This window comes from Lagopus leucura, unplaced genomic scaffold, assembly GCF_019238085.1.
Source record: "Lagopus leucura isolate 7727_CA_CO unplaced genomic scaffold, USGS_WTPT01 Super-Scaffold_100002, whole genome shotgun sequence".
Classification (NCBI taxonomy): domain Eukaryota; kingdom Metazoa; phylum Chordata; class Aves; order Galliformes; family Phasianidae; genus Lagopus; species Lagopus leucura.
In genome coordinates this window covers 67,640,025-67,712,113 of record NW_024962263.1, presented here as the reverse complement: position 1 = coordinate 67,712,113, position 72,089 = coordinate 67,640,025, and positions in this window count along the sequence as shown.

Sequence of the window (72,089 nt, the reverse complement as noted above, 5' to 3'; positions counted from 1 at the left end):
CCAGGTGTGAAACTTTGCACTTTGCTGTGTTGAACCTCATCAGGTTCACCCGGGCCCACCTTTCAAGCCTGTTGAGGTCCCTCTGAATGGCATCCCTTCCTTCTACTGTGTCAACCACACCACTCAGCTTGGTGTCGTCAGCAAACTTGATGAGGGTGCACTCAATTCTGTCACTAATATCATTGATAAAGATGCTAAAGAGCACTGGTCCCAAGACAGTAAAACTGCTGGTTACTGGCCTCCACCTGGACATAGAACCATTGATGACCACCCTCTCTCTGCAGCCTTCCAACCAATTTCTTATCCACTGAGATCACCCATCAAATCCACATCCCTCCAATTTGGAGATAAGGATGTGGTGGGGGACCATGTCAAAGGCCTTGCTCAAGTCCAGGTAAATGACATTGGTCGCCTTTCCCTTGTCCACCAATGCCACCACTCCATCATAGAAGGCCACCAGATCGGTTAAGCATGGCCTTCCCCTGATGGAGCCGTGCTGGCTGTCTCGGATCACATGCCCATTCCTCATGTGATCAAGCATGTTGTCCAGGAGGATCTGTTCCATTATGTTCCCAGGCACAGAGTTGAGACTCACCGGCCTGTAATTCCCCAGGACCTCCTTGCTCCCTTTCTTGTAAATGGGAGTGACAGACCCTTCTTCCAGTCATCTGGGACCTCACCTGACTTTTCAAATATGATGGAGAGCAGCTCAGCCACCTCTTTCAGAACTCTGGGATGCACACCATCCGGCCCCCTAGACTTGTACTCATCCAGTCTCATGAGGCAGTCTCGGACTTGCTCTGTCCTTACAGTGGAGGGCGATTTACTGCCCCAGTCCCCACCTAGAGGTTTAGGGATACAGGTCTCAGGGATGTGAGAAATACTAGAATCCTGGCCGCCAGTGAAGACCGAGACAAAGAACTCATTCAGTACCTCAACTTTCATCTGTTGGAGCCAGTTCTCCTTTTACATTTACCAAAGGAGGTACACTTGCTTTGGCCTGTCTTCTGGCCAATGTACCTGTAGAGCGTCTTCCTATTGTTTTTCATGTCCCTCACCAAGTTCAGTTCTGCCTGCACCTTGGTTTTCCTGATCCCATGTCTGTAAGTCCCTGTATTCTTCTGAGGTGACATGCCCTTGTTTCCAGAGCTTGTACACATCTTTCTTTGACCCCAGTATGACCAGCAGGTCCTTGCTGAGCCATGCCGGTTTCCTATCTCCTCTGCCCACTTTCTTATTCAGAGGGATGGAAAGCTCCTGTGTTGTCAGGAAGGCATCCTTGAAGAGTTGAAGAGCTAGTTCTCCTCAACATCTTTGTTTTTAAAGACAGCATCCCAGGGGATCTTGGCCAATAGTCTATTGAACAGCTTAAAGTTCACTCTTCCAAAGTTTAGGGTCTTGATGCCACTCTTTGCCAGGCCCACATCCCTCAAGATCATGAACTTGACCAGGGTGTGGTCACTGCAGCCCAGGCTTCCTCCAACCTTAATACCTTGAATGATTGAAAGCATAAACACAACTTAATTTAGCTGTCACAGGTTTGCTAACTTACACTAAGCTGAAGATTTCTCGGGTCCTCAATTGCACAGTTTAAATGAAATCTTGATTCCAAATACTTTCAGAGGATATGCTTTCTTCGAGAGTTTGTCCTAGTAAAAATTTATGGATATTTTGGAAAGTTCAGAACAATTTGTGAATTCCAACTCCTAATATACCCTCAAATCTGAATGTCCTTGAATATAGTGTCTGCATCCTTTTATTTTCAAATTGTTTTGATTGTTTGAAGTCTCTATTCTAAAGCTGTATTACTTATTTACTTACGAATTTATTTTCAGCACATAAATCCAGCAGTCTGATGAAGAATGGAAGAGGGCTGTGATAGCTGGTTTCTTTTTGTATACTTTTATAGGTCAGATAATTAATGTCAGAACCATGATATTTGTATGTGGTTGGTTTGGGATGCTGGGTGTGTCTGTGTACTAACATCCAATGAAGACGTTTTTATTGCTTTACACAACTGTTGGTGTACAAAAAACAGCTCAACTTTGATAAGTGAGCTAGCAGTAAATCTAGGCTGCACAACAGACAATAATAAGGATGAGGAGATACCAGTGCTCCAGGTGGATTGGATTCTGCCCTCTTTAAATACTCCTATTTGATCAGACATCATGGAAGAATGCATGTCATATATACATGCCTTACTCTTGAGGTATCTTTAACAAAAAGTTATTTTAATCTTTTCACTGTTAAGAAGTGAATTCTTCAGATCTAATATACATAATTTTTCCTAGCAGGGAAAGAAAAGACTGAGGGAAGAAAAGTGAGACTGCAAGCTGGTAAAGCCATTCACAACCAAATAAACTGGAGACAGGGAAGGAGTTCACATCTCCATGTTTGCTTTATTAACTCATGATAGCACTAATTCCACCTGTGTCCTGACAGCTTCTCATGACCAGAGAAGCTCATTGCTAAAAAAACCAACAATACAGAAAACTTCGTATGAAGAAATTATTGCATTTTTTTTTCCTCCCTCCTCTTTTTCTGCCACTCAAGCCAACTTTCCTTTCCACTTGCCTGGAAGCAGCTGTGCTTCCACTTTTTAATTGGAGAAGCAGTACTGCTTCATATGAGTAGCACTGGCTTTTGGCAGCTTGAGATGTGTTAAATTCAATCAAAATACCCATGAGCAGCAAAGAATCAGACATTTTTTTCTTCCCACTCATTACTTATGAAACCTTTCCCAGGTAAAAAGCCTTTCAATTTTTAATTTGGTTTTTAATACCTCTTGCATTTAACCAATTTAAGTTGACGAAAGATAACATTTTAGATATAATGCGAATTCGTGTAGATGAATGAAATTATTTTGTGAAAACTGATGATTTCCCACCTATCATTTCCCAGGCTGGTATGTCATTGTTATGAAATGTCATGTCTCTTTACAGACTGCCTGAAACTGATTGACATAACTGGAGAGGGTGCTTAGAAACTATTTCATGAGAGTTGAGGGCATTTGGAAAAAAAACTCACTTGTCTAAAAAATCACAGTTTGAAAGGGGGGGGGGAATTAAATGTCTTGGCATAAAAAAATATATGTTTTTGAGGCATGTAATTTTTTTAAAAACTGTTTCATTTCCAATTCAAGATGATATTTCAAATTAGGGAGGAAGCAGAATGCCCTTATTTCTCATTTTGACACTGTTTTCATGAATAAAATATTGGGTAAGTCTAGTCATTGGCTAAACTAGAAAATATTTAAACTGTTGAAAGAAAACAGGTTGCATGATTTTGTCAAGGCCTTGTTCGTGATTTTATGAGCGACAATTCTACATGTCAATCTTTAAATATCTTCTCTGCACCCATTTAAATTAACAAATCTCTCTAAATAATGTTGAATAATGGAGAAGGGACTGGCAGAAAGAAAAACAAAATCTATGTCATGGAATTGGATTAAGAAAAAGAATTTGGAAAAGAAAAGCCAAATCATACAACCTGTCCAGTTCATCCAATGTCAGAGGCTGGAATGGATCATGGATGGGCTTGGAAGAAACGTGGCTTAGACTTATTAATGATTTTCAGACTCCTATCAGCTGCAACATCCTGCACTTCAACTTAGCTAGCTCTCCTGTAAACTACATCATATTTATGTCATCCTCCCTATGGAGTGCAGTCACATCCAGAGTGGTTTAACTCTCAGAAAACCAATCAATACTGGGGGTAGGTTAGGAGAAAGAGGGGAAGCAGATGCTCAAGTACAGTTGAGCAAATGAGGTGGGATGATAATGCAGGCAACTGACAAAGGAAGATGTAGACAGACATCCTGACACAAAAGGTTGGACCATGTCCTGGTACCACAGAGGATATCCTCAAAGCCTTTGGTAGCTTTGAAGCTATAAATCTTTGGGAGATGTACATGACTAAGCTTGAAGTTCTGGTCTATTAAAATACCATTCAACAAAATGTCCATTAGTGTCTTCCCTGGACTTGGACACTCACCCAAGCAAAAGAAAAGTAATCTTAGTGCTGTTCAGATCCTCTACATAAATACACGCACTTAAATATTTTATTGAAATATATATTACTTAGCAGTTATGCAGGAACGTTTTCTTGTATCATTGAATATGCATAAGGAAATTTTTCCCTTAAAAAATTGCCTGTGGATCTGCTTGGTTTTCTTGTACTAATTTGTATGTAGGACTTGCTCTACATCTAGCTAAAAAAAAAATAATAATAATAATAATAACGAACAAAAATCTTTTGTGGAAATATGCAGGAAAAGAAAAGTGATTTCCTGGTACAATACATATTTGTACTTTCTTTTTTTTTTTTTTTCCCCTTAATTTGCATTGCTAAAATTAATTAGATGAACAGAACAATCCCAACGGAATTTTCATATGTATACATTTAAAGTATCTCAAAGCACAATACAAGGATAAGAAGGATAAGGTGGAAGAGGGAGAAGGCAGAAGGGAAGGGACATAGATGTGGTCTGTATGATTTAATATATATATTTTTTCCATTATATCTGCAAAATCTTATGAGACCAACTGTGTCTGCCAAGGGTGTAATGAAGGGAAGAACCTTGCCCACGTACTTTTTAAAGTGATGAAGGGAGCTTTTTGAACTCTGTAAATCATTCTATCTGCTCTAGAGGACAATGATCAATTTAGATTTCTTTCCTAGACTAACAGATCCTGATTCCCTCTAGGATCAATGGAAGTAGTATGACTGCCATTATAAGGATTTAACTTAACTGCTGTGTCTACTTCTCTTTGATTGTTTAAGGGGTCATAGGCTAACTGGTCCAGCAGACCTTAAATTAATTGGTCTGGCTCACTCAATGCTTTCTTGAATTTCAATTTAAGTACCTAGTATTCATTCATCTTAGATGTCATAGATGTCACAGTAGATAATCTCTCTACATACATGTTCTGTTTCCTTCAGCATATTCTTTAAAGGGAAGAATATCCACCTACTAGATAGCTGGAGTGAGGAGCTTGGAGATACTTGTAGGTATAGCTATGTCTTTGGTGAAATCACACTTTTGCTTCGCTGGGAATAGATACTGCCAAGCCAGAATGCTTGTCTGGAAATTATTCTGTATATCTGCTTTCAAGCATCTCAGCTGAATTATGAAATAAAATCACCTTGGTGCCCAGCAGAAACTAATATAAAATGAGCATTGTGACTCGACTCCATGAGTCAGGATCTGATATTTCTGAAGATATTTTTGACCATAACAACATATGCTAAAGGGAAATGGATTTAGGCTGATGGTGAACTGATAATGCTGATGAAAACTTTTGCACTAACTTTCCCACCCAAGATAGAAATTGCCATGTGGAGAGCAGCTTTCTAAAGGCTGCCGCATTCAAGATCTGCAAACCTGGTACAAATGAAGGAGTGCCTCCAACTAGTGTTGCAGTTATTTCTCAGATACTGTACTTTAAAATTTTGGCAGCTACATCCCCACGCAGAAATTCAAAAGCAGTCAGTGTATGTTACCAAACTCTTTGGTAGCTGAAGTCTTGCTGAAGGATGGGGTAGTGGGTTAGAAAGCGAATAACTGCTCTGCTCAGGTATCCAGATGGTCCTTAGCTAGCATAACAGAGAGGACTTATCTGCTCTCAATATGATGGAGGAGAAATGGGTCCTGATGAAAACAGAGTGCCAAGCAGAGAACAGGATGGAACTTCAAGCAAACAGAGGAGGACTCTAGAAATATCAGCCCACCACTTGCCTGCACAACAAGAAAATAAGTAGGTGTGATAGATTTGATGGCTGTTCTGCAACTGGCACCTTCAGCATTTTCCACCAGGTGAAAAACCTCACTGTGAGACATTTCTCAGGTGCCCAATAAAACCTCTTATTTTGGAAGAATCTAAGCAGGGGCGAACTTGATTTTTTCCAGATGCTTGTACAGTTCTTTTCCCTATTCTTTTGTTACATCCATATGTAGTTCACTTTCTCACTTTTATCTCAAAGGTATTTCTTCTCTTACTCAGAAGCAGTCCTAGATAGTGGAAGTTCTATTGGGGTAATGATGCTCATGAAGTAGATTTAACTCAAGAGTGTTTTGTTCTCATACTGACAGTATGTACTTATATTCTCATGGTGTGGTTGGGGTACTAGTGGATGCTTTAAATACTATACTGCATATCACAGGCATGAGTTCATACCTTATTCCAGATCTGTGCTCCAAGCTGATAAATCTATAAGCAACATTTCACATCATTCTCTGGACATCATTTTGGTACAGATTAGTTATATGTAATGAAAATATATATCTAAAAAGATAACTTGTACATGCTGGGGAGACATCACTCAATGAAAAGGTGAGATTTAAGAAGGCAGACTGCTCCATCTAAGCAGTGATTTCTGCTCAGTGTGTTTGTGCTCACGAGCCAGAGATATCTCAGTGACAACTGAGCTGTGTGCATGAAGACTCCTGAAGTGAGCTGCTCTGGAGTGTTCACCTTTATGCCCAATTAGTGGAAATAGTGAATTTAGTGTAGGATAGATCATTGTCTGGTACAGCATGAAAGGGGCTCTTAATTGATGTTGCCTGGTATGAGACTTCATATGGAAAAAGCATTTAAAATAGCCACATAAGTATCTGACCGTGCTCTTCCTAACTAGGACTGCAAATGCAGATATTACTTTGTGTGACTATGATGATAGAAAATTACACATCAACTCTGCATGAAGCCTGGATATTCTAGCAATGGTGCCATAGGCAAAAGGAGGGCAGCTCAGAGGGAAGAAAGAAAATATTTCTAAAATTCCATAATCCTTTTTATCTTCTATCCTAGAGTGAACTATTACCTCTCCACAAGAGATAAAACTCCTTTTTTCTCCTTCTTTATAAGAACTCATCCATCCAGGAGAAGATGGATTTAATTGCCTCAGAATTCATTCCAAATGGATAGTGATTGGATATATATATATATATATATATTTTTTCATAAAAGCTCTTCATTATGAATCTACACCCTATGGAGACAAATACATCTTTGTATTGATATCTGGTAAATATAATAGCCATAATCATAAATGAGTGTGTCATAACCTACTGGTGTGACATCTTCAGGAGGAAACAAGATGTCATAGTCAGCAAATATTCATTTAGGCTACAGTATGATGCAAAGCAAAGAGTCCAGGTAGGAACCAGAAGGGCTTCAGAGGCAATTCTTCAGTTAGAGTCATTTACTAGAGAAAATAGAGATCTTAGCTCTGTAAGACTGGCTTCAAAATATGCCTTAGGAGCTCAGCTACTGCCTGACAGGGTAGTTGGAGATTCGAGGTAGACTTAAACAAATTCAATATTATTTAAATATATTTGGGGAGGGGGGCCCCCCCCCGAAGTGTACAGTGATGATACAAGATGATACCTGCTGAATGGCCCAGCCTGGCCCTAGGTGTCCACTCATCACTCTGCAGTAACTAAACTGTGCTTTCCTTTTAACTCTATCTGGGCTGAAACCAGGACACAGGGGGGGTGCAGTGCAGTGCCAAGTCAAGTTACGGCAAGTAATTATCTGCATTTTGATACACTGGCTAAACACAATCCTGTGAACAGTAACAAATATGCAGCCAAGCTTTCTGTTCTGGTGGAGGAATCTGAGGACAAGTTTCAAGATTGCAAAAAAAATCTGTTTTTTTTTTTTTTTTTTCTTTTTTAAATATTTGCAACTCCATTTACTAGACAAAAAACATTCCTTGCCTACAATCACTTCTTATTCATGTGCTTTCTGGCACTACATACATTTGTGAACAGATGAAGTACAGGAGGAGTAAGATTTCATCACAGATCTGTGATGATCACCTTGGGAGCTCACAAAGAATTGTGGCCACTGCCACTGAACTAGGGATTGATGAATTAATTTCACAAAAACAAGGTCACAGGTCCCATGAGTTTTGTGTTTTGGTAGTGTTCTTCTTTTGCTTTAATAAAAAATTATTTGAGATTAAAATAAGTTTTGTTACTTATATACATTAACTGTATATTTTGTAAGGACTGCTCCACAAGTAATACCTCCTATTTTATTATGTTGGCCCAGTATGTCAGAAGTGGGTGTAGGTGGTATGGAAGTAGAGGTTGAGCCTTCCTGCCAGTACTTCATTACATGTTGTTGCTGTGTGACAGATGGCAGCACAAGGGCAGTCTGACAAAATGATGTCTGCTATTGAAAGTGTGTATGGAGTACTGAATTTCTCCACATGGAAAAAATGGGACTCATTGACACTCATTGATGCTTGCTGATGTTGATGGAGACTGAACAGTGGATGTGAGCACAGCAGGGAGGTGGATGGTATGTTTCAGTGGTGATAACAGTGACAGTGCATCACCTTTGCTAGTAAAGATTTTTATAAGCATGTCATGCAGGCTCTTTTTCATTGCTGAAGAAAACGCATAGCTAATAGTGATAACTTTGTTGAAAAAATAGTGTTTTGTAGCTGAGAATTTGCTCTATCAAATAATGTTATTTTGCTGTTTATATCAGTTGTAGGTTCCTTGGAAATAAAGAGGAGGCATTACTTTCAAAGCAACCTTTACATATGAAGCCCAAGACAATTCCTGTTCATTCAGTGCAGCCTAGGCAAGCCAAAAGGTCAGATATCTCTAGACTAAGGCATAGCTATTATACATGACCACAGGCAACTGAACCCTTTCTTTGGTTAATGCCCAGGACTTTCCCAGAGAAGATGCAATCTGCTGGAAGATTTGTATACTGGAACAGGAAGAAGAGCAGGATGTTTGGAGCCAGACTTCCAGTAAAATAGATCTAGCTGTGTGCTTACAACCCATTTTAGCAGTCTAGGCTCTATAAGGAAGCCAGCAGCAACCCGGAAACTTGAAATTTCCACTGACATACTCAAGAGTCCTAAACAAGCTGTCCCATAGACCCAGCAGAAGGCCTTTGAAACCCCCGTACAACAATCTGTTTCAAACACTTCAAATGAAATACAGACTTATGTTCTGTCTACTTCCAAACTACTATGAAATAACTTCACAGCTTCCTCTTGAAGTATTTTTCCATGTCAAAATTTTCTACACAGCTCACTGCCACAGTGTCTGATCTTAATCTACAGCCACTCACTTGGAAATGGAGGCCTAGATAACTAAAAGTTCCTTGCCCAAGGTTACACAAGGAGTTCAAAGCAGCACTTTGAACCAAACTCAGGTCTTGGGACTTTTACGCATTACATATTAGGTTTCCCTCTTTCCCCTTACCTCTGGGAATGGAAACAGACCACAAACTCCATACTTCTTACAGCAAATTACCTGCTTTGTTATTCCATCTTTCAACCTTTGCCATAAATTCCACTTCATTAACATTGGCTGAAACACCTCAGTGAGCTGCACAGCTTAGGCTGTAAAATGTGTATCTGGTGTGTAGGCAGGAGAATCCCTTTAGCCACAACCATCCAAGAGTAGAAACGCTTTGGGCGTTCTGAAATGAGTCATCAGTGAGTATTAGTGAACACAGATTTATTTTATAGTTTTTAGCTGTTTACCACAGTTTAGGAGCAGTAGGGTCTCCCACCACACACTGTGGAAAAGGCTTTTGCACTCTATGCTATGCTAGATAATGATTTTAAGTGGGCAGCCTGGGCAATGCTGCAAGTTAAATCTCATCTGGATTCAGTGTTTCCTCTCCAAGGCAGCCTTGGAGAGACGCATTGGCTGGCAGCTCTGCCCATCTGCAGATCATTAGTGGTGCATGTGACAAAGGAAACACCTGAGCAGGGAGGCAGAGCAGTGTGCAGTGCTTACAAGCAGGTGTTGCTGTCTAGAGAGCAGGCTGAGCTCTGGAGGGCACCTGGACAGATTCAGATCACCACAGAGCTGAGCACAATTTGGCTGCAGACCTTCTGTGTGATGCTCTGAGGACCAGGGGAGAGATGCTGAACTTTTAATAAAGGAGAAGAATAAGAAAATGGATGAATCTTCCCTCTGTTCTGAGGGGGACAGTCACAGTTAGACTGTGTCTAACAGTCACGTCCTGAGGTATATGAGTTGAAGCTAATCTGGTGAATGAACGCTACTTTGGTACCCAAAAGCACTACAGTGCTGCAATCGTTGCTTTCTTTTGCTGGTAGGCCAGCCCCACAGAAATTCAAACAGAAGATTCCCTCAGAAATGAGAAACTGGATTGTTATCACCCTCAGACAGAACGTGTGACAGACCAAAATAACAAGTACACCACCTTAATAAAGATACTTTTTAAAGAACACTTGCAGCTTGCTGTGTTGATACACAGAAATTCTGGGAAATGAACATTTTACCAACTCCACACAGCTGTTATTTACAAAAATAGATAAACACCTTCCTTGTGTTTGCAGCTCTGTTTATTGAGAAAAAGTAGTTTGTGGCAGAAAGCATCAGAGAGAGTTGAAATGATGGATTTGGAAGGAGGCGGGCAGCTGCCATAGCTGGAGAAACATCTCCTGTGTATGCCAAGAGGTGAGCCAAGCTGCACCCTGGCAGGCTGTGTTTTTCCATTGTATCTGCTTTCAGGAAAGTCTCAGCTTCCCAGAAAACCCTGTAAAAAGGGATGTAACGAGGTTCTGAGCCAGAGAGGAGGAATGGGATTAATCCAAAGCACCTTCAAACAAAAGGGAAAGTTTAAGAGGCAGCTTAGCTTCTTGCTTTAAAATGTCATTTAACTGGCTTGAATTTTTCAGGGCAGAGATCGTTTAATGCCACAAAGCTACTGTCTTAAAATACTGTGATTTTGTGGAGGGCAGAACCAGGTCTCTTGCTTCATCCATCTCTGTGCTCTGTAATAACAGCACATCTGCATTTTTATTCCTTTTTGTGTAAGGCATGGGAAATGAGGCGAGTAACGGCATTACCAAGGGCAATAGACGATGGAAGATTGACCTAGGTATATGTTTAGCTAAATTAAGGAAAGAGAACGTGAAATAAACAAGTATCCAGGAAGACGGGCACTGAATTTCCCCACCAGTAACATCTCTTGAAAGCTGCTATCAGCAGCACTCACATCTCTTTGATCTGAGAAAAGACAAGGCAGAGTGCACAGCTTCTTTGTGCTCTTAAGCACTTTTCCCCCCAGAGACAACTGTGTGATCTACTGTTCATGAAGTTATTTGAATATGAAAAGCAGGAATTGGGTGAATTAACCTTTATACTAAAGCACCTCAAATACCTTGGGTTCAAAAGCTTAAGTTGTACTTGAACGATGCTGAACTGAGTTCCACTTAGCTGGATATGAAAAAAGACAGCAAGAGAGAACTGGCAGAGAAAATAACCTGGAACAGAGAAGTGCTGTGAGGAAACTGATAAACAAACAAACTGTGGGAAGAGACCTGAGGAGCAAAGAATGGGGTCCTAATAAAGAAGTAGATCAAGGGGAATATGGTCTTCAAGGCTACAAGGAGCAGGCTGCCTGTTATATCAGAATATTCTGCTACTCCTAGAAGCACTGTATGATAAATCACCACCTCCTTTAAACATAAAACGAGAAAAGTGGATTTATGGAATAAAAAAATTGTTAAATTCACTTCCTCAAAAGGAAGGAAAAAAAAATCAAAAAACAAAAACAACAACAACAAAAAACACTCCTGTGAGCACCTACATGCAAGATATCAGATAAATGAATGAGTGAAAGAGCACAAAACATGCCAGATAACCCACTGCAGAAGTAAATTAAGGTAAATCGGTTTTCTGAATAGAATGAAGAAGTGGGTGTCATACATCTTGACTTCAGTAGGGATTTCAACATTGTTTTACACAATATTCAACATAAATAAGTGAGGGATACGTAGCTGATGTGTAACTCCTTGTGAAACCATGCCAACCAAGAAGGTGGTTATCACCAGTTTCACTATCTGACCAGGAAGATGAATCTCCAAGCTATGTCCTGGGGCAAGTGCTATTAATTAATTTAAGATTCTCAATTGTAGAATACTAAATATGCAGAGGATACTAATCCAGGAGGAAATGTAGAGACTTTGGAGAATTAAAATCAGGATGATCTCAACGAAATATGGAGAAATGGCCTAAAGCAAGAGTGCAACTTGGTGAGATGTGGGCAGCAGGATGGGAGGTGGATGACAAAGCAGCCACTTCTCAGAGTGGAAGCCGGAGGCACAAAATGAACATGAGTTGGTAAGATCAGAATGTTGCCAAAAACCCAAACACCGTGCTGGGATGTATAAACAGTGCTGGCATATGTAAAAAATATAAAATAGCCCTTCTGATCTCACATCGCAGCTGGAGCACTCAGTCCAGTTTGGAACAGTGCATTTCAAGAAAGATGCAAATCAGCCTGAAAGATTCCAAGGAGAGGAGCAAGAGCAATTGAGGGCTTGGAAAACATGACCTGCAAAGGAAAGCTGAAGTCACTGGTGTTGTTTAGTCTAGAGAAACAAACTGGATGGATGTAAGAAAAATCTTCAAATGTGGCTGTAAAGAGAAAAGAAAGAAACTGTTGTCAAAGTCCAAAAGAAGTACTGAGCTTAATTTTCAGGAAAAGAGATTAAAGGAATGCTTTCTGTGCTAGTAACAGAGTGGATTGCCTAGGAGGCCTTTACAAACTCCACCATACAAGGATTGATAAACAGCTGGACAAACATCTGTCAAGTATAATTTAGTAATAGCTGATCCTTTCTTGGTGGAGGGGATGGCCTAAATGATCCCTTGAGATGCCTTCCAGATTTTTTTACAACATTATAAGAAATGGGTAGTAGAAAGGCATAGGTTTAAGTGAATTAGTGTAGGTGATACAGAAAAGAGTTGGGGAAACATCTATTCAGAGAGTCTGCAAAATTCCAAGATACATATGCATGGCCTTCCCTTCCCCAAAACAAGATGTTCTCATAGAAGTAGGCCCAATTAACTTTTCAAGCACAGTGAAAACTGGAGATGTAGGTCTTCTGTTTTACTGTAGCAGCAAAGTTAGGATATCTCAGGTCCTCTACTAGGATGCTGATTAATTATACTTTTCTCTTGGTGGTGAGATAGTGTTTAAATAAATGTAATTCTGGAACTGGTATGAGTTTATTTACACAAATTTATATCTACAAAATTTGACTGCAAAAACATCTTGTTTTGAATTAACTAAGAGATTGGTAACAGATACTTTTCCTAAAATTCCTCCTGACTACTCTTCTGTATCTTTATCCATCCTTCTGAATCTGACTTTTTCTAGGAGCGTCCTGAAATCTCAAAATAATCTCTATAGTTTGCATGGTATTTTTCATCTAACAAATGAAAACTGGGTTTTGTGAAAATTATGAAAGCTTCTGCAGGGTCTTTATAGGGCTACTGGTTGGCCTTGATTCAAAGTTAATTGATGTTTAGAAGAAACCCTGGCTCCAGAAATGCCCTGAAATTTGGTAGGAATACAGGTTTGTAAGACCTGCAAAGTCTGACTCCTGAACTTGACTGCATTCTACAGATATCCAAGAACTGCTCTTGTTGGGGGTTTGCAAAATAGGTCTATCAGCAATGGACAGTTACCTTAAAAGAGATCTGCATCCAGGTGGATGGTTTATAGACTTTCAGGCCACACTGCTGGTTTAGATTTGAGGAATTACTTTGGAAGAACAAGGCGGGTTCTATTTTTGACATTTCAGCAATGAGACCACTTGTACATTATGACCCAATTTGATTTACTGTAAGAAAATAAGAGTGCTGTAATTTGTAAAAGACATTTATTACATGAGTCAAAAAAAGAAAAAGGGGAGGGAAGGGGGAGAGAAAGCAGCTTAACATCTCTGTCCATCCCCATCTGGTTTTATTTTAATCTCACTCTAGTCACATATGAAATTTTGCTTAGCTGTCTTCATTTTCTTAGTCAATCTTGATTAATGGCCTTCAAAGTAAAAATAATTGGCCTGCATCAGGCTTGTTTTATAACTCTTGTTCACAAAGAATGTGAAAGGCTGGAAAATGAGCCTAAACAGAAGGAATGCATTACGTTAGTCTTTGAGAAAGAGCAGTCCTCCAGTTGTGTTTCACTGTGTATTTTTATAACAGGCGCCTCCTTGACTGTCCATGATATTGCAGATATGCGGTGCCAAAAGCTTTTGTATACTTCATCAAACTGACCGTGTCACCTCGGGATCTCCACGCAGCCACATGTGCTGCTGCAGCACAGGCAGAGCCAGACGGCACTGCGAAATGTGCGGCATGGAGTGGGTGCTCTGAGAAACTGAAGGGATGTTTTGTGCTTGAGATCTCCTATGGCTCTGCTCCTGCTCTTAAGCTTCATGAGAGTCACTGCGAAATTCAGGGAGTGTGGATTGATTAGCAACAGTTCAATTTCTTTTTAAATAAACAGGCAGAGTATGCGCTTAACTTTAAGGTAAAAAAAGATATATTTGGTATATCATGAAAAGACACTACATGGAGGGTTGTTTCTGTTAGGGCAAGCATTGTTCCCTTTTTTTCTTTGGACAGTATAGTTCAGTATAGTCCCTCCTTTGTGTAATACACAAGCCACACTATCTTGCTTGCTGAAGGGAATCAGCTTTCTGTCATAGATTTTAGGGGCAAAAACGTTAATTGTATACAACCAAAGAGAAATTAAATATCATTATGTGAGTTATATGTAAGTTACTCTCAAAGTAATGCTTCCTGTTTATTTCCGTGGAAAATGCAACAGTTACAAATTATTATATCATATACTTATTTCCTTCAACAGTTTTGAAATACGAACAGTTTATGTTTTTCCTGATGCTTTTCATGTAACAGCCTCAACATATGAATTGAACTTCCAGTAAGCTTCCTAAGATTTCTCTGGAGTATGCATGTGATATACTTATGATATTTTTGCCAGATATAACTGGATCCAAACTTGGTCTGAAGACAAACACTTTTCCCAGAGAAACTGAGACCAGCTGCTGAGTCCTGTATCTCCTCTTCTTCCAGCAAGCAAGCTGGGGTTACACAGATGGTATTTTCATGTCAGTGCAGATCAAGCCGAGCATTAACCTCATGGCATGGACCAAAATCAATCTGCAGGGATGCCTGTATTCAGTGGGAGAGGAGTGCATATTTTCTTCTTTTCAGAAAGTGACACACAAAATACAGATATCAAGAGATCCCATTCCATACACTCCAACATTTTTTATGCTGTTCTTTCAAACAGTTAATGATGTACTGCAACCCAGGTATGTGACCTTCAACGAAGTGCACCATGACACACCTCTTCTTTGATGTCTAACCAACTTTTGGGAAGCTGCTTTTACTGCAGCTCCTTTTAGGAGGGCAGGTAGCCAAGGCTGATGTAAAGTCTATGAAGACCAGAAAGAAACTCGTCACATTCCTCCTCACTACTGAAATGTGTCTGGTTCTTCAGATGCAAAGACTTCCCAGTCTCTAACATCTTTTCTTCATGGGAATTGTGGAAGAACCTGGGAGCTCAACAGAAGGAGAGGCCTCTCTCAGGCATACCTTCAGGGAAATGTCACCTGATGAAACAACAGATTCTATTCCAAAAACATTAAAGCATTGAAATATGAGTACATTCTTGCTCCATGGGCATGTTTTTCAAGAATTTGTCATTCCCACCACCAAATGCTTTGCCTTCAGTTACATTATGTCTTTGTTACATTAGACAGCCTACATATACATAGCTTGCTCTGAAAGTAATGCAACAGATTATGTGCAAAAAGCACAATAATAATATTTCATATGCAGATTTTCAGCTTCAAAATGCAATTTTTCAACAGTCATCACTTTCACCAGCAATAGACAAGAGCCTGAATGCTATGCTCATGACAATCTTAATCTGTGAAGGTGGCCCCTGTCACTGTGGCCACTGCTGAAACACACTACCCACCACCTAATTGTGCTCACATCCACTGTTTGGTCTCCATCAACATTCAGCATGCATCAGTGAATATCAGTGGGTGTCATTTTATCCTCACGGACGAATTCAAGGACACGCCTTTGCTCCATACATGCTTCCAAGTCAGATAACATTTTGTCAGAATGCCCCTGTGCTGCTAACTGTCACACAGCAACAAAATATAACGGAATAGTGGTGGTAAGACTCAACCTCTACTGCCTACTGCTGTATCACCATCATTCACCCCTTATGTTATGGGCCAACAAAATAAAATGGGAGGCACTACTTTCAGAGCAACACTTATATGAATCTTCTGTGGCAACATTTTTTTGCAAATATACTGTGCACGTGAGAGAGATAGGAAAATGTAAATCTAAGGCAGGTATATCGTACCTTACAGTGGCAGTCTGTAATTGATCCCTTAGTTGCACTCTGTTTAGTTTTCTTAGGGTCCACCACAGTAATTCTGTTCATTTTTTGGCTTAGAAAGATGTGGCCATCAGAAAGAATGAGATTGTGTTTGATGACTTTGCTGGCACCCAAGTATTATCTTTAAATGTTTTCGGTATAGGAAATGGGCTGAACTTGAACAGCACAACAATGTGGCATTAACAGAATACTGGCTTTACTGGGAAGATCTTAGTGCTGCAGGTCAGTGCAAACCTGCCAGGTACATGTTGTATTTATCTATATCAAAACAACAGCAGTTGTACTGATAGTAGTGTATGGACAAGAGAGGAAAACCTAGAGAGAACATTGATGTCATTTGACTTCTGCTTTTATTCAGTTACTTCTGCTAGTCTTTCTTTTCATGATTCACTCCAACCAATTGTTTTGCATTAAATTTCAAAAACTAAGCTCATTCAAGTAACTGTAATCTTCCTTTGTAAGCTTTGAAGACCTTAGAATAAAAGAATTTTTTTCACCTCTTATCTAGAAATAAACAATTGTTCTTTTTTAAAAAGTAGTTTGTCCACTTTGTGTAAATTAACTTTTGTTGTTGTTGTCGTTGTTTCTTTATTTGCTTCCAGTTGACTTCTACTTTCTTTTGGATTCCGTACCTCCATTTTTCAATTTTTGTGTAATTCAATTCGTGATGGCCTTTGTGAAGCTAATCCAATTTCTTGTTTAGTGTTCCTACAAGGTAGTGGGAAATGACTAAAAATACATCAGTGGTACTTTTTGTCTTTACTAATGTGCACAGAAGGTGAAGTAGAACGAGGAAAGTTACCCTAAGCAAGAGTAACAAAGAAGAAAAACACCGAGAATACAAGAGAGAAATAAGAAGTCATGAATTCTACACAGGATGTAAGCTGGGAATAACTGCACACCATTTCTCACAGGAGAAGAGTGAGGGGAATCCAGTGGCACTGTTGAACAGCAGGTTATAAGAAGGGGAAACATTTCTTCTTTATAAGCCATCATCGCGTTTTGCAACTCAGCGTGCTGTGGAGGCTAAAAGTAGGAAGAGATTCTATGAAAAATGAGGTTTTCTGCAGTTTGATCAGTTTACAATGAGAGCATTAGTCAAAAGGACATGGGTAGCTCTCCCAGATGGGTAGATGCACAGGCAGGAGCAGGACAAGGCTGGGCATGGTATGTCCACCAGCTGTGCTGGGATACGTGCTGCACAGAAGCACACTACACACATGTGCAGTGAGCACAAACATGTCAGAGGAATAGGAATTCCAGAGAGAAATAGCACGTCTATGTTTGCTTGAAGAAGCAAAATTAATATATATAAATTGGTGTGGGAAAGAAGGAATAGTCATGCACAGTTTCTGTGAGAGTGCTCAAAGACCATTCTGGTGCTTTATTTTTGTTCTTTTAATGGGAGCTCCCACAGAAAAGGCTAACTGATGGGAGCTGATGCACAGAGCTGATCTTTCACATACCCTCAAATAATATTTTCTAATGTGAACATCTGACAGAAGTGAGTTACAGATTAGCAAAGATCTGGCCATTGTGTGTTTTATTGTTCATAAATTCATGTTGTTTCTTTTTTTTTTTTTTCTTTTTTTTTTTTTCATTCTCATTGACATGTCTGCCTTTTCAGGAAATTGATTTTTCAGTTCAAAGCAGCTTTCAGAGGAAAATGAAAAAAGAAACTGAAGACATTCTGAACCCATTTACATACTTCTAAGGAATTAATACACTTTTTCAGAAGAAAAGAGTGGCAAGTATTTACATTTACTTACCTCAAAAGAAGCTATGAAGAAATTAACATTTACATCCTATTTTACTTATGCCAGTATTATTTTTATATTTTTTCCATATGAAGTCAGCATTTTTTTACCTCTCCCTTACAGGATATGCACACCTGGAGTTCACAGGTAATCACCTGAGATAGATAGATATATGGTTAGTATTCTTACAGTTGCTTCACTGAGGAACTGGCCTTGTCTTGCTCTTTGACTACAAGAACTTTCTGAGTTACTATACACCAAAGGATTTCTGCTTTACTGTGCTAATATACCTACCTGTGCATGAGCAATGAAAGCTGTGTATATGCTGTAACATTGTCCAACAGCCTGACATACAGCCACTTCTAGATCATTTAAGGTTTGGAAATGAAGCCTTCTTCATCCTAACAATAGATTATTTACATCCTAATTTGCTATTATCACAGCTCGTGGTGTTGTTAGTACAAAATGTCATAATAAAGTGCTCAGCTTAGGTGTGGGATTGGATGTGAATCTGAATCTGCTTCTGTGGGTTGCTGAAACTGAGCCCTACCATGGCAGAATGCATTTCTTTATTTGTCTAGAAAGATTTAGGATTGCACATGATTTTATCCATGGTAAACATTTTGTTGTACACAGTATACTAATTATTGTTGAACTGTAGTTTTTGTCTAGCCCCAGTGGCATAATGGAAATTATACTTCAAACTACAGAATATTCTTGGAAAGGGAATGTAGGCATAGCAAAGAGCATCATCATTTTGCTGTAATGATAACATACCTATTTACATAATGATAATGTACATATTTACTGCCAAGCATGTTTGTTCTGCATTAGTGTTAGCAGTGTGAGAGGGAGAACTGTAAAATGGAACTTTGTTTCGTGTCTGGTGATGGTTGTTTAACAGGGAAACACGGAGCAGAGAGGGGTGAAAGAGTGCAGGAGTAGCATTATGTGCAAGGTTTGCATTGTGTATGAGATCAAATCTGCACATGTCCATTTGCTTTCCTTTCTTTTCTTTTTTTTTTTTTTTTTTTTTTTTCATAGGGAACTTGTCTGTTAAGTAAGTGAAAGTCCTTTGTGAGATCCCTGGCAGCAGGCATCAAAAAGATGCTAAAAGTCCATGTTAGCTGCGTGCTCTCTCTTTGAACATATTCTCAAGTAATGTCACCGTTGGAATCATTTAATCTGAGGGATTAAAAAAAAAAAAAGAATTTACATTTTTGGTTGCATTTCAAAACCTGTAAATCTCTGTATATATCTAAAGATGAAAAAATCTTACACTTGGAGGAGATAGGAAAAAAAAATTTAGGATACTCGGTTTGGTGAGCTGTCATATGTTTTCTGAACTTTTTGTAATAGGAAGAGGTCTCTAAAGAGCCCTTTTTCTTCACTCCTCTAACAAAGGCATGTCCCAGTTTATTAAAAAATCATACACAACAATGCTGCATGCCAGCTTTTATAGCCCTAATGAAAATTTGGTCCAGAGCACAAAAAATATCTGGAAAAATGCCTGAAATTTCCCTGTCGCAGATGTTTCAACAGAAGGTGCTTGCATGCCATTCGTTAATATAACGCCATACGGGACTCGGTATGACCACTGCAATAACCAGTAAGTAACACACGCAGTGTGCGCATCACTGCGCCAAATTTTCCGTCTGTTGTGTGGGGCTTGTATCCTGTGGATTGAGACGTACCTTGATGAAACTGTATTGTCATTGAATGATAATATTTGTGGATCACTCTGCTAGAAAACATCCTATCAAGAATGTGGGAGGTCTGTGTAAAGAGTCGGCGCAGCTCATTGGCATTGCAGTCAGTTAGGAAGGATGGGAATGTTCATATTTATGCCCCTTTTTTTAGCCTATCTTTCAGATGCCAATTTACAGGAGCAGCACTCCAGATATTAAAGTACTTTCTCTTTGAGAGAGGCTGTTGAATTTTAATCTCAGGCATTATGTAATTAAAAGGGGCATGTGAAATATAGTCATTATCGGTACAGTGCAAAAAATTACACAGGCATAACAACATTCTCCTGGGAAAATTATTTTTTTTATTATTTTGTAAATTTAAAAGAGGAATAGATTGGAAGGAAAAAGGGAAAAAAAATCCTGAAGTATGCTGTACACCATCCGCTCTCATACTATACTCTGAAAAGCAGAGAAGCACCTTATTTAGGTGATTACAAACATTTCTGTGTGTACGCAGATGAATACGGTCTTCAGCTGTTGGGAGAAAAGCTGTAGAGTATACTGCTTTGACATAGAATCATAGAATTGGTCAGGTTGGAAAAGACCTTAAAGATCATCAAAACCAACCATAATCTAACCATACTATCCTAATTCTAACAACCCTCTGCTAAATCATGTCACTGAGCACCACATCTAAACAGTTTTTAAACACATCCGGGGATGGTTTATTTATCAGTACACCAAGGTCCCTTTTCACCATGCAGCTTTCCAGCCACTCCTCCCCAAGCCTTTAGGGTTGCCTGGGGTTGTTGTGACCAAAATGCAGGACCTGATATTTGTCCTTATTGAAACTCATACAGTTTACCTTGGCCCATTGATCCAGTCTGTCCAGGTCCCTCTGTAGTGCCTTTCTCCCATCTGGCAGACCAATGCTCCCTCCCAGCTTGGTGTCGTCTGCATATATGTATGTTTGAAGGAGATGAAGTGGACTTGTCCTACATGTAGAGGCAACAATCCTGTCTAAAACTCACCCATGATGTGGTGAGCATGTACATGCACTTCCTGTAGACATGTCTGACTCTTGTAAACTCTTCCATGAGAGTTAAATCTGTGAATGACAGAGGCTTGAGGGATTTGCACTGTTTTGCATGGTTTTCCTCTGTACTCACCATCAGACTTTTCCATGCAGGTTCACAGATTCATAGTCACGGAGTGCTTGGGTTGGAAGGGACACTGAGAATCATCCAATCCCCACCCTCTGCCATGGGCAGGGCTGTCTCCCACCAGTTCAGGCTGCCCAAGGCTCCATCCAACCTGGCCTTGCATGCCTCCAGGGATGGGGCACCCACAGTTTCTCTGAGCAGATGTGCCACTGAATTTAAGTTGGGATTCAAGGTTTAGTGAGGGCAACAATTCAACAGAAATGAGGTATTTTCTATCAGCTAGGAGAATCACAAAGGTACCATCAGGTTTTATTAACTGTGCTTCTAGAAGATTTAATTCAGATATGAAACAAATCTGCAAAATATTCATGAGTCTGAGACAGAAGCAAAATTCACTGAAACAAATTCAGAGTCTGAGTTGTGAAGCTACATTTGGAGGATTTAAGTTCATATTTCATATGCAAGGATTTTCTCGGTAGTATTCCTACTAAACTAAAATTCCCACTTCAGCAATACAGTTAAGCTATTTGTACTATTTGTTTTTAAGTGCCATGTCTTTTCTAAGACAAAACTAAATACAGATGTTTCCAAAGCCATGTAAACCTTTGAGAGTAAGAGTAAAGCCATATCCAGAGAAATGGAGATAAGTACATCATAATAAAAACTATATATTTTGTTTATCATGCAGCATTTACATAAGACCATGACTGGATTTTTTTAATTTTACTTCACACATGATTTTGTATCTAGCATTTAATTCTTGAGTCTGATCTGCCATCAAAGACATGATTTTTGGAGTTTAGACAAATAAAATGCACAGAGAATCCCTGGGACTTCTGCAAGAAAATAACATACAAGCCAACCTAATCTTACCACATGGACAGCTTGCTGAATGTCATCTGAGAAACAGAGGGCAAGCAAGGCATAGACGACTACCTCTCAAGCCTTTGCAAGCTGAACCTCAAGAAACTTGCAAATGAAATGTAATTGTATGAATGGAAAAAGTATAATTATCTAACCTTTCCTTTTATCTGGGAAAAGATCAACATTATTAGGAAGGATTAACTGCAGTAAGTCAATGCTATCTGTCAGCCATACAATCATTATTATCTGTTTTTTTCTGGATATTGAGCTGATTGAATTTGCAAATGCATTTTCCCTGCTCTGTACAAACTTTTTTTCTGGAAGTTAACATAAATGCTTATTACAGAACTGCTTTGAAGGAAAAGTATGGGGAGGAGGAGCAAGGGAGAGAGGAAACAAGTAGGAAGCACCTTGATTAATGCCCACCAGGCTAAATCATGTTGTGTTCTAGCCTGGTGTCTCAGAAGAGGAGTGTGCTGTTTCTTTCTCTAAGCATTTATTTATTTGTAATTTGCTTTGTCTTCTGTAAGAATTCTTTTTGCTTTTGTAAGCACACACCTGCTCTATTTTCTCACTGGCTTCAGCAAGCAGATTCCTTTTTATATTGCCTTTGGAAGTACATTGTTTTCCTCAGGTGTTTTAATGAACTTGGTTATGATTAAGGGATCAGAGAAATCAGAGCTGGAAATGACCTCCCCAGGTGAATTCTTGCAAAGCAGGATGCTATCCCTAGCTGCAGAGCCTCTAGAGGTTTTCTTTGAATGCTGTTTGCAGCTAAATTGTTCCCAGATCTTGAAACAATCTTCCATGGGGACTGAGTCCCTTCTGAGGCACAATACACGTGTTCCAAAGTGATACATCTGGCAGCTTTCATTGTGGGAAAGGGCCACTGCAGAGCCCTGCCTGGCTGACAGTGTGCCTAAGTGTGCAGCCTCAGGGAAGAGTCTTTCCATTTTGGGGCTGGCAGGTATTCTTGTTCCCCCTATGGGTGCACTTTGGAGGATCACTCTGAATCTGCTGGATAAACGGGGGCAAGTCGGGGGTTTTCTCTCACTGCTCCTTCATACTTCCTCTCCTTCTGCCATGCTTGATCTCTGTGGTATGGCCCACCAAAAGAAGGCAAATAAAATGAATGAGTACAATCATCCTAGTGTGTAACATTTCCAGCCTGGATGAGAGAAGGAGGACTCAGGCACCTTCCATGGAAGCCTGACCTTACAAGATTTCCAGCAAAGTCTTTCAGTGAGCAGAGATGTCAAGGTCTGCTGCCAGGGTCCTTGCTCTCATATGTGGTTGGCAGAGCTTGAGAACACTTCTGATTTGTTGATTGCCTTTCTCTTAGGAATTAATTTCCCCCATCTGTGTCTCCTTTACTTATTTGCATTTTTTTATTATCATACACAACTTTTAATGGTGATAAGACAGTGCAGTTCTCAAGGTGTTCCTTAATTGTCTGGATATGCTATATTTACTCTGGTGGAGTGAGACTCCTAAATCTTCTCTGCATTTATTTGGTACCTGTGATCTTCTTAGCTGTTTTTCATTAGCATCAGTGTATATTAGGTCTTTTGAACACACTCAATGTGTTTGTGCATGTATGAGAGAGTAAGAGTAGGACAGAGAAGGGAGACACTGGATTCATTCATTAACCCTGAGATTGCCATTAGATTTGCAAAGCCAGGGACCAGCCTGTTCCTGTTAATCAACAAAACACAAACATTTACTCTGTAGCTGAAAGCTTCTCAAATACTGTGCTCGGTTTTAAAGTCCCTATGAATCATTTTGACACATCATAATTCATCTGCTGAAAGGCCACGTTGTACACAACAACTACCACATACATACTGCAAATTTCCAGTTTTTTAGGATGCTCATTTTCAAGAACATAAGAAGGATCTCATCTACCTCTTTGCTAGTGAAAGACCATTCCTTTCAGGATAATAAATAGTGTCATGTTCATCTAACCTGAACTCAAAAAAGTACATGAAGGATTTGTGTGTGTGTCAGTATTTTGCCTACTTCATTCCCTGCACCCCCCACCCAAAAAAAAAAATATACTTTTTTTTTTTAGAAATCCACATTGTAGCTGAGAACTTCCATCTGCAAATAACATCTTATTTTTCTTCATACAGGTGGCCAACATTTCTAATTTAGTTCTAGCCAAACTAAACATCTGAAGCTGTTATTCTTAGAAAATAATCTTGAATGCAAAGGGTTTACTTTTTGGACAAGAACTGACTGGCAAGGAAAACATGTAGCAAAAATAAAATTAGTTTTACCTTGTCAAACCACCTAAAACATTCTAGGTTGGTTCTGCTCATCTTTTTTTTTTTTTTTTTTTACATAGTCAGTATGTCAGTAGTAAAGTCCTATTGGCACAGATATTACAATATAGACTTAGGGAACAAGCAGATCTTTCAGACTAGATGATAGTTATGTCATAACAAATTGTGTAATCAATTGTCATAAGGATCTATGTGTATGTTCCTTCCATTAGTTCATTTTATATTATTTCTGTGGCATAATTTCTGAGCACCACACTGCAAGGAGTAACTATCTGGAAACAGTAATATTACTTATGTACTGTAGATCCAAGGCCTTGGAGAGAATAATTTTTAAGCCATAGTCTTGCAATTCTCTTGAAATATCTATCTTACTGCTCAAATCCTGGTATTAGAAGAATGATAGTTGATAGGTAATATGAGAGAGCATAAAGGAAGAAGGAAAGGAAAAAAAACTCTTGCATACAGTGTATATGATTGTATATGGTAGAAATAGAGAAAGGTTCTGGTGAACAATAATACAAAAGCTGTCTGAGAACAAGAAAATTTTTGGAGATTGTCTGTATTGTCTTTGCAGTCAGAAGTATTATTATTTGCAGTTTTCCAGATATTACCTATCTGAACTACCAGATACCAGGAACTACCTATTTCAGGGCTGGAAGGAGGCCCTAAACTTCTAAAGGAGATCTAAACTCCTCCATTCATCTGGTTTATTAAATAGAGTTTGACACAGTATGTACAACTGCACTACATATTTACCCTGTCTATATATTATATTCCAACTTGCTGGCTAACAAATTGTGTGCACTACACACCACTTGAAGTTAACAGCTAGGAAAATTAGGGAAGAGTCATCTATTAGAATTCCTGAATATAGTGTAAGGTTATATAGCTCAGTAAGTAAATTAGACGTTAAAACGTTTAATACTGTTTGACTGATGAAGTTAATGGCTTAGCTAGCCATCACTTATTGGCAAAATTACTCTTCAGTAACATGTGTGGTTGATTTAACATTGTTTCCTAGGGATGTGAGTTATGTTCCACTAGAAAGAAATTTTTAGGCTATCAAGTCCAAGGCCCTGGTGATGCAAACCACGTATGGACCATACAAGGTGCTCTTCTCTATAGTGCTCTTACTTTCTAGAGGCAGCCTTGTGCCAGAGAGATCTTTCTAGTAGGTGTGCTGTTGTATTGCCACTTACTGAAAATATGATAATGTACTCATACCCTTTTTGCCTCTATTTTAGTTGCTGCTTTTCTTCAGTGTTATCTTGGTAGCTCACAGTCATCATGTGACTGACAGACTGACAGCCACTGCCAAAAGTTCTCCTCCTCCAGTAAACTAATCTGCCAGTTAGTTTATGTGTCCTACCAAGTTGTCATCAGAAGTAGAAGAGTTGTTGTGCATTCCAGGTCAGGCCTATAATGATCACAGGGGATCAGACATGTTGGTTGCAGCTATGTGAATGCTTTCCTTCACCCAACACCATAGCTCACTCCACCCTTCTGTTCTGGCTGTGTCCTAAAGGAACACTGAGTGGGACACCATGAAATATCATCTTTTTCTCCCACATGGAAAAGGAGGATGAAACTTTCTTGAAGAGCTAGACAAGGTGCTCTGAGGGGTGCAGTACCATAAACGACAATGTTTACAGTGGAAACCAGCCACCCATCATTGGCAGCGTTCCACCCTGTTCCTACTCCAACCAGCTACACATCTCCCTTGTCACTGACTGATTGGCTGTGTGTGTGTGGTGGATGACTAGTGGTGGCTTTGTGTTGCCAGGGCACGATGCCACAGAGCTGCATTTCCCCTCCGCATGGCCTCCATTTGCCTTTTTCCGCATGATTATCACCCATCTGTTGCCCTCTGCCACGTGTGGGAGGGCAGCAGATGGGCCAGGAAACTGGAACACAGGAAAGCAAGTTATTTGGAGAGGGAAGGAAAGACAGTGTAAGTTCAGAAGACTGATCCTCAGACAAGCTCCAGGCAAAGGTGCTCTCCATGAGTGGGTGGCTCACTATCTACCGAAACTCCAGGAAGAGTAACCAGGCAAAAAAGGATGGCAATCAGAAGGCACCATTTCAAGTGGCTGAAAGAATTAGGAAGTTCTGTTTGGCATTGCCAGCCTGATTATTTATTCCCCCTGAAAGAAAAAGTTTTTCCCTTACTAAGCCATGATTTTTTACAAATCAAGCAGACAGGAAATTAGTGCCTGTTGTTTCTCAGTTGAAGGACCGTCAGCTTCATTGAGTTTGTTAACTTACCTGTTAAGGACCATGATATTTATTTACATACAATTGCACAACCATAACATAAGGCATAAGAAAGCAGACAGCTATTTCTCTGTATCTCTTCCAATTTCCATTTGTGGTTCTTTTGCTTAGTCTACATGATGTGGGGCAGAGAACAAAGTGACCTCTACAAAGCCATCACATTGCTCTCAGCACTTGGAACCTCTCTAATAGGTTAGTAAGGAAAATAACAGTCAAACCAAGTGATTGATAACTAATGCTGTCTTTACCAGCAGGAAAAGACAACTTTTCATGTGAGTTACCACTATAAGAGAAATTCTGTGTATGGCATTCAAGCATTGCTTCTTCAGCGGTAATCCTACTGGATAGTCTTCTTCAGATTCTTACTGACATTGCTCATAGTCATCTTCTTTAAGAAGTGTGTAGGCTCTTCTCCCTATATTTATGTATTTATTTTCAATTGTCAGCAGTAAGAATGACTTTGAAACAACTGATGTTTTCAGCCGGGGCCACGCATGAATCTGTATCCCTTTTGTTTGTAGCTGTCAGTGTCACTCAGTTTGATTCCAGTGAGAATTTAAAGTTTAAGCTCTGAAATCTGCTGATAGATTCTGATCAAATGAATATTTCAATGTCCCTCCAGCATCAGGAAGAAATAATGCATGCAACTCCCACTTCCCCTCAGAAATGAGTGTCATTAAGTTTTACTCTGAGAATGTACAAACACTGTGCTCATCTTTGCCTTCACCTCTTTCATCTACCAAGGTAAAATGCATGAATAAGGATGCAAAAAACTTGGAACAGGATTTGTAAATTTTATTCCTAATTATCATTATTTCCCAAATTCCTGAAGTTCTGATACTCTGTAAAGCATATGATGTTGACTTTACTGAGCTGTGAAGTAAATCTGAGAATTGAGACCTCACTCAAACAAAAGTACATGCAGAGAATTTTAAGTTAAGTTGGAGAGGAACTTAAGTTAGAGAACTTAAGATGGTGGGAATCTAATGAAGAGAAATAATGCAATGTTTAATGGAAGAAAAGAAACCACAGTTTTAATATGTTTGGAAGCATTCAATTAAAATCAGAGATACTTTCTTAAACGGCAGCATGTGTGTGTATACGATATCTGTAATTAACATTGATTAATGCCTAACACTTACTTGTGATTAAGGGCTGAGGAGGTGAAGCCTTCAGCATCCCACAGGATCATGCATCTTCAGGTGCACATGAATGGCATGCTACCTGATAAAATATTATCATGTGTTAAACTCAGTTTGCTCTGATTACTCCCTACAACAGTTTTGGCAACAAGTGATAGTGAGTACCAAAAGTGGTGAGGTACTGGAACAGGCTGCCCAGAGAGGTTGTGGATGCCCCATCCCTGGAGGTGTTCAAGGCCAGATTGGATGGGGCCCTGGGCAGCCTGGTCTAGTATTAAATGGGGAGGTTGGTGGCCCTGCATGTGGCAGGGGGTTGGAGATTCATGATCCTTGAGGTCCCTTCCAGACCGGGCCATTCTGTGATTCTGTGATTCTGTTCCCTCATGATTCGCAGTAACCATGTCAGAGCGACACTGGGTTATAACATCTATGTATGTGTCACTGCCCTAGGTAATTTGAGTAGAGTAATGTGGAGGATCTCCTACGTGCAAGAGCAGTGTCTCATCTTACCTACTCCAAATCAGGTCAAACAAGAACTTAAATCTGGATCTTCCTTGTTCCTGGCTAGCAAAACCCAGTCCTCCACCTCCTACTACAAAGCCCAGGTAAGAGCCAAAAAGAACATTTTGAGTGAGGTGTTGTTACCAAATATGTTGATATTGGACCTGGAGGCTCCAGGCATAAGCCTGCAGAAGTGGAGAAAGATGTGAAGCAAATACTGGCAGTCAGTTGGGCAGGGTCCCCTATTTCTGGTCTGGGGTCAATATCACTTATTGACATAAACTATTTTTAGAACATATTTGAAAAGTTTGTTTTTTTTTTTTTTCTCACTATATTCTACTTTGAGGAAAAAAAAAGAAAATAAGAAAGAAAGAAAAAGAAAAAAAAACATTTTGAAACTCTGAAGGTTGTGAGAAAGTGGAACTTCGCTGCTCATCTCCATGAGTGGTTTCTGGATTACATAGTAAGTCAGCCATGCTTCAGGCCATCTTACCATGCAGGCCCCTGTAGAAACAAAAATGTACCCTGTCTCTAATCAGTGCTGTGATGCAAAAGAGAAATCTCTGGCTTCTTCCCCTGCTCTGTAGTTAATAGAAATCTTTTCAGATATCTGAATTTCTGCGCAAGAACCCCTCAGCTGCAATAGTCAAAGGAGTGGAAAATACAGGAGACTCTTTAGAGAGTTAACACCCAGGCCTTGTGAACATGAAGATGATTATTTTCCTCTACAATGCTTTTTCACATGTGATAAGCTTGGCATGTTGCCTTGGTTAAGTGTCAAGCCCTGAATGTTTTTGTTTTTGTCCTGGTGGTCTTGAGGAGTTACTGGAATACTTGTTGGACCTGTTTTATATCAGTGTGTGCACTGATAGTGACATTGAGAAGAAACAGGTAGAGGAGTGGAGGAGGGATCTGGATTTTCTCTCGTTCGATTCTGATAGCGGTCTCCCTGTCTGCCCAGGCAGCCCTACAGCTTTCTTCAGTCTGTCTTTGGCTCTTTCACTGTGCTTTTTGCATTATTACATTGTAATCTCTTCTTGCTTTTTTTTTCTTTTTCTTTTTCTCTTCCCACCCTCCCTCCCCCCTCACCCCTTGCTCCCAAGAGAGAGTTGTCAAAACTCCTTATCTGTTGATGAATGAAAGGAATTTTTGTCTCCACTGCCTGGAACTGGTTAATGCAATTCTGGACAATACTGCTGGGTCACTGAGTCAAGCGAACAGCAAAAGTTTAAATACATAGAAAGATTTTGTTTGGTGCCAGTTTATATCGTCATCTGCAGATATTTTCTGCCATGCAAGGAAGTGAAAAAGACAGGACTGTGGGCAGTTGTACAGAGTTTCTAGAGTTGAAGAATAAACATTACCAAATTCTGCAACTTAAATGTTGGCAGTGAGAATTCAAAAAGTATGCTTTAACATTTGCACTGAAAAACATTTTTATTCTGTTGTTTGAACAGGTTTTCTCATTACTGTTCATTAGAGTGTGATGTTAATCATACTATTATGGATCTGATTCGAGCCAAAAGCTGCTTATCTGAATAAAGACAATAACCACTGTCCAAGCGTATGAGGTTGATTAACAGCTATGCCCTTTGGCCCAATTCTATAAGGTCCTACAAGTGGACACTTTGCAGAACTCAATTCTAAACAGATCAGGAAATACTTGAACTCTGAAACCTAAAGCACAAGTTCATTCTATGTTCAGCATTTTTATAAGTTACAGTGCTGAGAACAGACTTGATTCTGTCTTTGTTGAATTCAGTGGGAAATGTGTTATAATTTCAGGAAGCACAAGGCCAAGCTATACCAGTTTGGTATACAGCCATAGACCCAATTCTACTGCCTCCTAATCTTGCACTGACAGCTCTCTTTGGGACAGAAACATTTTTCTTTGAATAACTAGATAAACATATGTATGTGTGACTCCTGAACGCTACACAGAACAATGTTGTATCCATTATTACTAACGATTACTCATAGATTCTCGTGTTGATGACATTTGTGTACAACCACATGTACTCATAGAAAAAATACATATATTTGTGTAGGAATATGCATTACCCCAAGTAGACTCTTCTCCACAAAATTTGCGTGAGCAAAGCTCTGACTAGATAAATGTTCATGAACAACAGATAACCAGCAAGCAAAAATTTCTCTGAATGGAAAGTCTTGGCTTAGAGCATGAGCCAGAACTCTTGGAAGCCAATAGGAGTCATCCCATGGATTGCAACAAGCTTTGTATCCTGCCCTTAATTCATAGCAGTGTTTGCAAATCATCTTTTGCAGTATTCACCCAGCTGAAATCATACTGCAAGCATATTCATATGGTATATTCACATAAATATGTGCTGTGATTCATAAACAAATTACATTTGCATCTGTCGGCTATGGCTGGGAAAATGACAATAAAGAAAATAACAAAACAGAAAGGAAAGGGAGAAAAGAGTGACTACTGAGCAACAGTGATAGGAGGAAACTCAGCTACATTTCTTTATCATGCTAAGCATCGGGTCACTGAGGATTAAATCATCCCCTAAGGCCTTTCAAGAGAGTTGAACACTGAATAAACTCTTTACTTCTGCAGACTAAAATTGGCATTATTTATTTCGGATTGTCTCAGGGAATGTTTCTGAAGTAACTCTTATGCTCCCTATCCCATCTTAACTTTTCTGGTGTGTCCTCTTTATGTATCTATACTTGGTAAATCAGTGTGAACCACCACAGAATTAAACACTAGATTTAAGGTTCTTCAGTAGCTGTTCTTGCACTGCAATAAAAAATCGATCTTAAAGAAAAAGAAAATGCTTTCATTGGTGTGTGTATGCACATGTATGCACGCATTCCAGAAAGGCCAATTTTAGCTTAAAGGCTACCACTTTTACTTCTGTTGCCTTAGGAGAGCATCAGTATATGTTTTTATTAATTCCCTTTGTAACATTTTCTTCTTAGTCGAGAAAATGACCTCTCAGCTGATTCTGCCACCACTGGTTCATGAAAAAGCAGCAGTAGATATAATTAAAGAAACACCTAGTAAATCATCCTTCTAGGTATGCCAGGGCTCATAGGCAACCAGGAAAGATCCTTGTCATCCACCCACCCAGGCGGGGTATGTCAGTGCAATCCGCTGAGCTGGCTTATATGCAGTGTTGTAATGTTGTTTCTTCCCAGGCCACGAGCCGGCCTTTGAAAAGTGTTACACATTTTTCCTTGTTCTTGTGCTGAATCCTGACCCTTCTGTACAGATCAACTGTAAAAACAGGAATCTCAAAGCAGGCTAATTATTTTGGATGCCCATTTAAAGACAAGCTAAATAGATCTGATTTTCAGAAGATGCTGAAACACAGGAAGTCGGGACCTATTAAGATATCCCAGTTTATATTTCCAAAGTCAGTCATCATTTCTGCAAATTGTATTCCAGACTTACATAAGGCTTTTGCTGTAAGGACAGAATGAGCCCTTGCTGTAATGCAGATTCTTCTGACACAGTCAGAATCTGTGTGAAACCTCATGACGCCTATCTTTGGTTTAAGAAATAAATGAGTTAATCATAAAAGCACATATCTAGGGAGTTTCAAACTATAGAATCATGCCGACTTTGTACAGCTGGGCTCTCGTAATCAGTTATAGCACAAAAAGCAGAAAGGTCCTTATTACTTTCCATATAATTTTTTATTTCTCTCCAAATATCAATGCTATATTGACTGTTAATCTGAAAAACCTCATTTAATGTCAGCTTGCTCACAGTTATGAAAATTCAGGTAATGTATTCCTGCTACTAATTGTATTTGAGAAAGTGTTATTAATTTCATATATCAAGTTCGTAGTGGCCATCTGTTCCCTCCGAACTGCTGCGTCTCCCTCCATCTGCCCTGTTTTTCTTCTGCTAATCGGGTGGCAAGGGCTCAGATGATTGGGAAGTTTCACTCTGACTTTTGATTTGTCACTCATCATCAAGCCAGCTGTGCATTTTTAAACAGACTCTTACAACGGGTGGTGCTGAATTTAAATCTTACTCTCTGATTTTTTTTTAATAAAACTTTTTTATATAAAAAAAATCAAAAAGAAGACAGATTGTGTTTTCTGCAGTGTAAAATGTGCTTTGCTGCCACTAATTTGGCTGCATCTGCGCTCTCATGAATATAGATGAAGGTACATGTCCAGGATATTATTAGGGACTGTGGAGAGAGGGAACGAATGTCAAGTGTGGTGAGACACCACAGGTTTCTAGTACTCAGAGTAGTGAGCAAGATGATGTGAAACTTCTGACTTTACCTGACACCAGGCTGAAGTTTTAATGTTTGTGCAGACTTTTAAGAACAGGTATGAGATAAAAAATTGTTCATGTGTCTAAATGGGGAAAATGACTAACTGAAAGTAGAATGGTTTTTAAAAGGTTTTCCCTTCTTTCCTTCCCATGAATCCCACCACAACAATTGAAGGTTGCCATTAATCACTTACAAACACCCAGGATCTGTTTTCCATTGCTGTGAAATTCCAATTTCTCTGTCGTAGAAATGTGGGAGTTATCAGACAGGGGCAGGCTTTGAAATCCCTGCAGACCTCAGATTTGCAGAATACTCCAAGTATTCCATCTTGGAACATAGGCTGTACCAGGTGCAGGGGACAGGGAGGAATGAAGAACATCAGAGAGATCAGACAAGACACAATCTATGCTCAAGAAGCCCTTCTAATTTCTGATCATAAAAGAGCGATCAGAATTCTCAAAAAAACCTCTCATCTCGTTTTTAAGATCCACATTTTCCGTAGATATAATGATTGTAGATACTACTGTTATCCATGCAAATTCTCCATTCCTTTTGACTCTTGCTAAAATTATTCAAACTTCAGGTGAAAGATTAAGTATTTATGTGTGATAAATAGGGGATATTGCAAGAAATGATTTGATGAAATCAAGGCAGAGAAACTTCAGGCTGCCTAAGAAGGGGAAATTCCCAGACAATGAGGTGTGTTAAAGAATCAAAATTGCAAGGGATATTTTAGAAGCTTCATCACTTGGCCCATTTGAAACCACGTCTGACAAAACAGCAGAAAATGTGGAGCAGTGAAAATCAGGTGAACTGGAGAGTTTATCAGGCTCCTTCTATCTCAATTTTCTATTATCCAGTGATCTGATTTATGAAGTCCAGGCAGCACAAGGACATTTGCAAGTAGGAATACATCATAGAACCTGAAGCATATGATACTATTTTAAAAGCCTGAGGTGAAGTTTGATGGCTTCTCTTTGCAGAGGTTCCCGAGAACATTTCCTCTGCTCTATATTTATGAGAGGTCTGAAATAAAGCTTGCATGTGCAATCCTGTGTATTTGAGGCAGAGAAAGGAAAGAAAGACTTGCTAAACCCGTCACCTATTATTTGCTATGCATTCTCCACACAGAGAATATTCACCTTTGAAGTTTGGTGCAGTTCTTTACAAGAATGGAAAAATTTTCTCTGCTAGAAAGTATTTCTTACAAAGCCAGTTCTACACAAAAGTATGTACACATTTTATAAGTAACTACTCCTGTATTAAAATCACTTTACTCTTGTTTGATTTTCCCACTTGAACAGTCCCAGAGCTCTGATAAAATCTAATCAAAATTGTCATATTTCACTTGATTCTTAGCTGCTGCCAAGAAATACCAAAAATATTACCTTATCCCATTGTGTAAGTACAGGCCAACCTGCTCTGCAGTTTTGAGAATCTCATCAAACATCTTCCTCATCTTGATAGCACAATCCAATAGCTAGGTGGTGTTCTTCTTTGGCTGAAGGCAGTAGGAGCCAGAAGGCTGCCACTCTATCCTCTGTCTAACAGCATTAACATAAACTATGATTTTTGTAATCCTGTGTGCATCTATTTATATTCACAGCAAATACAGTTTTTGCATATCATTATAATGCTTTGTATCCACAGGTCACAGCATTTGTATATGCAAGTGATGAGTTAACCACATAGCTGGTAATTTCCAGGTAGACTTGATATACTTGTGGGTGTAACCATAGTAACTGTGTGACACTTTCAGGCACTTTCCCAAAGATATGTAGCAAAATACAAGACTGGTTGTGGGGGGTGAATCGCTAATGAATTAAAAACAGAATCTAGTTACAATCCAAGCTTTACAAGTTAGCAAAAACTTGCTTTCAATCTTAACTCCTGCAGTAAGTTAATACTGAAACTCTCTTTTATCATTGAGCATTGTTATGTTACCAGGAGCTATGAAAGGACATTAAGACAGAAGATGTGAGTAGAGTAAGAAATTGTCCAATTTTAGGAAGGATCATAGGGCTTCCCTGTTAATTATCTCGCATTTGTTTGTTGAGAAATACAACTTTTTATTATGAACCATAAACAGAAGCATTTAAATGTTGAAACAAAATCTTGGAGACAAGAAAAAGCATGTTTTTGTATTCTGGCTCTATGGCAATATGAGGTCTAATTTGATCTCTGTTCTGAATTTTTCAAAGTTGCTGTGTGTCTTTTGTAAGGACTCACATGTGCTTATTTCTGCTGAAGTGAAGGAGATTCCATAACTGCCACTATTGTAATGACAAAATATTTTCCTGGCTTTGTTATTTTGTCTATAGACCACGTGTCATCTCATTCTTCTGTTTATCAAACAAACAACCCTGAGACAATTAGTAAAGTAAAAAGTCAAATAAAAGCTGGATTAAGATCTTTATCTCCTGCAAGATCTCCCAGTTCGTTACACTTCAGCACAATCCTACATGGTTGTATCAGAGAAAGAGCCCAGCTGACTTTCCAAAAATCCAGTCAGAGGTCACAGACTATGATTGCAAAATATGCTTACACAAGTGAGATGCAAACCTAGGTGGAAGAAGCTGATAAAACAGCTTGGTTATGAATGCTTATAATATGATTAGCCACTCCAGAGCTAACTCAGATAAATCCTGTGGCAATTTTCAAAATAGGGAAAACTCACAGGAGAGTGACCTACATGTAAGTCTGACACAGAAAAATCAGTTTTGTGTTTGATGTTTGAGTTAGAATCTACTAAGAAAGGGATTGTATACTCCTTTCTTTGGATGTCTGAAGAGGATTTGACTATAGGTAGAGACAAAAAAAAAAAAAAAAAAGAAGGTAAAATAAAACAATTATATTCATTTTACTTCTAAGCCACATACAAATCAAAGAGTTGGTGTAATTGCCCTAGCTAATTATCCTAAGTGGCACCATGATCTACTCTATTTGAGGTACCACTGTGCTGTCCTGCCCTGACAAGGCCCTCACTGCAGCAGGAGAGGCTCTGTTGCCTTGGAGTCACTGAAAAGTATACAATGGGGCAGGAGTCAGACATTTTTCAGTGCAAAATCCAGCAAATTCACCAAAAAGAAAAAAATATATGTATTTCATCTTCATTTTTCTTCTCTACATTTTTTCATTGTTCAGTCCTTGGGAAAGACAATCAGATGAGGATGGAAACTGAATAACTGCAAGCCTTATCCAAACTCTTTTACTGTCACATGGACAAGAGTCAGAGTTTTAAGGATTTAAAGAAGTGTAGAATCATAGAATCACAGAATGGCCTGGGTTGAGAAGGACCTCAAAGATCATCTAGTTTCAACTCCCCTGCCATGGACAGAGCCACCAACCACTAGACCAGGCTGCCCAGAGCTACGTCCAGCCTGGTCTTGAATGCCTCCAGGGATGGGGCATACACAACCTCCTTGGGCAACCTGTTCCAGTTTGTCACTATCCTCTGAGTAATTTTACAACACCTTTAAATACTGAGTTTCAAAGCCTGGAGGTCATTTGTCTGTAAAGAATATGTTTGCAACAAGAATAATCACCAAACAGTCTTGATTGTATTCTTTCCAAAGGCACATTTCAAGGGCAGATTGGATGGGGCCCCGGGCAGCCTGGTCTAGTATTAAAAGTGCAGGTTGGTGGCCCTGCATGTGGCAGGGGGGTTGGAGATTCACGATCCTTGAGGTCCCTTCCAACCCTGGCCATTCTGTGATTCTGTAACATAGCACTTGTCTCCTTTCCATTGTCTATGGCTCTGTTTGAAGGCAATGGATGAATTTCTAAAATTCATGGATAGAAGAAGTCCAGACTCCCAATGACTCTTTCATTAGGTACTCACCAACATACATTCTACCTGCGTCAGCTGCCAGAGGCCACTGTATTAAGCTGCTGTAGAAGACTGAGCCTAAGAGACAGTCTGATAAAGACACGAGGCCTTTATAATTAACGCCTGATAAGAGATGTCAGTGAGTAGAACATTTGGACTGTTTTTGAAGACCGTCTCAAGGAAGGAGAATGCATACTGTCAGCAGAGCAAAGACAAAAGGATATGAAGCCTTCACGTAGCATCCTTTCTCCTTCTTTTACAAGAAAATTACTCATGAGGGGTAATCCTGTTCTCCATTTTCCAGACAGGAATGGTGAAATGGAGCACATACAAAACCTGTACTATTTAATTTTGTTTGTAATTTATTTTTATAACACCAAGAAGAAGAATAGAAGTTAGAATCACCAGTATAGTAATAGTTTTACTAAGTCCAGTCCTACATCTTCTCAAAGCAGTTATTATACTACTGGAGCAAATCATTGATGACTAATAATAAAACATTTTCCTCCTCGGAGCTCCTTACAATCCCTATCACCAAAGAATAAAATGTTAGGTTATGCTCTGGGAATCCATTTGTACATTCAAGGATAAGAGCGGAATTAAGGAAAAAGTCATGTCTCAGAGCTAAAATACCCCTATCCCCTCTCTGCATGGGTAATGGAACAGATTCACCTTCACCGTAACATTGGACAGAATTACATGTTATAGTCCTTGACATGCTTTGACATGACTAATGTGACCCAGCTGGTTTCAGCGGTAGAAAAATGTGAACATAGAATGCGTGGTTTATGAGATACACACATGCGTTGACAACAAAAAATACCCACAATTGTGTTTGTATGATTAATCCAAAAAAACAAAAATAAAAAGAAATTTGTGAGCTTACAAGCAACTGCAAATACACAGGCTGACATATTTCAGTATTTACATCTATTGGATAGAGGTAGGTGACCGCATGTTTATAGACAGTGGGTTTCCAAGTGTGCGTGTGTAAACTGTTCCCTCTGTTGTTTAGAGGATGACCATATAGACAGTTTTGTTTTTTTTTTTTTTACTGCAGTGTTTTGAGAAGGAACCATATGATAGCATGTTTTATTTAAAATTGGGCTTGTACTACTGAGGCTGGAAACTTGTATCTTTAGAACAATTTCATATTGCATAGTGCCACCATATGTTGCCTACTTTCGTGTTTTTAAAGAGATTGCCTACTGCCTAAAGGTAGCATGTCTCAGATTTACAAATCACATATTGCTTTAAGGCAGAAGTGAAACCACTGATTTAAGAGAACGCAATATGCTTAGTTTAAGGGTGTTAATTCAACTCTATCATCCTCCGGTGTTCCTTACATTGAAATATAGTTTAGTAAGAGGGGAAAAATTGCAAAGATTGGAACTACAGGTTCAGTAATTGTGTTTCAGTCTTAAAAGGAGAGAAGAAACTGGCTGATTAGCTAGAAGGATCCATCTAGCATAAGTGTTCTTGGAACCTCTCGAAATGAACACTCTGAATTATGAAGCTGGCCTTTTACATTTCTCATCATTAGCGTAAATGGAAAAGTAGCCACTACTACCTTGCGACTAATTTAGCAGACAGACTTGTTCTAACATTTGCTCTGAATTACCTCGTGCATATTTTAAAGGGAAAACTTGTGATTTATTTATATATTTTAATATTTAACTTTCTTAAAAAATTTGGATTGCTCACAGTAATTTAATACATTTCTAGTCAGTGTTTGCCTTCAGATAGCTTCTGCAAATTTAGAGACAGAGAAGTTCTAATCCCTCCAGATGTAAGATCATTACACGGCTGTACATTCTCCATTACTTTATCTAGTTTAAATTACAATATTTCAAATCACAAAATTTCCAGTATTCACCCTGAAAAAAAAAATATATTACGCACTAAAATAATTCACCTTGTCTGCAGTGCCCAGGGGAGAGGAGCAGCTCTTACAAGATCGTTACTGTATTTGCTGTTATTTCTGCTCATGTATCTGATGGAGAGGACAAAAAATAATGTACGATCAGAGTCCCATCACAGAGGAGTGACCGATAGCAAAGACAAGGCTCTCCCTGAGAGATCCTGATGTAGCCATCAGGCTGAACTGCACGAGTGGACAAAAATGCAGACAGCACAGGATGCTGCTGTAACTAGGTGGCTGTGCTCAAGGTCTTGGAGACAGGGCAGATGAGGTGTCTGACAAAACCGGGGGTATTTCACAGCAAGGACTCAGGGCTCAGTGTTAGTGGGCTTTTGTTGTATTTGGAACAGGTTATGCAGCAAGGCTGTGGATGCCCCCTCCCTGGAAGCTTTCAAGGCCAGCCTGGATGGGACTGTGAGCAACCTGGTCTAGAGGGAGGTGTCCTTGCCTATAGCAGTGGGTTGGAACTAGGTGATCTTAAAGGTCCCTTCCTACCCAAATCATTCTATGACTCTGTGATCCTATCAGCCCTATTCCCTACCCTTTTAAGGTGAATGTAAAAAAATACTTCAGTGGTGAACACTAAAACAGAATCTGAATAGGTCATGCATTTACGCATACTAGTTTCTGCAGTGTTTAATTCTGGCTAACTTAGGGACTGGAGCAGTAAAATTCAGAAAGGGCCTTTACTTTTGTTATAAATACCTTTTAAGTAGTTTATGTGTATTTTGCTTTCTTGTAAAGCAAATTTGGTAATAAAGTCATTTTCATGCACTGTGATGGCCCGTGAGGTGCATTTTAGTAAGGCATTGATGCTCTGGCTGCTGGGACTCGTGGGGGCAGGTGAGGTAGCTGCTCGTAAGAGACAGTTGTGACACGTGCTAAACAGAGCCTTAATTTACTTAATATCAGTATCCATGTTAACCTAGTACATTTCTCCCTTAAAAAAAAAAAAAAAAGAAAAAAGAAAAAAGAAAAAAGGCAGTTTATAAGAGGCTTTCTTGTCAGGTAATAGCTCTCTGGGTTTACTTAAAGAGCCCTTTCTTGGCAGCAGGGCAGCAGCCCCCCTCGAGGATTAGGTGCGGGACGGCTTTGTGCGGCGTGTGCCGCGGCCGCCAGCCCGGAGCCCCCGGGAGGGGATTAAGGCCGTTCAGCTGCCCGGCGCGGGGTGGGGCTTTGTCCCGTTCGGGCTGGCAGATGGTGGCAGCCAACAGGTGCACCCCGATGGCAGCACCCAGCCCTGCGCATCTGCTGCCGGCCCCGCGCCAGCTGCAGCGAGAGCGCTCGTCCCCGGCACGGCAAGGTGCTGAGAGACCGAGACTGCCGACCTTCAACTATTAACCTTTACTTTTTTTTCTTTTTTTTTCTTTTTTTTTTCTTTTTTTTTTTCTTTTCCTCTTTACCCTGAAAACAGCCGGTATGGCAAGAATGCTTTGATCTGAATATTGCCGGATGGAAAATGAATTTGGACTGGGAGGTGATGAGCCAGGAGAGGAAGTGGTGGGCAGCTTCACCCTGGGATGCACGGTGAGTGACATCCATTGTGTTGTAGGGCAGCAGAGGATGGAAATGGCACTTGCTCTGAATTTATTTGTTCTGCTCAGGAATACAAGTAGATTGCTCAGACTGGAATTTCTGATGCTGTTCACACCTCCCAGCATGAACCTGATACCAGACTGGTTTATATCAAGAATAGCAACTCTGCACCCAGGCAATATTATGCATTATTCTGTCAGTGTGGCTGTAAGCACCATAGGAATGAAAAGGATCAAAATGACAATTAATACTCCACTTCTGAGAATGCCTGTCTTAGTTTCTGAAGTTTATTCTCTGTACTACACTCTCACTTGACACAGCTCTGCATTCAACCCCTTTCCTTCCCAGCTTGACCAGATCTTTCTGTAATCTCCTGCCTCCTACTTGCTTCAGTGAAGCCCTAATCCAGCTCAGCTATCAACCTGCACAAACAAGCAGCTCTCCAGCTGATCTCTTTGGCTCTGAGTGAGACTTTTTTAGCTGTTTTCTCTGCTCTTTAACTCTTCTTTCTCTGCTTTGGTCTCCTTTCTGTCTGACTTGCACTAAGGTCAGTTCTTCCCCCAGGGCTCTCTGCTTCTGCTGATGTTCTGGGTCCATCACAAGGTCTTAGCAAACCTGGCAGTTTCTGCTAGACTAACAGCTGTCTTCATACTCCCATAGCTCTGGGGCTTCCTGGGGTCAGAAGCACATCACAAAGCAATGAATTTCATGACTCCCATGTGAAAAAATTACTGGCTTAAATGAAGTTAGAAGGAACCTTCTGGTCCAGAGGATGCAAGCCAACCTGCTGGGGTCCCACAGCTGAGCTGCTGAAATTTGGCCAAAGACAAAAAAAAATTCTACAGGAGATGGGACATACTTGAGGTGGGGCAGAGCAGTAAGTTATTGCTCCACACCTACTGAGTTTTCAGAATATCCAAATGGCTCAGCTGAGCTGCAAGTGGTTGCTTCTTGTTTTTGGCTGGCCTCAGTTCCTCAGAGCATTGGAAAGGAGGAGATGCAAACACAAGAAGTGTTTCCATCACAGAAAAAGCCGAACTACATAATGTCTGGAATGATGGCTGGCGGCATCCCGGCTTGTCTGGGTTGAGGAGCTGGAGAACAGCTCTGGCGGCACTTACGTGAGTCCAGAGTGTCCTTTAGGTGGCTCACTTGAAAGACAATAAAACTGATATTTAGCAGATTGCTGTCTCACACCCGAATTGCCAGAAAGGGGTACAACAGCCTTCCAATGACAAAGTCCTTCGGTGAGAAAAGGAGCTGCGAACTACAGTGATGGAGAAATAACTGTAACCAACACAAAGGATTAGGAGACAGCCAATTTCTGTTTCTACAGTACTAGAAAATGCCTAAGCTTGTAGACTTTTATTCTTTCCGTGCCATTATTCCTTTGTCATCTTCTTAATCTGCATGCGGTTGTTCTGCATTTCTTTTGGTATACAGAAATACAAAAAATGCAAGAAAAATTCAAAAAGAGGAAAGCCCTCTAAATAGTTGGTAAACATCTTTACCTTTATATTGTTTGTAAAATTTTAAGAAATATCCAATGTAAAAATTGTAAAGATATCTTTTCTGTGAGCATAACTATAAAATCATGAACAAACGCTTGCATCAGAATTACTAATGTTTAAATTCTGGGATTGTCTGCTGTAGCTACTAAATCCTGTAGCCATCACAAATACCTCCATAGCACTGACCTCATGATTCTCAGGACTCCACAAGCTGTAAGAAGAAACTCTTGTGAATAAAGGCTCCATACACTTGAAAATCTGGAAGAGTTTTGCAGGTGTGCAGTCTGTCTAAATACTGTTTAACCACTACTCATCATGCTTAGTGGGTAATGGGAGAACAATAGCACATTCTACAATATAATTACTGTAGTTACAGAGCAGGGATCACTCCACATCAAACCCAACAAGTTATAAAATAACATCCATGTATCCTTAGTATATTTGGGTATGACATTACTGTTTTGAAGTCTAATTACTTTTTGCACATCCTTGTCTCTAAGCTCTGTATAGTGTGAAATTAAAGTCTTTTTAGACCATGGCGAGCTTCTGTTTATGGTTTGAAATCCACACTGCCTTTGCTGGTGGGGATGCTCTTACTGCTGCCTCAGGAGGCTCCTGGAAAGCAAGCAATACTGTGTTTTTCTGAAGGAGCAAGGAACCAGCTCAGAAAGGGTTAAGTGGCTGGAGACCAGATGCAGCTGGGCCCTGTTAATCTGCAGGGACCAGCTGCTTTGTATAAAAAAGAAAACAAGAAACAGAGTGGCTAGCACTGGGGGAAAGCTGGGGGTATTGAATTGCTTATGTTCTGGGAAAGGGAGTGAGTGTTTGTATTTCAGATGCTCAGTGCTCTGGAAGAGCAACAAGAGCTCTGTAGGTATTTGGGTTTGGTTGGGAAAGCTCCTGTTGCTGGTGGTGACTGACAGTCCATCCACAGTACTGGCTTTTAGTGCTCAGGTGATCCTGACATTATGGTTTTCAGGGTAGAAGCCCAGAGTAACTGATCAAGACAGGTGTAATAGGCTGCAAACCAGCCTTGGTTTCATTTGAATGCTTTTGAAAGATGGAAGAAGATTAATGGAAGCCTCAGCACCTTCTGGGTTCCTGATGCAAAAGCCAGGGTGACTCCTCTCTTATTTAGCAAGATCTCAAGCAAAATACTTCTGTTTTCTCAAACATAATAACTTCATCTGCTTCAATGTGCATCATTGCAAGGATTGTACCTGTGAATGCTACCTCTGCATCATCCACTGTAACACTTGCCTGTGACAAATGGGGTGTAGGAAGAAAACCCCCAGGTAGTTTTCACTATATCTTTTAAGTATTAATTCTAAGCAAGTTCACTGTTCAGCTTACTGTAGCTGCTTTGAATGAAATCTAGGCAGAAGTTAAATTGCATAATACTATGTACAGAGCTATTGAAATATATTTAGTGATTCCATTAGAAATCTGCTGTTGAGCAAGGCAGAGCATATGGAGAGTAGTTGGTGAAAACCCGATTAAACATTTATATGGAGTATATTTTGATTTAACTTGCATAAATAATTCATTATTTTTGTTTTCTTGTTTTCTTTCTTTCAAAACCACCCTTTTCTACACCTAATGTGCTAAAAATAATGCAATGGGTAAGCAGGGGGAGTAAGTGGGTACATTGTACGTACCCATCTGTGACAGGGGCTCTCAGGTTTGATAGTCCCGCATTCTTTAGAGAAACAAAAAATGCTTTATTTCTATCAAATCCACAGTAGTTTTCTTTTGTCCCTACGTACAGCAAAGTAGCAATGTTCCAAGGGCAGTAATTATTATGCAGAAGTGAAGTTATGCTGGGAGTCCAGATCAACGGGAGAATTTCCCAAAGCTGAATGGGATTGCAGCTCATGTATCGGATGACTGATCTATTTTCTAAATCGAGTAACAGTTTTAAAGGGAAATTCATTTCTGAACTTTGCAAAGTCTGGGTTTGATATTCTAGTTCAACCTCAGTTTTTGTACTCTGCTGGGATTCAAGGTCTGATTTGCAATAACACTGAAGGTCTTTTATGACTTCTTGATATTAATAATGTGGTATAATGTAGGTCTAAATCCTGTTTTAAGGCCCCCTCTTGCCATTTAATATATGAGGGAATTCATGCTCCTTCTTTCAGAGTTGATCTAAGGAAGCATTCAGGCACCCCAAAGCACAGATTTTCCTCTGAAACTCCTGTGAGCGAGGTCTTTCACAAAAACTGCTTCTCTTTTCCCTCCTACTGAGTTTCAGACTTCAAACGCTGGCAATTTCCAGTGCCATCTTTCCTTGTCTCCTCATTACAAGTGCGATTTCATTACCTGTGGAACAACCAGTGCTCACTCACCGCCATCAGCGCTGTCCCCAGAGCCCTTCTGTGCTTATGCCACTTGACCCAACAGTGTGCCTCTCCTCCATGGCACATGGGAATGTGCATCTCCACATCATTATCAGCAAATGGGGCTGCTGCGGGGTCATTAGCACACAAGAGTCACACTTTTGTCTATACAAACAGTGTTGCCTTGCAAGCTTTGCATGGCTGTTGCTATCCTGTGAATCCTGAGTCCTGCAACCCTATGGCATTGGTCAGTGTGGTTCAGCAGGGAATTAAATTACAAATTATCAGGAGAGAGAGTCTGTCAGAGTCTTTTGAAACAGAAATATCATGTCATGAATGGATCATGCTATGTCAAGTCTTAAAGGGCCTTGTGAAGCTGCTCAGATAAAAGCTTCTGATAGTGTTAGCTTGCCAATGTATTAATCATTATGTGGTGAAGTATAATCCACTCTGACTCTGAGAAGCTCTGCAGAGTGATGCTGGTATTTTAGCCACTCTGTGGACTGATGCTTCTGCCTTCTATGAAAGCCGGCTGTTAAACTGCAGGAGTGTTCTCCAACAAAAAAGAATTTTCTCAGCCTGTGGTTTTGACAGCTACATTTCACTTCTGTCCTCTCTCCAACCTGCTGGGAGAGGCTCCATGCCATGAGCTAGAGAAGTGCAGGTAGGAACACGGTGCTACCAGCCTATGATAGAGCAGGGCAGTGCAGGTAGCAGCTCAGTGCCATCAGCTGGAGCAGGGTGCATGCAGGTAGCAGCCTCCAGGTTCATGGCACTGGGAGATGCTGCGGTAGCGGCAGCATGTGGGGGAAGCGATGCTGGTGGTGAATTTCATTAAAAATCTGAGATGTCTATGCACACAGCCTTATTCACAGTTTTTTCTGTATTGTGATTTTAGGATATAACAAGGTGTTAACAAGAAAAACATGTTTTCATTAAAGCTGTATACAAAATGTATCTTTGCCCTGAGCCCTTCTGTGTGTTTATTTTTCTGAAACAGTCTGTTCCTTAAAGAAACAAACAAAAACTGAAGCAGGGAAAGAAACTTTTACTTTCTGTTTCCATCCCCTTTGGTTCCCACCCAGGGCCAGCCGTGGGCTGCCAGGTGGGCCGGGCCGGCCAAGGTTAGTGCCTTGCCTTGCCTTGCCTCGCCTCACCTCACCTGTGGGTCTCATTTCGTTAAGCTGCTGTAAACATTTGCTCTGTTTTCCTTCTCAAAGTGAAAACACAGTAAAAATAATGGCTGCCATAAATACTGCACTAAACACTTTCTAAAAGGTTATAGTTCGCAGCTGTGAGGTCGCTGCCCTCCGATTATGATGCAGCAGTAAGGCAAGATGCCTGTCCTCCCCCAGACAGGGAATGCATTGCCTGCCCACTGTGCTGCCAGCATTTCAGCTCCGTGGCTCAGCACAGGGAAGTCTTGGGGTCAGATCGAGGATGCCAACCTGCTATCGCTTCCTCTGTATTGTCTATGCATCCCATCAATACTTGTACATACATGTCATTCCTGCATCCCATCACATCCATAAGCTGTGGGTAGCAACTCATTGAGGAGGGTGACTGGGAAAGCAAAATGGGGGGAGAGCAGCAGAAGATGAGTTCAGCTGTGGTGGAGGAGGAATGCAGAGGATGTGTGAAAGACAGCAAAAAACAAGCTTACAGCATCTATGGGCAATGGAAAGAGGGGGGCAAATCAGCTGCCTAAGGGGTGCAACAGACTAACAGCACAGCAAAGAATGTAGGAGTACAGAGGTAATACAACATGGAAAAGTGGAAATACAAAACTACAGAAACTGGAATTTTGCTGTAACATTTGCTGATGTGCAGTGGAGAGAAAAAGGAATGAAAACTGGAATTTTAACAATGAATAGATTTAAAAAGTGGTAGGCTACAGTTACAAACATAAGAAAAATATCTACAGGACTAAGCTGGGTTTCATAAGGAGTCATCTAAATGATGTGGAGAAGGGGGGCTTACCTTCTGATGAGCGATGTGTGATGGGTGAGACCTTAACTTTCCTTCTCACTGAGACTTCCTGGGCTAATTCCCTCCTTACCTGTCCAGGTAAAACTGCCTTAAAGCCAAGCCATTTGGGATCAGAAACAGGAGCTGTAGACTTGCGGGAGAAGAGGAATAAGATCAGACCTAAGAGGTGGTGCTTGTGGCTGTTTGTAATTATATGTCTGTATCTACAACTGTGAACAAACTCTCTGTTATGACGTGACAGCAGTTAAGGCAACCTGTTTCATCCCATACTCCTGAAGCATTAAGAATCCTTCTGGCGTATGTGCTGCACTCAATCTGTTACAGGATGGATTTTCTCATTTTTTCCTACTTTTTAAGTGTAGGTACATCAGAATTAGGCAGACTTTCCCATTCTGTCCTCAGTCTTAAAGTCATCTTTGTGATTATAAAAATATATGGAGAGGCTTTGGTTTTTGTCAGATTTTAAGAGCATGAAGCTAAAATCATATCAGTCCAAAAAAATAAATGAACACCCACTCTCTCTTGATTATGAAGATTGACCATTAAAACCATTAGACCTGCTGTGAGATCTGAACCAGATGTGCTGCCAAGATAGACCCATGGAGCCACCCACACCCTGGGGAGAATTCCCAGTATTTGGATGGAGCACAAGTGGGGCTGTGCTCTTTTCTGATATTAAAGGTCCTTAAATTCACAGTCCGCTAAGATAAAGCAGAAGGCAAAGAACAGACAGCTACATGCTGAGATCAGTCTGGTGAGGACTGTGAGCATTGACCTGGTTCTCAAATACTGCAGGACCTCAGGTTTGTTCCTGATCACTTATCCTGCTTCCAACTGTTATGGTTTTTATTCCTTAACCACAGATTTTGCTGGGGAAAAGCAATGGAGAGCATTTGCGGACAGCGTGGTCCTTATGAAACTGGCTGGAAATGGTGCAGCCACACTCTACATCCCAAGCAAGAAATTCACCCTGGCTAGAGTTTTACATTCAGTTTGGGAATTAATTCAGTACTTCTGGCTTTTTGCATACGCTACTGATTTGGAGAAAGGAAGAAAGGGAATACTTGTTGCCAGGTTACTATTGTAACTGGGCACATGAAAAGTAGTTTTAATCCATGCTTAGTTTAGCTGGCAACTATCTTTGTCATCTGCTTGGAAGGCACTCAGTGAGAACAAGGAAAAGAGTAGTCTTGTACCTGCAGCAAGAAGGGAGACAGAACTGAGGGGTACATTACCTCTCCCATCTGAAATGCACGGGGTGAAGATGCATAAAACTTAAACCAGTCAGTGTGCATGATGTTACTTGCACTTGAGGACACACTGTTGCTACATAATGTTTATTTTTTTCAGATCCATTAGCACTGCACTTTCTTGGAATGTTTTATTCAAGAATTAAGGGAATACTTTCCCTTTGCTTTGTGTTTATTACTTAACCTTGATATTCTGAACCTTTATTGCTTAACCTTGGGAAACCAGATTGGTTATACCTTCCAGAAGTAGGTGGTTGCAATGTGTGAGGCACACAGCTGTCGTCAGTCTGTCTGTCTGCACAGGGCTTGGGAACTATTAAGGCTCTCAGATCTTTCCCCCCACGCCAACGTGGCGCGGGAGTAATTGGAGGTGTGCAGTGATGTTTCTCCTCCTTTGCCCTCCTTCACCAGCAGAATTAGCAGAACGACTGGGCTTTGCTCAGGACTTCTAAGCTTTGACTTTTGTCTTTTTCTTCCTCAAAATGGTATGTCTAAATAAGTCTCTCCAGAGGAATTACTTGCCCAGATCTTGCTTTGCTTTTATTTCTAAGACTGCAAATGCCTTTTATGCAGCTGGCAGTAATCATTGCAACAACGAGAGAAGGGTCCACTCTTGCCAACCTCTACCATAGTGTCAAGAGAAGCTCTTTTGTATTTCGTAAATTATGTCAGGTGTAAAGTAGGAGAGCCAGTGCAGAATGTGATGCTCTGGGAGTCACTGACAACCCATACATGGTAGAACAGCACTGAGCCTGCACCCAGATGTGCCTGAGGGACGTCCCATGGGACCAGAATCCAGCAGAGCAGGAGGTGAGGGAAGTGGAGGGAAGAGGGAAGGGAAGGGAAGGGAAGGGAAGGGAAGGGAAGGGAAGGGAAGGGAAGGGAAGACCCATGAGCCGTGGAAAATGTTGAGAATGAGACACTAGGGGGTGGTGGGAAGTTCCCTGGTGGAAGTGCCCATGTGGCTGTACATCCAGTGGCTCCTACATTCATACAGGTGTTGCTTCTGAGCTTGGTACATCCATGACTATTGGTGATATGCTAAGCAGTGTGCTGGCTCCTCTGAGCTATCCAGGAAGGAACAGATCACTGCTTCTTGAGACTGCTTTTTTTATCTGAATGCCCGACAGCCAACATCCTTGTACATCCCCTCTTAAAACATTCCTTTGTTTACAGGAAATGCCAATTCAAACCAACTTGCTATTTTAACTGCTATTGGGTTAAAGTGGTAACTAATGACAAATAGCGTTCAATACATGTCTAAAAATAAAATATTTTATTGTTCTCTACTTCAAGTATAACCAACATTTCTTTGGGATCAACTAAATGACTTTTGTTGCAGGAATTATTACTGGGGCAATTTCCGCACACTGTTACAAACAGACTAACCCAGTACCTACAATTTAAATAAATCAAGCCAGATGAGAAGGTTCAAATACACAACGCAAACTTGACAAAATAGCAACATGACATAAAGGGATACTGTAATATCTTCATGATAATGGTTGCAAGGGCTTCTGTATACAAAATGTAAAAGACCTTTTTTCTGCATGCTGCCATATGTCCACTGCAATTTGTGGACATATGGGCGTAGGACTCTCTCATGTGTAATGTATATCACACAAACAAAAGTAAAGCAGGAGCAAAGGGCTAATATCATGAACACTGTTTAAAGCACAAATTAAAGTGTTTGTTGTGAAGAAAACATGGGTGTACTAATTAATAGCTCAAGATTACCTACTGGCAGTGGCTGTGACAGCCTCAAGTTTTTGAAAGGTTTAAATAAAAGACAAAGCTGCACAGAACTAAATCTGTGACTTTAAATCTAATTGTGTAGATAAAGTCTCCTTTTGGGGGAAATCTCTCTGGCTGATATTTAAATTGCACTTTGCAGTGTGACTTAATGTATCTGCAAGTTTATATGTAATACTAGTTGTCTCTATTGCTTTCTGACGTTGCTCACTGGATGGGAGAGCAGGGTTTCAGGCAAAAAGGACGAGTAAGAAAGCTCATAAGAAGTTTTCATGTTGTTGAAAATATTTGGAACACAAATTTTATTTCCTAGCCAACAAGGAAGAGATAATGTACATCGAGTGATATATACTTATTTTGCTTTCATTTCTCTTGAAAGCAGAAGTGGCCTGTTAGATCTTGCTTTGCGAACAAACAAAATGGTGTAGGCTTAACCCTCACCTCTTTGAGAATCAGGATGATCTATGTCAAAGCTGGTGCCTTCTTCGCTCAGTAAAGTCAGCCATTTGTGTCGTCTTACTGAGAGCTGCAGGCTGAAGAAAAGGGTAGGAAAGACTACCTGACACCCAGAAAGAATGGCAAACAAGCTTGAGAGTTAAGTATGAACAGTATCACAGAGCGTGCTACCTCACTCTATTATCTTAAGGATTAGCTTTAAATTTTCTCTTTTGCTTTGCAAGCAGGGCTGGAAAACGACTCTAAGTTAGGGAAGGACAAAAGGATTTTTATGGCAGATAGAAGCTGTACCCTGAATATTAAGAGCACAAGTGAGATCTGCAGCTAATGTGTGCACAGCAACTTGCTTCCACAGGAGAGACACCAATTTCTCCCCCAGAGAGATTAATCTCCTCATAGATGAGTCATTCGAGCATAAAGAAATATTCTTTGGACATGGTGCACCAAATGGAAGCTCATACATCAGACAATGATGGTGTATTATATTGAGATGTTTATAGGATTGGGACATGCCAGCTGGGATGTGCAGCTTTAAGGGAATATATAAAAAAAAAAAAAAAAAAAAAAAAAAAAAGGATTTAAGGTGGATCTGCAAAGAAAATCACTCAGCCAACACTACAAATGAGCATACATTCACTTCTCACCTTGTATGTTCTATTTCCAGAGAAGGGGGGACATCGGTTCTTACGGAAAATATTTACTCAGATTGGTATCTTGGCTTTTTTCAGCTACATGTTCCAACCTTTGTGACAAAATAATAGGATTGTTGCTCCTTGTGAGAGCTATACAACAAGGAGCATGCTCTGGCCAGGCCTCACATCATTGCTGTAACTCAGATCCTTTCTGATATTGTTATGTTAATAGCAGTCATACTGACAGTTTCTATAATTCCTGCAAAGGCTGTGAACAACTGCAATCTGCCAAGGTTTTCTGAATACATTTTTGGAGAGCAGGTTGTTAACAAGTATTCAGAGGCATGAACTGTTAACTTTTAGGCTGGAGAAGGTAAGAGAAATGGTGTAGGTTTTCTTCCTTCTGCAATTCTCCTGAGCATCACATAGCATAAGCCTATCAGCTTACTATTAAAACATAATGGACTCGTAAATCTTGACCTACAAATCAATGAAGGTACATACTGCCTGGTGATCGCCTTTATTCATTTGACAGAATACCACTGATCACAGCTTTCTTGCATTACCAGTCCATGGGTGGAGGAGCACTGGTTAAAGTGAGCTTTCTCTCAAATCAATGGGAGCACTTCAAACATGCTTCCTATTTCTGCAAGTAAGTATATAGATGCGCTAAGTAAATTGCTATTAATTATTCTGTGCATAATTAACTTCCTCTGCACTTAGGCAGCACACTTCCCCATGTAGACAGACAGAAGCCTTGACAAGCAGAGTGATGTATTTCAAAAATTGTACTTAAAGGCTTTCCCAGCCTCATAGAGGGCCGATGTGCTCCTGAGTTGTGGCTCTATCAATTCACTTCAGGAAGGGGTAGGCAGGTGCTGCATGTCTATGTCTGAAACAGCACTGGGGCAATCTAGAATCACAGACAGCCTCACAAACACACCTCCACAGTGAGCTGGGAGGCACAAGTGTAAAACTGCTAGGGGTATATATAAGAATATGTCTTACTTCACAGAATCCCAGGATAGCTGAGGTTGGCAGCGACCTCTGGAGCCACTTGCTTATCCCCTGCTCCAGCATTGACACCCAGAGCAGTGCGTTCAGGCCCATGGCCAAGCGGCTTCTGAAGGTCTCCAAGGAGGAGACCCTATGGGCGACCTGTGCCAGTGCTTGAGGACTGCACAGCACAGCATTGCTGTCTGGTGCTCAGAGGGAGTCCCTGTGCTCCAGTCTGTGCCCATGGCCTCTTATCCTGGCACCAGGCACCACTGAACAGAGCCTGGATCCACCATCTCGGCACCCTCCCTCTGGGAATTTACACATATTTTTAAGATCCCTTCTCTTCTCTCTGCTAAACAGTCTCACCTCTCAGCCTTTCCTCATGCGAGAGTGCCCAGTCCTTTCATCATCTTCTCAGCCTGCTGGACTCTCTCTAGAGCTCCATTTTCTTCACACTTTTCCTGCACTACAGAGAAGTATTTCTTAGCCCTCTCATAGGAAGTATCTTTCAGCCCATATTTGCTCTAGCCTTTGGAGTCAGGTTTTCCCTATGGGAATTTCTCTCTAACAGAGATGGCTTAGATTTCATGTTCCAACCTTACAAGTGGCATAGTTTTCTCTTTGCAGTACATAAATCTGTTTATATTGGGTGCTGCCACAGCCCTTAGAATAAAGTAGAGTTGCTGAGGTTTTTTGCCCTGTGGTACTGCCTGAATGTGTAGCGTGAGGTGGCCATACACTGATGCCTGGAATAGCTGCTCTGACCCCTTCCTTGTGATTCTTGCTTGAGTAGGAACTAGAACAAAAACAGATTAACCCTCCAGAAAGTTTCACTTTAGTGAAAACAAAAAGACCCACAATCACAAAATACCAACCAATCTTTTCCAAGACTTTGTCCTTTTCATTTCCCATCATCTTCTTTCTAACAGGCAAGCATTTCCGTGCAGAAAAAAATAGTATACAATGGTATATATATATATATATATAGTATACAATACAAACTGGCAGCTTTTTGCCTGCTATCTGTACTGTTCCAGACTTGAGGGTGAGAGTGTTTACCTTGTAAATTATCATCTTTTTATGTCATAAAAATTTCTAGTGGTAAATAACGTCTACCAGGCAAGCTTCCTGCTTAGAATATTTAACTCTACTTCATTTCCCTGGCAGGAAATCTGGATTCTAAGAATATTTCAAAGCATGTTTTAATGGATGGTTGTGAAACATTTTCAATTTTAAGTTCTACTTACCTATATCAGGAGAACTGGTGGTTTTTTTTCAATAAATTTTTTCATTTAAAATTCATTCTTGCCTCAGAAACACATTATATTTTTGGTACATGATATACAGTAAGGAGAAATCATGCATATTTTATGTGCAACACATATTGAATTTGTAATATGTGTCTGATAATGACTTTGTACTAAGCTCCTATTACTCTACAGTCACAATGTAATTCCTGTCCTGAGCAAGACAGAGTCTGCTTTAGTGCTACTTACTCACTTATACAGTTGTAGGAAACCTATAAATCTGATAGGACTCTCTGATGAGACTTTAATACACCAAGGAGAAAAATAATACATCATGATAAAATGGAATCCAATACTTGTTTTATTCTGGATGGTCATTGTCTTTTAGTGGTTGAAGACTTTGTTCAGGCTTATGTACGTACTGAGTACGCTTTGTTTGATCACAGAACCATAGAATTAAAGAATTGTAGATTCACAGAATGGCTTGGGCTGGAAGGAACATCGAAAACCATCTAGTTGCAGCCACTTGTCATAGGCAGGGCTGCCCCCCCACAAGCTCAGGCTGCCCAGGGCTGCATCCAGTATGGCCTTGAATGCCTCCAGGGATGGGGCATCCACAACTCTCTGGGCAGCCTGTGCCAAGGCAGTACTGCCCTCTGAGTAAAGAATTTCCTCCTAACATCTAACCTAAATCTCCCATCTGTTACTTCAAAGCCATTCCTTTGGATGGCATCCCTTCCTTCTGTTGTATCAACTGCACTACTTAGTGCAGTCTACAAACTTGCTGAGGCTGCACTCAGTACAACTGTGGAAAGATGTTCTATCTCCAGTAAGACATACTATTTCAGATATATTTGGAAAATTTTTGACTAAACATGGCTTCACTTGGCAGAGAGAATTTTTTAACGATTTCAGCAGACTGAGTTGGAACAAGTGCTGCCATAAGGAGAATCTAATTATTAGATTTGGAGATTTATGTATGTATATTTATATATGTATCTGTAAAAACATAAGGGAATAAATATAATGGACGCCTGATATCACTGTAAGTCCTGCATGAAATAAAAGCTTAGCAAGAGCAAGGAGGTAGAACAAGTCTATGAACAGCATAGAGAATGAGAGCTAGGAGTTATTCATTTTCCCACAAGATGGTTTTGACTTCCCGCCAGAAGGTCAGCATCTGATAAAGTGTTTTTCACTGGTCCCTTTCTTTTTTTTTCCATGATCCTTTGGAAAGTGAAACATCTGGGCTTAAGCTGGTAGAGGACAGTCGCAGATTTTGACTTCCACATAATTCCACTGAGAGAGTGGTATATATAGCTAACATTTTCACATGTTAAATAATAGACATAAAGTCTTTGTTAATGCTCTGCAATAAATAGTGGTGTCATTTTTATGGCACATTTTACAGTGAAAAAGGGAATCCTCTTATTTCAAAATACAACATCAAAATATGATCTTATTAACATCTTCAAAGGGAGAGTCAGTAACTCCTCTCCCTCTCTTCCCTCTCCTCTTCCCCTCAATTCTCAGCTTTTAGTGAACAAAAAGAAGCTCTCCATAGAAAACACATCTCATCCCTCATAGAAATCCGGCACAGCTGGACTACATTCCTGCCATGCAGGACAGCATGTTGCTGTATGTTAATTTTCTCTATTGCTGCAAGCACGCATTTAAACATTTCCCTCAATCAAAGCCTATGGTCTGGAAAACAGGCATAATTTTTACTGGCATCTCCTTCTTCTGAGACTTAGTAATCTGTTCAGGGACTGGCACACATCCGGGACCTCCTCCAAGCCAGTTGCTTAGAAAATTGGAACAAATGTATCCTGAGTAAAGAGATTTGAAAAGAGTTCCCTCTGGGATCCTCTCAGTTGCGTATAACTGGGTCTAGGCTTGAAGATGCTCTAGACTAATTCCAAGAATTTCTGGGCTATCCAACAAAGGAAGTCAAGAAATTGGTGCAGGAGGATCTCATGACTGTTACCTAAATATTGCTTCTGACATTTCAAAGAATTAGTACAGTTCCAAGAAGGTTAGGGTTCTGATTCCTGGAGATATAAATGCTACTGTAATATTCTTGAATACCATCACCCCTCCTTTTCCTTTCCTCACTTGCAGTATCCCTGGGCAGTTGGTCCTCCTTCTGCAGTGACCTGCACATAAATATCCTTCATCCTTATAAGTTTATAAGTGTATAACTGCTAAGGGAAAAAGAAAATAGTTGGAAATGAGTCTGTGATTTGACTGGCTTTTCTGACTGAATGAAGCAGTCACATACATTTCTGTAGACTCAGGCAGCAGGAGCAAACTGTTGCACGTATATATCAATGCTGGAGAACATTTACCTGGAGAACAAATTCTTTCTGTTTGCATTGCAACTAATGTCAGAACAATCAGTAGATGAGATTAGAGGAACTGTCAGATCCCCATAATGAAGCTAAAGAATGTCATCAGGTTGTGGTCAGTGAGATCATAACCACAATTTAAACCCACAGCTGTGATAGATGTGTTGGTAGCTGCCATTATTTCAGGTCTAAGCAGGAAATACACCGATGTACAAGTGTCTTCGCATGAAAATTCCACATAAGATGCAAACAGCAGCATTTTCATGCAGGATAGTAGCGCTAGGTAAGAAGCATAAGGCTTGTGTTACATTGCTCTTATCTGAGGGTAAGTAAATCTAATTTTTGAGTCTGAGATCTGTCAGCTGATCAGTGTATGAACTGTAATGTCATTGTCCACGTAACATTTTTTGTTTTCTTCTTTGTTCTACCACCCTAAAAAAAGAAAGAGGATAGAAAGAAAGAAAAAAACAATAAACCACAAGTTGATGTGCATCAGAGTTAATGGATCTTGGTTTCCTACAGGTGTGCATCCCTCAGCAGACTTTGGTGTTTAATCAGAAGTTAAATTTGGCAACACTTTGTCTGTGCTTCCAGTGGAAACTTTTACAACTCTGTCCAGTTTTGTTAAAAATGGCCAAAAAGATCAAAGATTACAAGCAAGAAATTCTTCTCAACTGTGTGAATACACAAATTTAATTTCTTCAGAAAATCAGGACAAAAATGGACTTTGATACCTTGATCCAGCCATCAGGTACCAATCAATCAGACAAAAGAACAATAGAAAAATGACCTCAAGAAAAATTCAAATGATTAATAAAATATTTAAAATTTGATTCTTCCTCAGTTTGAAAGGGTGAATTAATGAACACATCAATCAAACTCCTGAAATCCTGAAACCCTTCAATTTACTCTTATTGTAATTGCATGGCAGAAAAATAGCCTTCACCCAGAGATACACACTAAAATGTAATTAACCTTTTGTTTGTGGAAGAACTTTCTTGGGGAATTTCAGATGCTTATTTGGGGTTCTCCAGAGGTATTGAATCTTTAACAAAGACATCATTTTTCATCAGTGTTCGTTTGTTACTGGAGTTAAATGGATGTTAAGAAAGGAAAAAATCTAGCTAAAAACATTTGCTTTCTGAGTTGTCAGATTTCTTTATTCTCTCAGGATGTAACTATTTGACTAGTTCTGCAATTAACATGCTGTCCTCTAGGGTAGACAAGACCTGGATTTTTAGCATTATGCTACTTTAAAATAGGCAAAAATCTCTCTCTTACTTTGTTAAGGATGGGTTTTTTTTTTTTTGGCTTAGAAAATTCTTCAAGTCTGTCATAATTGTGTACACAAATACAGAGAAACAATAAAGAAAAAAACCTTATTTCCTTCTCTCCGGTTGATCTTTAGCTCCAAAAATCTGTAGAGCCTTATATCTAACCCATTCTATTTGTCTGGGGGTGAAAGTAATCTATAAGATGGTGAAACAGATATTCAAAACAAATTCATGGAGGAAGTGAAGTACCTACAGAAGCCTTCACTGACTTGTTACTCTAACATGAGTTGCATGAAAATCAATTAATTGATTGAGTTAACTGACTTAAGTAATCTAATATTGATGAATCTTGAAGAATTTTGGGGGAGATAAATCAGTAGAGCCATAGTCTCCACTGTTTTAGAATCATATTGCATTCACAGGAAGAGAAAAGTTCTCTTACATGCTAATACAATTTGATTTTAGCTGTGGGATTATAAAATGGTGATAGTGACATGTACATATATTTATAAAGAGATCTACATATAAACACAAGATGTGTCTTAATAGCTCTAGTTTACAAATGCAATTGAATCTTAGCTTGAATATCTTGAGGACTTATCACAGAGATGTTTTGAAAACTGTACAGGAGGCCCAACCCACAGATCTGGAAATAATTCTAATTTGACTGTTAATGTGGTAATAGCAATACATATCAGGACAGATTTTGAATTACAGTATTTTGGGGATATACTTATAACAGTGAAATATTTGGATTCGGAGTTACAGCATTGCATCATGTGTTGTTAAATTACACCTGGTTATAATAATAATAATAATAATAATAATAATATATACACTATATATATATAGTATTACTTTTCCCATTTTAATATAGAAACATAAATACTCAAGTTTCTGGAATCAAGCTCTGATTATGGTATCTTGTAAGACGAAAAAGGCACTTTCTTATTGCTGGTCAACTAAGAGCATCATCTAGATGCACAGAGTAAGGGAATGTTTACAGTAAAGGCATACTAAGCATACTCCTTAGCTGATACAAGAGGGGAGTCCATGGAGAACTGTTCTTCAGAGCATACACAGACTGCTGGGATGGGCCATGGGTCACTGGCCAGACAGCTGAGGTAGGCTATCTCCACCAGATCTTTCCAAAGAGCATTAGCATGAACCCTAGCCTTGAGCCTCTCTGATTCCAATAAGGTCTTGACTTTGTAAAAGGTGACATACACAGAATATGGTATAGAGGCAGAACTGGGGTCTGTGGGTGATTTCCAGCTCAGCTCTTCAGTCTTAGACCAGATGTACCCATCTCTATGCTTTCTCATTCTGGGTTGGCAACCAACCAAGTACACCATCATGCACTGAGTGTTGTTTCTATACCTTGGTTTCACACTGCTTAGATTGGAATGACATTTGACCTTGGTTGTCAGAAAAAAAAAAAAAAAGACTGCTAGCAATTATTTAGAACCTAATTTTGCAAATTTCCCACTCAACTGAATGAGGGCTAATTGAATGAGTAAAGATTTACAGGGTTGGTTGTCTATGATATAGCAACATAGAAAATCCACTTGTCTCCAGAATTTGATTTTCTTTTTTTGTTTCTTAGAGGCCTGTTAAACTATGCCTTGAAGTGTGCCTTATTAATTCACTGACATGTTGTATTATCTAAGCAATGCCTCAAATGTATGTCCTGAAAGTTGTAGTTAAAATATTGTGGTAGAACAGGAGTATTCTGTGAAGCAGAATAGCTCTGGGTGGCCAGGCAAGCTATAATTTCTTAAATCACTGTGAAAACATACATAACTCTTTATAATACAGTCCTTGTATACTGCTTCATGCGTTCCTAAATGCACCAGGACTCTTTTCTGTTTGCTCACATAGGTCTCCTATTTTTGAAACAAGACCTGTAATGTATGAGCAAGCTGGAATTCACTTGTTTTCATTTGCAGTTCCAGGTTTCATATCAGAGTTTCAGAGGATTAGGAAAGCGCCAAATGTTATATGGATAACAAATTCTATAAAAGTATATTGCACGGCTTGTTTCATTTTCCAGTTTTAAGACAAAATGTTCTTCTTTTTCTTTTATTCTAAGTCTTATTATATGTCTCCAAATAGTGCATTTTTCTGTTTAATTTTAGCTAATGAAACCTTCCCTAATCAAAGAAAGCTAATTGTCATTAATAGGTAAGCAGCACAGTTGTTTGGTAATACACTGAAGGAAATCCAGTTAGCTATGCTGAAAATGAAGATCAGCCCAATGCAGATGGAGCAGAGAATGATTTTGAGGAATCATTTTTCTTTAAAGTGTGGCACAATTCATATGATCTTCTACCATAACTCATAGCATTAATAGAATCAATACATAATTCAATTTTCTGCTTTTTCTTCATCATTTTCCATATTCGATGTAACAATAAGTGGCTGAATGTATATGACTTTGTGTGGATTCATCTCTTTAAGGCATTTGTGGAAGAGAACCTTTTTCTGCCACCCAAAGCAGTGGAAATATTGACTTCTAGCTTACACTCGTTTGTTTGTAGGGCCACTTTACAGAGGCTGGTAAGATAGTGATAACTGCTCCACATCTTTGAATGACTTAGAATTGCTCCAGTGCCACTGCTTCAATCCAACACAGAAATTTCCTTCTCCTCAAACAAGCAGAATTCAGCTTGGCATTACAATTAGCTGCTCTTTTATTCACTGTCTCCTTTCCCCCAAGCACACAAAGCTGTTTGCATGTGCTATGGAGAGAGCAGTTTAATAAATCAAACAAAAGCACTGTTTTCTTCTTCATATTTTTCAAATAACCTTTGGGTAAACAAGGCTCTACTTTTTCTTTTTCTTTTACTTTTCTTTCTTCTTTTTTTTCATTTTCTTTTTTTTTTTTTTTCCTGAATCAGGTTCTTGTTTATGAGAAAATGAAATGTTCCCCCCAAATTACTAATGAATAATAAATTGTATTCCTTGCAGTAGGTATATGACCCGGCAACATTAATTTCCGTTAGCTGTTTATGTCTCATTTTACTTTGTTATTTGCCTGTGGAGAGACTTCTTTTATATTTTATGTATTTTGAAAGAAATATTGTTTGTGTGAACATTTAATAAAAATTTGCTGTCTTTCTACCCAATATACAGTGAGGTTTTACTAAGAGGAAATAGGTCAGAATTTCTTTTTTTCATACTACAATTAATATCTAGATTAGCACATTGTATTTTTAACCTTCAGAATTTTCTTCATACAAAAGTAAATCTTAAGTTTTGTCATACCTTATAATTGCTCTGACAAAAACATTCACAGTGACATGAGTGGTGGCTTTGGCTACCAAGACAGATTTTCATAATAATGAGTTTTTTCCTGTAGGGGGCTGTGAACTGCTAATTAGCATCTATGACCCAATATTCTCAGCAAATAAGAGTAATAGCAGTAATTTCTAGCTTTATGCAGGGTGCAAGTCTAATATTACCAGCACTTCTGTTTCATTTGTAATTAACTGCAAGCAATTATTATGGAGTCAAGGAAGTATATCCTAATGCTCCTAGGTAATAAAAAAAAAATGAAATGATGTTTGTAAAACTCATATGTTTCATGCTGGGTGCACTGATTTCTTTTAGAGAATTGTGATTATGGGCCTATCAATTAAAAATTCTTTTTTAATGTTTCTTTACATTGATATGCTTCTGCATGTTCATGTATAACTATCTCATATTCACTTTAATCTTTTCCTTTTTAAAACGATACCCTTGAAATCTCAATTAATATTTTGACCTCAAGACCTCAGTTAATACTTAATCTGAGTTCTCAATCTCAGCATAAGATTTAGATGATATTGAAAGTTGTTTACATTTGATTTTATGAGATCTGTAGCTCAGCTCTGTTAGAACCATGACCCACAAAACTAGTGACAGAGCAGCATGTGCTTGGATAGTATCACTGACTTTCCTAAACAAGAATCAGAACTGCTGTTTTTTTTAGTCAGCAAAATAATACATAAGACTTTCTCTGAATTGACTTGCTTTTCACTGGTTTTATTCATTTCCATGGCAGTGGGCAAAGCTATGAAATAACAGCTCTGGGTGACAATTTCATAGATTCTGGAATGGTACTGTATCTCGTCTTTGCTTTGAACAACTCAGCATATAACAGGCCTGGGTTGTTCACTCAGAAATATGATATCGAATACCAAGCTCTGTGTAGAGCTGAGTATACAATCTTTTTCCTGTTTTTGATGAAGCTTCAGATATTGAGGCATCTTCTTCACTTGCAAAATGCACTACACTTTTAGTATCCATGGTGTTTAAACCATTTTAAATATATGTAGATAAGTGGACTCAGATTTTTCAGAGTATAAAAGTTATGCTGCAGGTTGTGAGTACTTACCATGGCCTCAGCTGAAACTCAGTTCAACTCTGTTCAGCATAGCTGAGAACTGTCATTCAAGAGATTTGGAAGGCAAGGAGCTTTACACAGACTGCAAACAAAGTTTCTCAAAGTTTGTTTCATTCACAGTGTTAAAAAACATGCTTTGATCAATCACACACGGCATGTTGTGATGTCTCCTTTGTGCAGCTGATTGAAAATGAGACTGAAGAGAGTGAATGAAAAAACCAGAGGCTTTCTTTCATGTTAATTGTTTCTTTTTTCAAGGCTCTGTCAATACTGATCACTGTTAGTGGTCAGTACCTTAACCTATCTCTTAATTAATCCATCTTAGTGCACTTACCCGAACAAAAATGAGAATTCATCCGAAGTCCATTATGGCAGTCATCGTCAGGACCTCTAACAGACTTTGGTTCTTTGATTCACTAAGCAGTTTAAAGAAGATTCATCAAACAATTAATTTATTTGGTCAACATGGAAGTCTGAAAACATGGCATAATGTGATGATTGCATATCAGCTCCTGTTGACATCCATCTATTCAGAAGCCTAGCTCCAAATATGAGTTTCCCAGCTTTCCATAATATACATTTGAACAGTTCCTTGCACTCTGTATTACAAATTTTCCTGATGGTTATTTTATTATATCAAGTGACTATTGTTTATTTCAGTGACTAATTTGGCCATCCTCATGAAAATAGCAAAAATTTTTCTGTTGTGGATGTTAGTACCTGCTGCTATACTTTGATTTTGCAAGACTTGCACCTTCACCACACAGTAACAGGCATGTCTTTTTGAAATCTTTTGCATTTCCTTGAATAATACTTTATTACCCAAATCTGTAACAATCACTCTACTTTTCAGGTCTATCACACCAATTAGACTTCTTATTTTTCAGTGTTCTCTAATGCTGTTTTGGCCTCAAATGATGGAACATAGCACTTCACATTTTAATCTCAATACTGCCAGCACTAATTCTGCATACCAACTGTCCAAGCAGAAACCACCATTCTCAATGGAAAATGTTCGGTATTTATACCTCTCTTCTTTTATACCTCTCTCTATTATACCACTCTCTATTTAATTTGGCTTTAAGGCTACCAATATAGGCTTCTGTCTATAACTCACATTTTCTTGTGAGGAGTTTCTCTCATGAAAAACTCATGAAAAAGGTCAAGAAACAAACTAACCTCTAAATTTTAGGAGGACAAAAAGATCACACTAGAAGAAAGCCCAAATTGTAACATGCCTTCTATGAATACCCAAAATAACAAAGGAAATTTCCTTATGACATTTTCTCTCAGAGTGAGAGGATAAACCTTAAGGTAAGGCTTAAAATGATGTAATTATTGTTACGTTTGGTTTCTTGTTCTCCCACCAGCATCAAATATTAGGCATCTTTAGAACAGTGGTAAGCTATTAAAATGTTTAATTATGCATTTATCTGTACATTATGGCCCATTATTTATTGTGGGCTTTCCTTCTATGTTAACTAAGCTATATTATCATGACTATATGTAGAAATGATAGTGCTTATTTCAAAGATTTTTTTCTGGAATAAAGATTGTGAGTCATTTCTGAGTAGAGAGACCCAAACCTAACTTCAGACACTGGAAAATCAGGTGTTCAGTCCAGGGTATTTGCTCTGCTTAATGCACCTCTGGTGAGTGATTCATCCCATTAATCTGAGATGGGCTGGGGCATAAGTTGATCCAGTTTCTGATGGTCTTTCTTTCTCTCTATTAAGCACAAAGACACCCTAGACAGTTAAACTAAATTAGTGTCTTAACATTTAGGTGAGTAAAATGAAGAAAGATAAGTCTCATCTTAAGTGTCTGCTTACATCTGTTTCAGTTTTTGTTTCTAAGAGGAAAATATTCATTCTTTCAATTTTCATCATTTTCAGACTTCACCCATTTTCTGATGTTGATAAAACACATGATTAATTCCATTAGTGTGGAGCACAGCTTCATTTCTAATCTAAAGTATTCTTGTCAGTGTACTCTTATTCATTTCATGCTTACTTTGTGACTGCACTTAATAGTGTTTCTATGTGCTAAGTTATATGAGGAAATAGTATTTAGCTACAGTACAATTCAGTACTGCTGATATTTTCCATTTTCCCTGAATTTCTGTTAGAGAAGAAGCATACTTTTCTACGCTTTTGAACTTTCTAGAAAATTTGTATCTAAATTTGTAGGAAGAACCACTCAAATGAAAAGCCAAAATATAAGTGCAATTAGTTATAAATAACACTCAGAAAAGTCCATACAATTGTCACAGAAGTGGTGTATTCAGTAGAATGCATTTATCATCAGATATATTTCCCTGAGAAAATGTAGCTGCTTTTACTTGTGTTTTTAATGGTAACACTTTTATCTTCATATTTATACAAATGAATACAGAATCATCAAGAGGTAGAAATCACTTTTACACACCACCAAATAGGTGACCAAAAAACAATAGCAACTGTGAAACTTCAAAAGAAATAAAATGGCAGACTTTTCCTGTCATATGAGAACCTGAGGCTCCATCTTATTGTAAAAGCATAAGGAAATAAAATAAAAGCCCAAATTATTAAGAGTAAGACCTATTCTTGGAAAATAGCTATTTGGATTTCTGAAGATGTCTTTCAGAAGAAGTAAGCATCCACAAAGACTTTCTCCACTGCAGGGCAGAATGAGCTGTGCTGCATTCTGGTTGAGCTGTTACACTTCTCCAGGAAGAAAGCCTCCCTCTCCTTTCATATTCACCAGTGTAAATCATGAATGTGCCTGGTGCAATGAGATGAAGCCGTCCTACGTGGGTGGAACTGACATCTCCCTGCCTTATACTACTGTAGGTGCCTTGGATGAACAGCCGTAAGTCAGAGTTTAACTTCGTGTCATCAACATACTGGTTTGCAGGATTTTGCAAAGTTGACTTTCAAGCAATAGTTTAAAATAGAAGCTGATGGTTTTCCTTCTCTTTGCCCCAGCATTCTTGCTTACATTTATCAGTGGTGATAATGTTTCTTAGAAACAGTTATTCTTCCTAGACATATCTTCTCCTATTACTTCATTATAATGCATTCCCTTTTCATTTTTCTCCTCCTATGGCCCCTTCCATCACTTTCATGTACTTTCCTTGAGACTTTATAACTTCTTTTATTGTACCCATGCTTTCTTTCACCTTTCCTTTCCCCTACCTTTCTTTCAATATTTCTTCCCTAGGAAACACAACTCACCATCCCTGTTGCCCATCTCTTGATATTTGGAGGCTTAACTTTAACATTTTGCCATTTGTATGGAATTTTTCATGGTTCCTCTCATGAAGGATGGATACAAGGAGGAAAGCACTAAACCAAGAGTCTTATTTGTTACATTAGATGTTAATAATGGGTGTGATTTCCACAATCAGTTAAAGTGAAATGACTAGAAAATTATATATACTCAAGATCTATGGACATAAAAAAAGTAACATTCAGTAAAGTAGCAGTGAGAGCAATTTTCTTCCATGAAAAATACTGAGATATTTCAACATAAGGAGAAAAAGATTGCCCAGAGGGAAAAGTTACACCAAAATGCCGTCAACTAGGGAAACTGCATATTCTACACTTGTCCTTTACAAGAGTAATTTCTGCTAATGCTGCTATTTATCTCCTCCTTTCTCTGCAAACTCTAAGAGTGCTTCCACATTATTGCTGTGATATGCTTCACTTGATTCATCCATTTTGGGCAAGCCAAGCTCTTTCTACATCACAGTACAACACATACATAAATTCTGAAGTCTAGTACTTGCATTTACTTGAATTTATTCCAATACTTACTATCTTATAGATTCTTTCACTGATTTCAGTAAGATTACGCATACAGGCCTCCATCCTATATTGCAACTTTTCTTTGGAATTCTACCCTCTCCAAAAACAAGCTCAAATAAAGGTAGTACCAAAGGAGTAGCCAGAATAGTAAATGAAGAATGTATTTCTGTTTCTAGAGTCAGGTGATCTCAGTATAATAACACCTTATAATGTCTTTAAGCAGCATGGGTATGGATGCTTGTTAATGAGAGAAGTGCACTCCATTAATGCAATCCAGCTCTCATGACAGACAACAGGTAGCTCTCCACTATCTTTAATGGAAAATAGGATCAGTGTGTCAGTGCTCTGAAAAAAAATAATAAAAAGAAAAAAAAAAAAAGATTTGTTAAAAAAATATTCATTTTGAAGAGTGACACAACAGGGAGGAAAGATTCCCTCCAGCCTTCAAATGCCTTCTGCAAACAGTTATCTTGCTGTTTAGCTTCATAATAACAGAGCTAATCAGAGTTTCTGCTTAATTTGAAATACATATTCACTTTCCAGATGACACAGGAAAGAAGAATGCATTTACTGTGCTTTTGGCAGACTTGTAGGGATTCCTTTGAGTGGATAAGGACCTGCTTTTCTTCCAGGTAATTTGGGCCATCTCCACTCATTTGATTTTCACTATCACTAAGAAACAATCCATGTAGGAGTTCCATAAAGCTGCAAATTACTGTTGAGTTCAAATCCTTAAAGGCATTTCAAGTGCACATTGTAACAGAGACTCATAGTAATCAAGTTGCAGAAAGACTCTTGTAACAGCCATCTCTCTCTTTCTGAATTGCTAGGGAGCAGGCAGATGTGGAAATTATGAGTAATGTAATTGATGATCTTAAGGCTTTTAAATACCTAAGCTCTCAACAATCAAGATCTATTTCAGTTCAGAATCTAATAAGTAGTAAATACAATAGGCTTTAGTAGGATGCTTTATCAAGTTTTCTACAGTGCTCCCCTCCCCCCAGACAACCCCTCACTTTTATAGGCAGCATTACCATCTAATCAGCAGACAAGTTGGAAAATTTTATTGCGACACACAATCATTTTTAGTTCATGATATTTCTCTTTCTGTCACATGCAGCTGCAGTGATTTGCTTATAGGGTACAAGTTCTCAGAGGTTTTGTCCTGCCTTTTTTGAACAGGTGAAAAAGATAATAATGACATCTCAGGTTGTTCATTCAAACTTATTTAAACTGTACCAAGAAAGAATATTTCTTGTACAAAAATCCTCAAAGTACTGATGAAATGAGTTAATGCCCTGTAGATTTCACAGACACCTTAATTTATAAAAATTTTTTGCAATGATGATGGTTTGGAGGTATATTCTGCGTATACTAAATATGTTCTAGAAGTAAAATTCCAACACAACAGAAAAGCAATGTACAGTGAGGAGTTAACTTCAATTGATCATCTGTTTTCCTTTAATCCACAGACCAAAATGAATGAATTCAACATTCTACATTATGTTTCAGCTAAAAAAATAAGAAAACATTTGTCAGTGAAGAACCCAAATTATGCTGTTAGCATAGGTATAGAGCCTAACACCCTTGCTTACGTGTTAATTTATCCACATGAAAAAAATCATGTTAGTGTGAGGTGAGTAAAAAATATTTGCACCACTGGAAAAACTGCTAAATCACATTTCTCCGGATTCTCTGAAAAGCAAAATATGTTGCAACTCTGCCTTTGATATTTCCTATTTTGGGAGAATGAAAACAGAAGGCTTTTTTTTTTTTTTTTTCCCCCAAGAAAGAGTATATTTAAAAAAAAAAAGGGGGGGGGGACGACGACGACTTTTCTTTCAAAATGAGGGAATGAAGGGAATGAAAACTGAGAAAATTTGCATAGTCATCAGAAAGTGTAATTTGTCCAAATGGGGCATTTCTTGCCACTTATACCACAGTAATTAAAAGGAACCTACTTTCTTTTGGGTATAAAATTAGGAGAAATGGTATTTAGCTCAGCTGGGGCAAGAGGTACTGCCCCACACTGAAATCTGGTTCTACTTCACTTGCTTTACTGCAAACAAAAAGCTGTGCCCTAGAAGATCTAATAAAATGAACAGACCTGTTAGGACACAGTAATTTGGTTATGCTGTTGCAACGTGTTTCCGGCAGTCCTAATGCTGCAGAGAAGGCGTCACTCTTGAAAGAACTACTTACAGTCTACAGTTAATGATCCCCGTCCAAACTGGTACCTGGATGAGACCCAATGACAGTGCAATGCAATCAATTGAATACAAGTCCTCACTTCCAGTCCTAGCAATTTCCATGTGGACAGCTGACCTACGTAGACTTTTCAACAGCACTACTACAGCCCTCTCCTATTATGCGGCCACTTAAGCTGCCATTCTCTACTAATTTTCAAAAAAATTGGGGGAAAAAAAGAGAAAGAAAATTTTAGGCTTATTTTCATTCAAAATCTAAAAGCTGTCATGTCTTGGCAAAGCATTTGAGGCCCAGAAGAGAGAAAAATCAGGGTGGTAGTCTTTGAAAAAGACACAGGTTCAGCTGCCTTGATATACTGCTGGGGGCGCGGAGGGGGGGCACAATTTCTTCACCTACACGCCTTTCCAGGGGGAAACAGGAGGAATTTATGTCCTTCAACCATCCCTATTCATTGGTCTAAAGAAAACAATTTAGTCAATGTCATTCTGTTTCCCCAAACTTTTTTTTTTTTTTTTTTTTTTGCTGATGAATCAGCATCTTTTTTGGGGAGGAAAAAAAATTCCATTGTAACATTTCCAATCCATTCTATTATCAATTGCAAAATTATGGCTATTGCTATAAATGGTTTATGTTGGAAATAATCAGGAGAGTCAATCCAAATCGAATATGCCTTGTGTTAGGGAAAGCATTCTGTATCATTTTAAATCTCCCAGAATACATACAATTTCTCTAGGTTCCCTCATTCTGAATATTAGCCCTGCAATTTAGGCCCATGTTTGAAACCTGGCAGATTGGGAGGTATGATACTAATGCATGCATTGATTATGAATGCCCGGGTTAAATGAACAATTATTAACTAGTGAATGAGATAGTTAACGTCTCAGTTTACTATTAGCTGTATTTCCCAGTGACAAGACTGAAAGCAAGCTAAATAATCTTTTGGATGCAAGATTGTTTTTCCATGGATGAGGGATTACAGATTGGCTTTTTAACTTCAGCTTTTTCCAAATAGTTTTTCAGTTATTTAATTTACTCTACATGGAGTCTATTGATTATTCAAGTTGGCAGTCAATTTTATAGGGCACCCCGCTGTTTCTTTGCTTAATGTAGTCAATGATTGTAATTGCTTGATCAGTGCAGCCCATGAAATAGGTTTTGTGTCTTTTTTACAATGCATTGATGGCTTTATCTGATGCAGTCTTGGCAGGGTCTAGGTTTTACAGCACTATCCTGAACTCCCAGAGGTCTCTAGATTAATGGCTATGGCTTTCTGTTGGAGCTGCTGATACTGCTCTCCAGAATGTATTCACACATCTGGCATGCCACACTTGGCAGTTGTGCCAGCTTTTTGTTGCGCAGTTACAGAATATCTCACCAGTGCCTAGTTAACTGTTTTCACTAAGGGAATGAGATAAAAAGCCATCCACAGAGTTGCTGGCACGTGCTCTATGTCATTGTAATTACAAATTTTTAATTTTTCTATTACACTTTTTATACGGCCGATTGATGTTTAGAAACAACAAAATACACATGATATTTGTTGTATGGACTCTGATTTTATTCTGCAAATGATACCAAGCGTATTGTGATTTCCTCTAAATGTCCCATTAACGCTTTCTTTCCAAAAAAAGGAAAAAGCTTTCTGCTGTATTGTCAGTAAATAAATGGATAAAAATTGCCTCTCTTTGGCTTAATCTTTTATTTTTTTTTTTTTATGAGCAGAGAGAGAGAAAGGAAATGTGGGTGGAAGAGCAAAAAGAGAAACCTTGTGACCTTGTTACGATTGAAGTAATTCTTTTGTCTTCCATTGGTTCATGTTAAATTACTTAAGCTTCATTTAGCTCTGCTTGAAAGTCAGTGTTTCATATTTGGTAGAATTTGAATCATATTATTAGACATGTAAAATGTAGTCCTAATAAGCAGGCCAAGAAAATGTAATGAAATATGCAACACAGGTGCATAAATCCATGGACAATATAATTATATAGCACACATACACCATTTACAGTGCCTAAGGTGACATCCTGCCAAAAATGTAAAAGTGTGATAGATTTTGGACCAGCTGTGGTATGAAGTGATTTCCTCAGCTGAGTTTGACATAGAAGCTGGACATGTGCAACTCCTATATTAATTCTTTTCTCTCCAGGTAGTAAACTGTAAATGCATAATGCATCTTTGTGTAGTAAAGGTCTACTGAGAAGACATCTGGAATTCAATATTTAAAATTCCAAGTCTCTCTTTCCACTGAAATTTCAGTTATATTGCGCAGTAATGCAGGAATCATATATATCTATAGGCAGTATTAATAATCCATGAACCCATGTGTTAACAATAAATAGCCTTAATAAAATCTGTCACTGTGAAAAATAATGAGAATAACATGGCAAACACGTTCAGGGTTATGGTCATTGTCTTGACATCACTGCTGGAATATTTTATGATTTCTGTTGATTGTCGTGAAATCCAGTCATGTTCTACAGGTCCTTCCCCAAAACTTTTAAGCATGTAAGTAACTGCTCATGTGAACTGTTCCACTAAATTCGTTTATCCCTGTGTTATCAGTGTTAAGGCTTTAAACAGATGCCTCCTCTCCTTCTAATATTACAGCTGCTTCTTTGCATGTTCTGTTCCACTATTTAAAATTGTGTTACATTTAATTCAACAGTATCTTCAATCCTTGGCTTGAAGGATTGAGGATCTTCAATATGGAAAATATAAACAACTCACAGGAACCTAAAGCCAAATGACAGCAACAAAAATCTTACTAGTTGTTTATCTAAAGTAGCTCTGTATTTTCCATTCAGAGATAGGAAAAGAGAGCAAGTGTATTGACATACATCTTCATTGGGACAGGTCCCACTCCCAAGAGACATTTGTCACTGACTCTAACAAAAGCATCATGTCTGAATAGACCAAGAGATAATCAAATTAGAAATAAGTAAACTGGTTTAGATAAAAAGCAGGGCTTTATCCTTCACTTTAACTTCTGTGCGCAGAAGGAAGCACACAGCAGGAAAAAGGCTTGCTTTAGCCTTGAGGCTCAGACTAACATGAGCCAAATTTTTAGGAGTCAGAAAAAAGAGGCATCTGTTAAAGTATCATAAAAGAGATGTTCTGTGTTCCCTAAACAGCCTCAGTGGTACTGGAATTCTCTAGAGAGATGATCCTCACTGGATTTTCAATCCCTTTATCTTGAGAAACAGTTTGACCTAAGAAGATCTTTGCTAATTCAAGAGACAGATGCAAGATGGAAAGGAATAACTACTATCTTCCAGAAGTTTCAGTATAAGTACTTTGTTGCCTGATTTTATATACTTCACTGGAAACAAAACTGAGCTCAGCTGAGGGTCACCCAGCTTAAGTGCTTGGGAATGAGACACAGCCAAGTCAAAAAAGATTTGTCAGTCTTTCTCATTTCTACACACTTACCGCCCTATAATGAGTTATTTTAATGAGGGAGAAGAAAATACCATTTCCATTTGTTGAGAAGCTGAGGAAGATGATTCACTAAATTCCCAAGTATTACTTTTGTAAGAGTAAATATTGTATTTCAGCACTCGAGAGCTCAAAAACATTCTTTATTCTTGAAATATTTATACATAAAGAGCATTACTGAAATAGGAGTGCTTGATTACTTGGATTGGGTTGCATGATTGTGACATACTTATTTTTAGTCCTTGTGCTGAATGGTAACAGGAGACAGCGATATGAAAAAAATAAGAAGGATAGATTCATAGCTGGTGAATGTTAACTGTTAAACAACTTGTGTGTCTCTGCATATGGGAGATGGCAACACTTTGGATTTAAATTTCTGGTGCATCTTGAATTTACTTGTATTTGGAACAGCTTACACAGCGATTCACAAAGCATAAAGTCAGTGTAGATGGACATGATATTCCTTTCCTGTGTGAAAGTAATGCAGAGATACTGTAAAGGGGCAGAGACATTGATCTTGCAGCTCAGTACAATATGTGCAAAGTAACATGCAAAGAGCCACCTCGGTTGCTGGTGCACAGAGCTGCTTTTCAGAAGGGCCCAGGGAAGTGTTCAGAGCACTGCAGTGTCTGCCCCAGTCCTATCTAACTGCATGGCGTAGCCACCAGCCCTTTACTGGCACACACTGGAGTTTTTCCATCTGAGCTGCTTCCTTTAGGTACATTGCCATCAATTATGCTTGTCCTTGAAGGCTTAATGATATGGGATTGCTAGGCCTTTATGGGATGTGTACATGCCATTATCAGACAAGTTATCTAAACCGTTGCTTTTAGTCAGATCATTCCAGACTGATCTATCTTTCTAACAATACTTCAGCTGTTAATTGAATATGGACAGTAATGTTTTTCATGTTTCTTAATTATTTTACTCTTCCGAACCAGGTACCTTTTGAGGATATTTATTTATTCAACCACAATGGTACATACACTTACTGGCTGCAGCCATATGAGCTCTGAAAAACTGTCTGTCTCCACTGAGGGCACAGCCCTGCTCTGAAAGGAGTCTCCAAGAGCTGCACAACATAGATCGAAGTCAGCTGCACAGCACTGATTTTAGTGTCATACCTGTTTAGTTTACAAATGTAGAGCAATTTCTATAACTGTGAGTCCACATTCCCTCTCACCTATCAGCATAACCCATAACAAAGGTTTCTTCAGCTCAGTTGTCACAGTGCAACATGCACAGCCTGTCTGTCTCCAGAAGCCATGGACTTGCCTTTGTTCAAGCAGGGAGTGATGAATATCCTTCAGACAAGGTGTGAATAACCCCATCCAGTTCATCCTGCTTCACCCTGCCTGGTTCTGCATGGCCTGTAGCGCCAGAAAGTAGTGGAAAGGGCTTTTCATGTCACTTGCATAAGCAGATTGTTCCAATTTCACAGAAGGAATAAATCTGTTTTCCTTCCTCTGGAGAACTTAATGTATTTTCAGGAAACCAGGATATTTCCTGTATACATTCATCGTGTGGCATTATGGAATTGTATCAGTGACAGGGCATCAGTGCAATGATGACACCAGGACTTTCCCTCCAGACTGTGTTTTAAACAAACAGGTAGTGTTTTTCCAATGGCACAAAGAGCAGCCAAGAAAATCTCTTCTTTCATGTTTATTTAGTTTTGAAAGACTTGCCTGAAGGTTCATTGGCGTTCCCACAGCAGACAGTTTGTGCCTGGGCTTCCTTGCAGAGAAAAGGGGGATTTTCCAAGCATGTCAATATGTCCTTGGCTGCAGAGAGACATCTCATATGAGAGACGGTTACAGCTTCTCCCACTTCATAAACAGTTGCTCTTTATGTATGCACACTGGCGCAGCTTCACCCTGCAGTGTTTAACTGGTGCTGTTTATGCTGATTGTACTCTTACCGATTTCACTGACATACTCTCACCTTATCAATACTGTCACACAGCTCCCCAGAAAGAGGTTTCTCTGATTTTCACTGTCTGTGGTGCCCTTCTCCCCATCACTTGACTATTATGCTGCCTCCATCTTCCTGCCTATCGTTAACTTTACTCCTAGGCCAAGCACGACTCAAGACAGGAATTTCTCTCTCAAAGATGTGAAGCCACCACATAGTTTCTGAAGCCAGTAGCTGAAGGAGGAACAAAATGGGAGCCCTTCACAGGGGAAGAGTAAACCTAGCTCTTGAAGCATCTATGTGCTTCCTGTCTGGCCCATTAACCCCAAAACTACAAATGTGTGTGCTTGTTACTGGGGATGGAGGATGGCATGTGGCATAGGCTCAGCAATGGGGAAAGGCAGGAGGACATAAGGGACCTCTGTAGAGGGCAAGGAGGTTTCTGCAGTGCTGGGAGATAAAGGCTGAATTCTGGCAATTATACTTTAGGGCAAGCACTTAGTTTTTCCTCCTAATATACAGTCCTCTACTTCTCTCCTAATAGAAACAAGAAGCTTGTTGGAGGACTATGTCCCAACTCCTGGCCTTCTAAAAATGTGGTGAGCTGCTTTGCTTGTGCACTGAAGGACCTACAGAACACAGCTGGTCCTCAGCACAGCAGTTACCCTCTCTCCAGTGCCAGCACACCTGCCCTTGGGGTGGGCATTGAGGAACATCTATCCCACTCTGCAGCCTGGACTCAACCCCATGGAGACCTGCATGGAAGGGTCCTCGAAGCATCTATCACATGGCAGGCAGTTGTGCACCTCAGCTGTATGTGAATCCCTTGTCAAATGTGCTGAGCAGCCCCGTCTCGGCCCTCAAACAGCAGCAGGTCCCTGCAGCATCCCCAGCAGACACCAGCCTGCCTCTCAGCAGCTCTCAGCCTCCTTCTCAATGCCTGTGTGCAAGGCTCACAGAAGCAGGGATGAGAATTGCACACTCATGAATAAGTGTAATTGAAATTCTGTTCATAGCTATTTGGGGAGAAAAAAAATTGTCAGTGTAATTAAAATGCACAGGGGAAAGAGAAGTAGCCTATACAG